General features: G+C 35.3%; 5 protein-coding genes and 1 pseudogene across 6 annotated transcripts in view; 3 read left to right on the top strand and 3 right to left on the bottom strand.

The window, feature by feature from the left end:
* The window catches only part of LOC145014626 (uncharacterized), a 3118-nt gene extending 2204 nt beyond the window's left edge, over nt 1-914 (top strand). Inside the window, exons 8-12 of the mRNA XM_078973041.1 lie at nt 1-18; nt 84-137; nt 235-324; nt 410-476; nt 606-914. The exon at nt 1-18 is cut by the window's left edge and continues 34 nt beyond it. Coding sequence (XP_078829167.1) covers nt 1-18; nt 84-137; nt 235-324; nt 410-476; nt 606-697 — 321 coding nt within the window. The 3' untranslated portion in view covers nt 698-914. The remainder of the gene's footprint in view (nt 19-83; nt 138-234; nt 325-409; nt 477-605) is intronic.
* Nucleotides 915-26023: 25109 nt separating this feature from the next.
* On the bottom strand, nt 26024-28298 carry LOC145014620 (pollen receptor-like kinase 4). The gene is made up of 2 exons (XM_078973032.1): nt 26942-28298; nt 26024-26842 (listed from the first exon to the last, which is right to left on the bottom strand). Exons 1-2 carry the CDS (start codon nt 28182-28184, stop codon nt 26172-26174), a joined length of 1914 nt encoding a protein of 637 aa, XP_078829158.1. The 5' UTR covers nt 28185-28298; the 3' UTR covers nt 26024-26171.
* A 13669-nt stretch (nt 28299-41967) lies between these two features.
* Nucleotides 41968-47252, top strand: KUP7 (K+ uptake permease 7). Of its 2 annotated transcripts, XM_078972792.1 has the most exons (10): nt 42322-42459; nt 43036-43923; nt 44046-44274; nt 44388-44636; nt 44746-44796; nt 44914-45174; nt 45291-45458; nt 45550-45804; nt 45902-46424; nt 46507-47252. In XM_078972792.1, the coding sequence occupies exons 2-10, from the start codon at nt 43642-43644 to the stop codon at nt 47024-47026; spliced, it is 2538 nt and encodes an 845-aa protein (XP_078828918.1). In that variant the 5' UTR covers nt 42322-42459; nt 43036-43641; the 3' UTR covers nt 47027-47252. The 2 variants fall into 2 exon arrangements, with proteins under 2 accessions (XP_078828917.1, XP_078828918.1); XM_078972791.1 differs by lacking the exon at nt 43036-43923 and having other exon boundaries at nt 41968-42459.
* A 1842-nt stretch (nt 47253-49094) lies between these two features.
* On the top strand, nt 49095-50588 carry LOC145018524 (receptor-like protein kinase FERONIA pseudogene; annotated as a pseudogene).
* A 2077-nt stretch (nt 50589-52665) lies between these two features.
* On the bottom strand, nt 52666-58721 carry PAA1 (P-type ATP-ase 1). Its single transcript, XM_078972790.1, has 17 exons — nt 58111-58721; nt 57973-58026; nt 57734-57887; nt 56381-56455; nt 56024-56301; nt 55701-55937; nt 55516-55614; nt 55282-55431; nt 55074-55220; nt 54891-54941; nt 54635-54807; nt 54424-54556; nt 54241-54338; nt 53908-54148; nt 53619-53825; nt 53458-53538; nt 52666-53068 (listed from the first exon to the last, which is right to left on the bottom strand). The coding sequence occupies exons 1-17, from the start codon at nt 58537-58539 to the stop codon at nt 52841-52843; spliced, it is 2835 nt and encodes a 944-aa protein (XP_078828916.1). The 5' UTR covers nt 58540-58721; the 3' UTR covers nt 52666-52840.
* Nucleotides 58722-61560: 2839 nt separating this feature from the next.
* MIA40 (Cox19-like CHCH family protein) lies at nt 61561-63760 on the bottom strand. Its single transcript, XM_078976473.1, has 2 exons — nt 63621-63760; nt 61561-62339 (listed from the first exon to the last, which is right to left on the bottom strand). Exon 2 carries the CDS (start codon nt 62313-62315, stop codon nt 61839-61841), a length of 477 nt encoding a protein of 158 aa, XP_078832599.1. The 5' UTR covers nt 62316-62339; nt 63621-63760; the 3' UTR covers nt 61561-61838.
* Between the last annotated feature and the right edge of the window lie 8329 nt (nt 63761-72089).

Genomic DNA, 72089 nt, shown 5'->3' with positions numbered 1-72089 from the left:
TATCAGTATTTTCTCAAGGTTAGTATTCTACAGTGTGCATAAATTCATGATACAAAAAATATAAATATTTATTTAAATTTCAGGTGGTTCCAACTGTGTACACTCCACTTAGTGGGCGAGTTATCAAGTCACATCAGGTATTTGATGAAATTTAATTATTTAAATGGGAAATGTATTATTTTATGATTAGTTTTGGTATTCTTCTAAAAATTTATGGAATTTTGTATCCTACAGTTCTCTGTGACAGAACATTATAAGGCTCCACAAGTTAAACATCGAGGGCTTCCTGGAGTCTTCTTCTTCTATGACCTCTCTCCAATTAAGGTTTGTTTCATTTACGTCCAATTTCTTTATAAATTAATGATTTTATACAAAATATTTTTTAACACTTACAAAATTGCTTCTGCAGGTGACTTTCACAGAAAGACATGCTTCCTTCTTGCATTTCTTGACCAATCTATGTGCGATAGTAGGAGGTACATGCTATATTCTATATTCCTTTGACAGATTCCATTCCTTCCAAAAACATTCAATTCCATTCCATAGTCTATACAATTGACACTTCTTTCCATTAACCTTTTATGAACATTTGATGTTGTATTCAGGTATCTTCACGGTTGCAGGGATTGTAGATTCATTTATTTACCATGGTCATAAGGCTATGAAGAAGAAAAGGGAAATTGGAAAATTAGGCTAAGGGTAAAACGGTCTTTTCCACTTCAAACCCTCACCGCATAATTTCGGGTTCGACAATCCTATTCTCCTTCGGTATTGTCGTTGTAATTATCTTTTTTTTTTTTTTTTTTTTTTTTTTTACCTTTTTTTTAATTAGTCAGTTGTAATGGGTCATCTTCATGTATAGTTCATTGACATTAGGACAGTTTTAACATTATTTTTTTTTATTGTTTTTATTAGTGTACACAATTTTTTTTTTTGTCTCAATATATTGAAAAAAAAGAAATATTGTCAAATTCTTCATAAATAGTCTTACCTTAAACTGGATCTTTAAACATTTTTCCTATATATTAAATCATTTAAATGAGAGTAAATGACTAGTTTACCCTCATATAAGGTATGTTTTTTTATAATATTCATTGATTATAATGTGAGAGGAGTAGGAAGAAGCATAATAGTGGGAAATAGATAAAAGGTTGGTGTCTGAATATAGTAATATACTAAGCATGTTTTTTTGGCTTAATCTATCAAGTCATTCTGTGAAGATTAAGTAAAAAAGAAACAATCATATATAGTCATCTATATTAAGTGTTTAACATATTAAGTTAATTATTTCGAAAAGAAACAACCTCCAAAATCTTTCGAAGGTCATCTACACTTCTCGCTTCCCTTTGTGCTTTGATGTTATTGTATTCCTTGCATTCAAGCTAGGCCAGATTTAGGATGACGATGTTATATATTCGAATGACAAATGCATAATTAAAAAATGTGAAAAAAATAAATGAGACAAGATTTACATGGTTTGTGATCACAGGTAGGGGTGACAAAATGTGCAATCGTTTCGTGTTTTTGCCTAACACAACACAATAGCATGTTTTTTTCCGTTAACACAAACACGACTCAGTAAAAACATGAAATACACGATAGCACGGCAAAAATAACAAGAAAAAAATCATTTGCATAACGTCATACATAAGTTCTTGTAAGAACGTTAATTTAAACATAACTAACACGAATAACATGACAAAAAATAACATAAAACAAAAGAGAATGCTACTAAATATACTCGACTTTTGAACACGAACATGACACGAAACGAAAACTGAATTTCGTGCTATTATCGTGTCGAATTTCAAACATGAACACAACATCGTGTTTCTTATACATGACTTGAAAACGACACAAACATGAATTCAAAATTCTATTTGTTCACAATTTCGTTTTATGTCATGTATTTTTGTCGTTTCGTGTCGACTTTACCACCATTTTTTCATTGGAGAATAACGAATTTATATTATTGGTATTGGGATGAAATTTACAATTACATTAAGGTTCTATATATAGAGATAGACAGATAGAGACAAATGAAGTTTTCTAAGTAATATGAGATATTGACATATTATCGCTCATGGTTTTGTATTTATATTATTCTCGAATATTATTCTCGAACTCCCTTGACCCTCGCTAGAAGCAATTACTCTTCATAAACTATGCAGTTAATAACACACTAGCGGTTAGGGGCTCAACGATAATATTTGTATCAAATAGTGGTCTTGTATAGCGGTGGTGCTAATAGCATCGTGATTCACTGTGATTTCTGTGAACGCTATAGCGAAGCTACTACCGTGATTGCTTGCAAGTCATTGTTGGGCTACTTGACAAAAAGAAAATCGATTTTTAGGCTAAATCTGATTTTATTTTTTTAAATAAGCCCAAACCAAAAACATGATTTTTTTTTTGGAAATTGAGTAATCTAACCCTTATAAACGACAATTTTAATAAAAATAACCAACATTTTTTTGGGTAAAATGACCACATGCTCCGGGACATAGCATTCCGAAGAAGTCAAACAAGTTAAGAAGTTGATTGAAAATGCAAATGCGGAGATCAATAAGCTTCGTGCAGAACATGACCGTCTAACAGATGTAGTGAGAATTAGAAGATATTTTATTGTATGAGAACAGAATATGTATCATTTACAATTTCCTAATTTGTGGAAACCAATCTAAGTATGTATTGGAATTTATAACGTTTTCTTTTGCAATAATGATAATGCAAAAAAATGATAATCATACCGTTCCTTTAACAAAATTAAGTTTCAGAAGACATTAAAATATACATATTTAAAATTAGATTACATTTCTGGCCGACAACTGGGAAGTTGTATCCGATGCAAACTAGGTGTGTCTACATGTAGGTCTCAATAAGTTTGAAATCATTATCAGTCGATTCGACTCGAACTTCTATTGTTGGAGTTGTCCTACGTGTTTCTTCGATGATGTCCATTGTGTTCACAAATTATCGTATACCTCCAGACATGATATGAGGAGCATTTGCATGTTATACAATGTTACTTTTCTCCGCTCCTCAAGTTGGTGAAAGCAGTAATGAGATTTCTGAAATTACCATTCATTGTTTCGCACGTTGATAATCATGAATCATTTCTAATGCAGCCATATCAATAAGACGTTGTTGCTCGTCTTCAAGATGTGGTATAACATACTCTATAAACAACTCATCATCATCGTTCTAGTCACTGAATGTTGGAGACTGAAAATAAAATATATGCCTAAATTATATTCATATACTATTTAAAATCCAACATGCATAAAAATATTTATTAATAATAGAAAACACTTGATGAAACATATCCATAACAAAAAAACATATAATTGCAATTAGTCTATTATAACATATTTGTCTGCACTTGCCCTGGTGTCATCTTTCGGAGTACTATATGCTTTCGATTTAAGTTTTAATACATTTTCTGATTTCTTTCTTAATTTTATAGGTGTAGTTTGCGATTTATTTTTATCGTATTTTGAAACTCATCATCTTCGTTTTTATCTGCAAAAACAAAATTCCAAGAACATTTTAATATATTACTGTAAAAATAAATTAAAATTATAAAGTTATTGTTTTTTGATTTTATCTTTATTGGACATAATTCTGAAAGTTTCTGTAAATGGAATACAACTTCGTTGTCCATAAAACCCATTTTTTTTAACAACATCCATGCAAACTCGTCTTTGGACGAACATGAGTTATTAAACAATATTTAGGAAAAAAAATTATAAGTATAGTTAGGGGTGTGCAATAAATCGCACAAACCGCACAAACCGTCCGCACCGCACCGCATAACACGGTTTAAAACACTCGTGGTGTGGTTTGCGGTTTGTATTTTATTAAACCGCATTATGTGGTGCGGTTTGTGGTTTACGATTACAAAATTGCGGTTTAAACTGCGCCGTATTGATAAAACCAATTAATGATTATATATATATATATATATATATATATATATATATATATATATATATATATATATATATATATATATATATATATATATATATATATATATATATAGACACACACACACGAAAATATTTTGGTAGGATAACGTTTATTAATTCAATTCATCCTAAATTAGTGGCATTATCTTAAGTTTTTGAAATGTAATAATATTTCTTTAAATTTAATTAATCAAAAATTTAATGCAGTGACCATTTTTTGTTTTGTTACAAATCCATTTTCAACTAACATTTAGCGACCATTATTTTAATCGTACCATGAAAAACCAAGCAATATGTTATCAACCGAACAAATAAACTTGGTAGCCAATATATTTGTTAGCCAACATGTTTGGTTGGTAGTACCGTACCAATTGATCAATGTTGGTACGGTAATGGTACAAAAATTGGAATACCATGTTAATACCGTACCAACCAATTCATTTGATATATATATATATATATATATATATATATATATATATATATATATATATATATATATATTTCAATTGTTAATTGTATTTAGTGTTTACAGTTTTAATAACATTATATTAATCATTTGGTCGTATTAGTTAATAAGTATTACCATGTTAAAGAACAATATTAAAACATTACTTTAACGTTACTTCAGTAGAAATCTTTTGTAAACTAAAAGAAGTAAATAACTAATTTCTATACTACACATGAAAACCGATGTCTTTGCTTATTTTTAAATATTACAATAGAAAATTAAAAGAAGTTGGTATATAAATTGGTACCAAGTATACTTGATATGGTGCTGGTAGAAATTTTTTTATACAAATTATAGTTGGTACGGTACTCGGTTTAGAGAAAAATGAATTGGTAGCATACCAATTCCACCCCTATATATATATATATATTGATAAGTAGTTAAAGACCATAATTCTATTACCACCAAAATTTTTAATTACCACTTAGTGAGCCGTTAGTGACGACAATGATAGTATTATCATTAAATTTAAAGTAAATAATTAGTCAAACCGCATAAACCGCCTGCACAAAACCGACTGCATAATGCGGTTTAGCAGGTTTGCGGTGCGATTTATGGTTTCTAAATAACTCAAACCGTATATGCGGTGCGGTTTGCGGTTTTGGCTCTAAACCGCACCAAACCGCACCGTGCACAACCCTAAGTATAATTATTCCGAATTGATATTCCGTAACATCATTCCAGAATAGTTCATCGGGTTCCGGATCACGTTCTTTGTGTTCCGGAGCTACATTACCATTTCAAAACCCTTACAATACCTAATTCTGGACTAAAACAAGCATTGTGAAACACATTACAAAGTACTTACATGAGATTCATACACATTGATAGTTAGTTTTGTTTACTTCTTTTTATAGTTTATTTTAGCATATTTCATTCATAATTTAGATAATTTCCATGCATATTTTCCTTTTTGTTATTTTATGACTATTTCGGGTACTTTCGAATCTTGTGAGCATAATTGCAGGTTTTCGGGTCTAGCGGAGCGGGAGTGTTCGGGACGTATGGGAGGCGATGAGATTTGGTAGACAAAAATGATGTTGGGCTTGATGGGTAGTGGAGATGATGCATGGAGTGATCTTGATGATTATTTGAAGGCTTGGAGAGAAATAAACTTTAAATTTGCAAGATGCGGGGGAATATTCAAGCGTACGTAGATTATTAATCGGGCGAGTTCACGAGCTTTGGAGGATTTGGAGAGGTCAAATTGGGCTTAAAATGAAGAAAAAACTTGAAGAAAATGGGCTAGGAGGTGATTGGATTCGATTTGGGCTAGTGGGATATGCTTCGGAGGCCCAAAATCTCAAAGAAGCCCATGTCAGGCACCACCCGCGCAACCCACCCACGCAGCAGCACGCGGGTCGCGCAAGGCTCTGCAGGGGTAATTTCGAAAATCCATTTGGAAGGCTATTTGAGGAAGGTTGGTGCCCATCTTTTGAAGACTCTTAGACATCCGATTTTTAGAGATTCTCTCTGGAGTTTTGAAGACTTTTGAAGGCCAAGAACCCTTGAAGAACATCATATTTTTACCTCTTGATTCTTGCTTAATGTTTGGTACAATTTTCTCTAACTTTGTTTCTTTGGGTTTAGCCATGCTTGGCTAAGCTAATCTTGGTTGACTTTTGGTTAATCCTTTGAACTTTTGTTGAATGTTGAAGAATCCATGAACATGTTCTTGAATCTTTATGGGAATGTTTTGTGTTTTAACATCTTATCATTACTTGTATGTTTTAGTTCATGAGTTTAAATGTGTTTGTGGTGATTAGTTGGCTAATTTCTTGATTAAGTAAAGGATCCTCAAATTAGCAAGCAACAAATGATTTTTGTGTTGTTTTTGCTTCACACAATCATAAAAACATTTCCTCCAACATGGTGGTGAAAGCATTTGACCCCTCTTGGATTTGGTGACTTTTTGGTTCTTAATGCTAGTTGACTTTCACTAATTACATGCTATTTGGAGTTAGTGACTTTGACTAAGGAAATTGTTATGAGCTTCTCTATCCATTTCAACAATTAAGAAAAGTCTAGGTAATCTCAAGCTTCTTGGATTACTATAGCCAAATTAAGGATTTAAATTAAAGTATTGCACCATTGGATTCTAATGATATGTTCATCAAAAGTCAAAGTGAGGAAACTTTAAGTCAACCTTCTCTCCCTTATTGATTTTACATCAAACTCTTATTTTTGTTGCATTTGTCTATTTAAATCATAGTTAATTCTAGTTTGTTTCAAGTGTTTCAAAACACCAACCCCCCCCCCCCCCATTTTATATTTATTGTCATTTTACAAGTATTTTTACAAAGAGATTTTTTCATAGAGTTATAAATTGAACCAATCTCCGTGGATTCGATCCCTTTACCACTATACACTATTTTAGTGTGTAATATTTAGGGTTATTATTTGTGTTGGCCTCGACAACCACCAAATTTTTGGCGCCGTTGCCGGGGATTGGTTTATTTTTAATCAATTTGTTTCTCTATGCCCAGATCTCAGCGTACAGGTGACTTGATTTACAATCCAGAAATTGAAAAAGAAGCAAGGCGTTTGGCGAAGGAAAAGCGAATTGAACGTGGTCAAACTTCTAATCCTCACGGGGATCCGGAGGTTGAAACCGCTTCATTAAGTGATATAGAGCCCGATTCTAGTCCCGACCCTCGCCAAGAAATTCCCGAAACACCACCCCTACAAAAAAAATCCACCCATTATTGAACCAATTGAAATGGTGGATGGAGGAGAATTTCCCGAAAGAACTTTGAGGCAAATGATGGAGACCGATGTTACACAAACTCCAACCGGTATCAATTACCCGGTTTTGGAAGGAAGCTCGGAGTTGAAGTCAAGTTTAGTCCATCACCTACCAACTTTCCATGGATTGGAGAATGAAGACCCTCATAAGCATTTGAAGATGTTCCACATTATTTGCACTAGCATGAAGCCACAAGGGTCAACCGATGACCAAATCAAGCTAAGGGCATTCCCCTTTTCATTGGCCGATAGAGCAAAAGATTGGTTATTCTATCTTCCACCGTGGTCGATCAACTCATGGACCGACATGGCAAGAGCTTTCCTTGACAAGTTTTATCCCGCCTCAAGAGTCTCAAGTCTTCGAAATGAGATTTGTGGAATCCGCCAAGGTCAAAATGAGACTTTCCATGATTATTGGGAGAGGTTCAACAACTTGTGTTATAGTTGCCTACAAGACCAAATCCTGGAACAACTCCTCATTCAACACTTCTACGAGGGATTGTTGTCAATGGAGAGAAGACTAGTTGATGCCTCAAGTGGTGGAGATGTCTTTAGTAAAACCCCACAGCAAACAAGACAACTTTTGAACACCATAGCCGGGAATTCACAACATTTTGGCCCTCGCCAAGATATGAAAAGAGACACACAACACAAAGTCAATGAAGTGGGAACATCAAATCTCGAGTTTCAAATCAAAGATCTAACCTCCGTTGTCCAAAAGCTAGCCATGGGGCAAACTCCACAAGTGATGGTTTGTGGAATATTTGCAACAATGGGACATCCTACGGATATGTGTCCCATCCTTCAAGAAGATACGGAGCATATGAATGCCACAGGAGAGTTCCAAAACTACCACAACAAACCATCCGGTTACCAAAATGCATATAGTTCAAGTTGGAAGCCAAATCCCAACATGAGCTACAACCCAAGACCATTGCCTCAAAATGCATTGGTTAGACCATCCTATCCAGCACCACAACCTCATTACCAACATCAACAACCACACTATCAACCCAAACCGCACCCTCCACATCATCATCAACAACCTCCTCAATCTCAACCAAGTAGCTCCGGAATGTCTCTTGAAGACATTGTCAAATCTCTAGCCACTAGTACCCAACAATTCCAAAAAGAAACAAGGACTAGTATCTCCAACCTTGAAGCACAAATGGGAGATATAGTTACATCCATAAGCAAGTTGGAATCCCGTGGTAAACTCCCTTCTCAAACCGAAAAGAACCCAAATGTCAATGTGGTGACCTTGAGAAGTGGCAAACAAGCCGGAGAAAGTAGTTCAAAGAAGAAGCCGAGGGAAGAAGAAGAAGAGATAGAAGTTATTCCCGTTGAAGTACCTATAATCAAGAATGATGCACAAGCTGGAGTTCCAAAGAAGACTGCCCCTCTAGTAACACCAATAACCACTCAACCACCGTTCCCCTCTCGACTTGCAACTTCAAAGAAGAATATGGAGGAGAAAGAGATTTTGGACACCTTCCGAAAGGTGGAAGTAAACATCCCTCTACTTGATGCAATCAAGCAAATCCCGAGATATGCAAAGTTCTTGAAAGAACTTTGTACCAACAAGAGGAAGTTGAAGGGAAATGAGAAAATTTTGATGAATGAAAACGCATCTGCGGTTTTACAAAGGAAACTTCCACCCAAATGCAAAGATCCCGGAATGTTCACGGTTCCTTGCAAGATTGGAGATGTCACTTTTAGTAGTGCTATGCTTGATCTTGGTGCTTCTATCAATGTCATGCCCTATTCAGTGTATGAATCATTAAATGTCGGACCCTTAAGTGAAACCGGTGTCATAATCTCTCTTGCGGATAAATCAAGTGTCTTTCCTAGAGGTGTTTTAGAAGATGTCCAAGTGCAAGTGAACCAATTAGTCTTCCTGGCGGATTTCTATGTGATTGATCTAGATGAGAAAGTGTCTTCCAAATCGGCTCTAATCTTGCTTGGGAGACCGTTTTTGAAGACGGCTAGGACAAAGATCGATGTGTATGCGGGAAGTTTGACAATGGATTTTGATGGCGAAACAATAAGTTTTAATATTTATGATGTCATGAGATATCCTAGTGATGTTTCATCTTTGTACTTTGTTGATGTTGTTGAGCCAATTACTCAATAATTGTTTGAGTTATCTAACGGTGATATGTTGGAGATGATCTTAAGCAAAGGATTCGATTGTGGGAAGCTAGCCGCGTAGTTAAAGCTTTATTCTTTGGATCCGGAAGTTGAGAAGTTGGTAAATAAAATGGAGATGAAAAAATCCACAAGATTAGATGTCAAGCAAATTGAATTGCCCCCAACTCATACAAAATTTTCTCCATCCCTTGTTCAACCACCCGAATTGGAATTAAAGGTCTTACCTCAACATTTGAAGTATGCCTACTTGGGAAAGAATGAAACCCTTCTGGTTATTGATATGTGCATATTTAGTGTGTATTAAGTGTAGTATTTATTCATATATTAGCTAAATTGTTGCATATTATGGACAAAAGGTACTTAAAAGTGTTAAATTATGTTTTTCAGTCCAAAGATGAAGCTCGGAAGCGAAAGGAAGCAAGAGAAGCGGTTAGGAGCTCAAGAGTGGAAAGAAGAAAGAAAACACCCATAAAAGGCTTCTACTCGTCGAGTTGCCCCTTGACTCGACGAGTCCGGTCGCGGATTCAGAAAGATAAGCATTCGGAAGTCAAGATAGTTATCGGATTACGACTATTGTGAGAGGGACTCGACGAGTCACCATATGACTCGACGAGTCGGAACGCATATATAAAGATAACTCTACAATGCGAGAAGGGAGAATTCTGGGAGAAGTTTCAGAAGTGCTTAGCTGCGAATAAGAAGCCAGAAGAACCCTAGAAGTCGACCAAGGAAGCTAGAATCCAATCCCGGGAGTAATTAAGGCGTAATTTCACCATTCTACTTAATTCTTTTGTTTTGTCAACATGATTAAGCAACTTGAACTTATTTGTTTGCTGTTATTTACCTTAGTTATGAACTAATTTCTTTAGACTTATGTTTGGGAATACAAAGTTGACAATATGGTTTGATTGATTGGTAGGATTAATTCCAAGTTGGTGATTAATTGTTATTTTAGCTTGCTAAAGAACCTTGTGTATGAATGATAATTAATTTTCTGTTAATAGGAAGATAGTTGATTAGCATGAACATCTATTGATTATCAACCTCATATGATATGTGACCACTATACCATATGTCTAGGATTAATGAATATGAAACTAGGATTAATAAGTAAATTGAGTAAACTCATGTGCAAGCTTGTAAGATGACCATCAAACAAGAGGTTAATTAAGAATAACAAATTAATTAGCTATTGCAAGTCTAACTTAACCCGAATAATTAATCTAGTAAATATAATTAAATTAAGCAATTGGCCACTGTTTGAATTAGTTAATTTGCTAAGGATTAGGGTAGTGAACACAAACTTAATCACTTGAATCGGTAACCAACGAAAGAATTAATCCATTGCACTATTATCTTAAAATCAACCATAAAGTTAACCGAGTTGAACTAAACAAAATTTCTTTCCCATTATTGAATCTAGTTAATTTGTTCTTTTCTAGTCTTGCATTAGTTTTAGTTAGTAAGTTTCTAGTCTTGTAAAACTAGAGAAAACCCCCTTTTTGTTATTTGTTTTATTTAGATAATATTAACATTTATTTTAATTGTTTGCCGTTCCCTGTGTTCGATACCCTGCTTATTTAGCTATACCACAATTGATAGGTTCACTGCCTTTTGTGTGTTATTTGATAATTAAAGTAGGATTAAAACTAAGTGAGTTTTACACACATCAAGTTTTTGGCGCCGTTGCCGGGGAACGGTTCTAAATAGTTAATATTATTTGCTAATTGTTATTATTATTATTATTTTTTTGTTGATTAATTTTTTTTATTTAGTTTATTTTTATTTTTATTTATTATGTATTTTCCAAATCTCGATGCTTTTGATGCTTTTCTTGAGGAAGTAGTACAGGAAATTGAGCATGAAGATGAGGAGTATGACTCAGATGAAGATTTGAAGAAATTTGATAGATGGTTAGATAACATCTTGCCCAACACACAAGAACAATCTGAGTTACAAGAGCTAGAGTTAAAAGATGAAGAATTTAATCCAGAAAGAGATTTGGAGGAACTAGAAAGGTTGCTGGCAGAGAGGTCAGACGAAGAACAAGAAAAACCTGAGTTGCAGGAACCAAGTTGTGGTTTGACCATTACCACGACGTGGCCCCCTGTTCTTCCGATTTGTGTTTCGAAGCATGGGGTGACGATTCCAACTTTGGAGAAAGTTCTAAATCACGATCCATTTTTGATTAGTATCCAACCGGTTCCATCCCTTGTCAAGATCCTTGGGTTTTATGAATTCAAGATCGTTTGGCCAATTTTTGAAGCGAAGAGCCAAATTTTACAAATTGGTCCAAAGAAAATATTTAATGCAATGGATGGATGGGCATCAAATTTATTAGAAGTTTATTAAGTTGAGAGTCCAGCTAAAGACTCGCACAAAAAGAAGCGCTTGGCGGGAGGCAACCCGTCGTTAGAGTTTGCTTTCTTTTACTCTTTATTTTTATTATTATTTTTGTTTTGTGTTTCAATTTTAATCTTCCAAATCATCGGACTTGTCTGCTTAAGGGAGCGCCTAGCTTAAGGGTGGGGTGAAAAGATTTTGAATAAATAACAAAATTTTAAAAATTAGTAATGTTTTACAAGAGACTCGCCGAGTCTGACCCTGACTCGACGAGTATATATTGATTTCAGAAAAATTTTAACTGCGCGATTGGACTCGCCGAGTCTGACCCTAACTCGACGAGTCGATGTTTATTTAAAAAAAAATAATCATTTTCGAAATTACTTTTACATCTAATAGGGTTTTAACCCTAACAATTCAGTTTCCACACCACACTCGCCGGGTGCCTCTCTCTACAACTCTCTCTCAAGCATTCAAGAGTTCCTTCAACTTTTCTTCCAAATTCTCAAGGTTTAAACTCAAAAGGTAACAACTTTCTTCTTGATTTCTAGATAGAATGTGATTATAAGGTCATCTATACTTGCAATTTCATGAAAAAAACCCGTTTTTGAAAAGTCATTAAATTCTAGGTTTTCGATTTTTTCATGAATATTGTTGTTTTGAACGTTTATTGTGGCCTTATTACTTAGTAGGAAGTCCCTGAACAAAACCCTTGCAAGAATTTAAAGTTTTCATGGTTCAATTTTGTGAGACCTGTCGACCGACTCGTACAGGTCGCGCGACTCACCGAGTCTGGCATGGACTCGACGAGTCCAGTCGATTTACAGGAACAGTTCGATTTTTTTTTAATTATATTCTGTGTTTTCTGGGTCTGGTTTATATGTTTTGCAGGAGTCATGTTTAGGAGAGGACAATCTTCAAGTGGTAGTCAAGTGGAATTTCCATGGTTAAATTTCCCGCAAATCGAATCCGCTTCAACAATGCGGAAGTGGAAAAAGAAGCTTTCCGATATCAAAAAGAAGGAGGTCTATGTACCGAACAGAATTGATTGGGAGTGGTTGCAAAATGTGCGATATGAAGAAGAATTAGCTCCGTACCTTCTAAAGGAGTTCCAACATGACGGCGAGTCGATGATATGTGATGGTTGGAGCCGGGTCTTCCGCATACAAGAGCCGGTATATTTGGAGCTTTGCTTGGAGTTTTTCTCCACGGTATCTTTTACCGGTGGAGTGGATTTATATCATCTGGCGAGCTTCACGTTTTGTCTTGGGGGCGAGTATCATCAATGCTCGGTGGTGGATCTTGCTTGCCGACTAGGGATTTATGATCAACCTTTGGTTTCAACGAACCTCTTTCGGGCCTTTTTGGCAACCACTCACATGGTGTTCCCCGATGGAGTTACTAGCACGGGTTGGTGGAATACTATAGGGAATAAAGTTTATATCCCGAAGTCAGCACAAGAAGGGAGCATCCGATCCCCGACTCACCGCCTCATTCACCGCCTTATTTCCTCCACCATCAACCAAAGGAAGGACGATGACAAGGTTTCCAACCTTGATGTTTTCTACCTATGGAGCATTATCACGCCCGACGTCTTTTGCAACATCCCGTGGTGCATTGCTTCATACCTCTCAGCGGGTGCGGTCAAAGATCGCAAAACATCGCGTATCAATGGAGGCATGTTTGTCACTCGATTGGCTAATTCATTCGGGTTGATGAACCGTGGTGCCTGGAACCTCCTGACATTGATCCCGACACCCCCATTTAATCCCATTCTTTTCCGCAGAGCACGAATCATTGAAGACTATGGTGGTGGCCATTATGCCATCCCAAATGATGACCCAGTTGTAGGTCCCGAAGCACCGGGAAGGAGGGTGAGATCGCGAAGGGAACAGGATGTGGAGGACGAGCCGCCAGTGATTCCGGTAGAGACTGAAGACGTACCAATGGATTGGTACAATATAGAGATGAGGCGGATGCAAGACCAAATGGCTAGGGGGCTAAATTTTAGCAACCAATCCCACATACGACTTTTTGACCACTTCAATATTCCACATATTGATGGTGGGAATTATCCATACATTCCATCGTGGGACGAGAGGATTGGTGCACGACAAAGCGGAGCTGGGGGAAGTGGAGCCAACGATGATGAGGAGGAAGATGAGGATTGATTTTTGTGTTTTTGTGTTCAAACAATTGCAATTTTTATTTTGTTTTTGGTGTGTATGCTTTGAGATATTATTATGTTTAATAGTTGTTTGCTTTAGTTATTTTCAGGATTGCATTTTGATTACTTGCTTAGGATGGTATAGAGATGTAAAGCATGGATGTTTTTGCGTGTGAGAGCGAGTCAAGGAGGCGAGTTTTTAACGTCAAAGTGTCAAGTCCGGTCTCAGGGGTATGAGCGATTGAGTCCGCATGTGAGGATGGGTTAACGAAGTTGTGAGAGGCTAAAACAGTTGCCACATACCAAGATTTTTCATTCAGTGGCCAACTCGTCGAGTGCACTAAGCTGACTCGACGAGTCGCTTTGTATTTCCAGAAATTTTTAGACGGCGCGCTGCTATTCGGCGAGTACATCATCAGACTCGACGAGTCATTCATTTTTTGAGCCGAACGACTGCTGATTTGATGCTAATACTTATACCACTTGCATCCTTCTAATTCCATATCCATTCTTGAAGATCTTACACCGATTTTCGCATATTAGAGCGACCCACACGAGACATGGATGGGATGTTCCCATGTATGAAGTTTATTGACGATGGAGCTTAAATGAGAGTGATCAACCTATCCACTGCTATTCCAGGGGAGTTTGTTCCAATTCCCTCTTTATTTTTCTGTTTTTATGCATAATATGCAATGAGGGCATTGCATCACATAAGTGTGGGGTAGGGGGTTGGTTACATAATAGTCAAATTTTAAAAATTTGCATATCAAAAGGATTATTTAGGGTTTAATTTAGAAAATTTTGGTAAAAAAATTAGGATTCCATGTTAGAATTGTGTTAACAATTGCATGAAAACCCAAATGTTTAGTTGAGCCTATACACGTTCTAGTGCATTTGTGGCTTCCTTATTTCAATGAAATCATGAGACAAAAACACGACCTTGCTCAGCCTGAGGGATGTAATATGTTTAGCAGCCTAAACCTGAAATGTATCCAGGAAGATTTTTATCATTAGCCAATAAAGGTTGAGATTGAGCGCCCCTGCTTAAGCATGTAGGGATTTGAGTGAAAAAGTGAGGTATACATGTAAAAAAAAGAGAGAGAATTACAAGAAAAGTTTGAAGAATTTTTGGAGCATCAAAGTTAAATATCAAATATGAAGATCGAAAATTCCGAAGGAATTCGAAAAGTTGAAGATACCAAAAATCGAACAAAAAGGTGGTGAATTCAAAGATATCCGAGATCAAATTATCAAGCAAGTGAAGAATTCCAAAGAGCTCCATAGTGGTATCGAAAAGTTGTAATTCTAGATTATGTATGCTTGGGTTGCTCAATTAAAAATACCTTGAGGGTAAAGAGGTTTTCTGAGGATGGATTCGGAGGGTTGCATAAAATGAGCATAGTTCGGGGTGAGTGGGCGAATGTTTATGAGGATTGTGAGTATTTGGAGTATGGGGGATTTTTAGGAATTTTAGACACAAATGCATGCGTTGCGGTCTTGGCATAATGGCTGGGTTGGATTGGAGTTATTATATGTGATTCTAATGTGTTAAAATTTAGTTTTGCTTGAGGGCAAGCAAAAGATAAGTGTGGGGTATTTATCAGTTATCATCTCAACTCATTTAACCAAATTTGAAGAAGAGCAACTCCTCAAGGTGTTGAAGGAGCATAAAGAAGCCATGGGTTGGACGATTGCGGATATCAAGGGTTTGAGCCCCTTCACTTGTATGCACAAGATCTTAATGGAGGATGAATGCAAGCCAAGTAGAGACGCGCAAAGAAGGTTAAATCCACCAATGATGGAAGTTGTGAAGAAAGAGATATTAAAGCTTCTTGATGCAGGGATGATCTATCCAATCTCGGATAGCAAGTAGGTGAGCCCGGTGCAAGTCGTTCCAAAGAAGACGGGAATCACGGTGGTCGAGAACAACAAAGGTATGATGGTCCCCACCCGTGTGCAAAACGGGTGGAGAGTATGTATTGACTACCGCAAACTCAATGCAAGCACACGAAAAGATCATTTCCCATTGCCTTTCATTGACCAAATGTTAGAAAGGTTGGCCGGGAAATCCCATTATTGTTGTCTAGACGGGTACTCTGGTTTTCACCAAATCCCGGTGGCACCGGAGGACCAAGAAAAGACAACATTTACATGCCCATTTGGTACTTTTGCATACCGGAGAATGCCATTTGGATTGTGTAACGCCCCGGCCACTTTCCAACGTTGTATGGTTAGTATCTTTTCGGATTACGTTGAAAACATAATTGAGGTTTTTATGGATGATTTCACGGTATATGGCAACTCTTTTCAAGAATGTTTGACTAATCTCACAAAAATTTTAAAAAGATGCATTGAAACAAACTTGGTTTTGAATTTTGAGAAATGTCATTTCATGGTGAGTCAAGGTCTCATTTTGGGTCACATTGTGTCTAAAAAAGGAATTGAGGTAGATAAGGCCAAAATTGATATTATTCAAAGCTTACCTTACCCGACTTGTGTTCGGGAAGTTCGTTCTTTTTTGGGCCATGTAGGTTTCTACCGAAAGTTCATCAAGGATTTTTCAAAGATAACAAGACCAATGTGCCAACTCTTGCAAAAGGAGGTCGATTTCGAGTTCAATGAGGCGTGCAAAGAAGCTTTTGACAAGCTCAAAGAGTTGCTTACATCCGCTCCCATCATGCAAGCACCAAATTGGGATCTCCCCTTTGAGATCATGTGTGATGCAAGCAACTATGCGATAGGTGTCGTTTTGGGTCAAAAGAATGGGAGGGCCTCCCATGTGATCTATTATGCATCAAGGACACTAGACAATGCTCAAAGCAACTACTCTACCACGGAGAAGGAGCTATTGGCCATAGTGTTCGCCTTGGAGAAATTTAGACAATACCTACTTGGTACCAAGGTCATAGTGTATTCGGATCACGCAGCTCTTAAGTACTTGATGACGAAGAAAGATGGAAAGCCGAGACTCATCCGGTGGATCCTACTGTTACAAGAATTTGACTTGGAAATCCGGGACAAGAGCGGATGCGAGAACCTCGTTGCCGATCATCTAAGTTGGGTCACTTCAAATGAAACTCCTCTCCCATTGCGGGACGAGTTTCCGGATGAGCATCTCTTTTCCCTTACCCAATCTATTCCTTGGTATGCCGATATCGTTAACTTTTTGGTCACAAAAAGGTATCCCGACACATTCACACGTGCTCAAAAAGACAAGTTGAAAAGTGATGCAAAATACTATGTGTGGGATGAACCTTATTTGTGGAAACATTGTCCCGATCAAATCATTAGGCGATGTGTGCCCCAACAAGAGCACCAATCCATTTTGCAATTCTGTCATGAATTTGCTTGTGGGGGACACTTCGGACCTAGCCGGACTTTTGAGAAAGGTCCTTGAGTGTGGATTATTTTGGCCAACCATGTCACGCTATTGTTATATGTTTTGCAAAAGTTGTGAGCAGTGCCAAAGGACGGGAAACATTTCGCAAAAGAACCAAATGCCCCAAAATCCAATCCTTGTTTGTGAAATTTTTGACGTATGGGGGATTGATTTTATGGGCCCATTTCCCGTATCATTTGGCAACGTTTATATTTTACTCGCGGTTGACTATGTTTCTAAATGGGTTGAAGCCAAAGCCACAAGATCGGACGATGCCAAAACGGTTATCGAGTTTTTAAAGTCTAATGTTTTTGCGAGATTTGGTGTGCCTAGGGATTTGATTAGTGATAGAGGGATGCACTTTTGCAACAAAATGATGGAGGCTCTATTGAAGAAGTATCACGTGACTCATCGTGTCTCTACTGCCTATCACCCTCAAACGAATGGTCAAGCGGAGGTCTCGAATCGTGAAGTGAAGTCTATTCTAGAGAAAACGATGAATCCGACAAGGAAGGATTGGAGTTTGAGACTTGAAGATGCCTTATGGGCATATCGGACCGCTTATAAGACCCCGATTGGAATGTCGCCATTCAGATTAGTTTTTGGAAAATCTTGTCATCTTCCCGTCGAGTTAGAGCACCGAGCATTTTAGGCGGTCAAGAAATGCAACTTCGACATTGACGAGGCTGGAAGGCATAGGAAATTTCAACTCCAAGAGCTAGAAGAATTGAGAAACGAATCCTATGAAAACGCAAGGATTTATAAGGAGAAAACGAAGCTCTTCCACGACAAGTCCATCACCCGGAAGAATTTTGAACCGGGACATAGGGTCTTACTTTACCATTCACGATTGAAGTTATTCCCGGGCAAATTAAGATCAAGGTGGATTAGCCCATTTGTTGTAATAAAGACTTTTGACTATGGAGCGGTGGAAATCCAAAGTGAAGAAACAGGACAAATTTTCAAAGTTAACGGGCACCGATTAAAGCCATTCTATGAAAGTTTTAATGCAAGTGTTATTGAAGTCATCCACTTGGATGTCCCGGTGTGTTGAACCAAGCTAGAAGGACGTCTCGCCTAAGACGTTAAAGAGAGACATTTTTGGAAAGCTTTATGCTTTCATGTTTCTACGTTCGAATAAAGAAGTTTTGAAAATGTTTTGATGCGTCTTTTGAAGTCATTTTTGAAGAAATCAAGAGTTTCTAGGTGTTTGGGGCATTTGGGATCAAGAACTAGTGAAAAAACGGAAGAAAACAGAGAAAAATCGATTTCTGGGAGCAGGGATCTGCGCGACCCGCCCACGGGTGCGCGGCTGGTGTGCGCGGCCGGTCTTCAACTTGCGACAAAAATCAGATTCCTAACTGCATGATCTGCGTGACCCGTGTGCCCCCTCTGCGCGATCCGTGTGCTGCTTTGACGACCAGCCCATATTTTGTTGACCAGCTTTGACTTTCGTTGGCCAGGTGGTTTAATGAGTTGACCAACATTGACCGGGTGTTGACCACACTTGAATATGGATTGAAAACCTCCAACAACTCTTCTTCTTCATTTCATTCTCTCAAAAACCCCACCATTCTCTCTCAAACTCTCAAGAACACATAAACCCACTTTTCACAAAAAAAAATTGATTTCCCGGAGTTCCACCGTTCGGAATACGACGAGACCACCACCATTCTTCACAATTTTCTATGCTCTACAAACCCCACCTGAAGTTTACTCTGATCCATTGCCGGGTCTGAGGGCGCCACCACCACCCAACTCGCTGCTTTCCGGCCATTTTCCGGCCAACTCCGACCACCTCTCGCAATTCCGACACCACCAAAGTGTTTCTTTTTCAGGGCTCTTTACATCTAACCAAACAAAACCTCAAAATCTCACCAAAAATTTTTTCAGAATTTTTGAGCCACCACGAGCCGCTGCCGGATTTTTCACACAAATCAAGTTGAAAATATTCCTTCAATGAACAAGTCTTGCATTTTGGCACCCACGAATAACCAAAGCTTGGGGTGCACGGTAGCGGATTCCAGGTTCAAGTTCAATTTTGGGATAATACGGGTATTCTCTTTCTTTGGTTTTTATTACATTGCATTGTTTCAATTCGATAATTGCATCCAATTATGCTTTGGAAATTGCCTAGGATCGTTAGTTGTTGCCCGGTTTATTTGGAAACATTGATTTGAGAAAGGTTGAGATTGGTTAATTTGCTTGGAAATTTGTTCAAAAATTGTTTAAACTTTGGTTGGGATTTTCTCATTTTGTCTCGTATTGCTTCCGAATTTTTGTTGGGATTGTCAAATTAACCGAGTGGTGTTGTTGAAACCATTTTACATTGTCAAAAGTTGGGTGTCATTATTTCTTGGAATTTTTGTATTCGGTCTAAAGATAGTTGCATTGATTTGAGAGTGGTGAGGTGAGGGATTACGTTGGTGAAGTTGTTTTTGATATTGTAGGTTTCGAAAATGGGCAAAACCGCGGCTCGGACACGCACCCATGGATCATCGATCGATCCTAACCCGCAAAAGGATGTCGCCGGTCCATCACGCAAAGCAGCCGGTAAACGAAAAAAAAAGAGGAGAAGAGGGAAGCGATCCTTCCCTTACAAATGCTGAGATCAAAACCTATCGCTCCAACCTTCGGGGTCGCACAATCCGGCCGACAAAATTCTACCATAGAAAGTCCATGAAAAAGCTTGGGGTGCATGATGGTGTATACAATTTGTTCATACAACTGGGTTGGCGTGGTTTTCTTCGACTTTGTGACAGAACTTACGAGGAACCCACAATGGAATTTCTTAGCACATATGCACGAGATGATGACACGAAAGTCCTCACATTCCAGTTGAAAGGGGAGCATCATAGGCTCACATACGAAGAGCTTGATTCTATCATGGGTATAGACGATCCACTCCGCATCAGCCCCCAAAATCAAGAGTACCAAGATTTTCTGCGTTACCTGGATGCAAACTTTTGGATGCAAATTTCCGGTCTCGCAACCTTCAACCCAAGCCGACAGCGAGCCAAGCACATCGTTCACCCCTACTGGCGAATTGCTCACTGAGTCCTTACGACGAGTATCTTCGGGCGTCTCGAGCCCGATCAAATCAACAGATGTGAGCTATTTTTCCTCCGAAGCATGAGGCATGCACTCCCCCTCAGTTTTTCAGGATTCTTTTTAGACAAATGCGACTCCATACGCCAACGTTCCTCAGGGGAAAATTTTCATCGGGGGACTTATCACGATCATAGGTCGATCCGTCGGCCTAGACTTCCCGGCTTCCGAGTACATACTTATCGACACCCCACTGAACTTCCTGCTAGACTGTGACACTCTCATCCGGATGGAGATGTTGCTCGATCGGGGAACCCGCACGTACAGTTGGTTAGACTCTGAAAAAACCTCGGTTTACATCCTGCCAAGTTGGATCGATTCTTCATTCGATACAGACGACCCCGACACTTGGCTTCCTCCAGATCAGTTGACCCAAGTAGGTGTATTCCCAAAATTCGGTGATGATGAGGGTGACGACGCAGAGGAACAAGAGGAAGAAGATGACAAAGAGGACGACGAGATGCCCGAAGCTGAGGACCATTTTGACCAACCCTCGATGCAGCAGCCGATGTTTCAGCATGATCAATTCCAGGCCCCTCCACAACGTTTTGACCAGCCGTATCAGCAGGAGGGACACGAAGTCCCACCATATTCCCCCCCCCCCCCCCACATTCTTTGACCAATTTGCCACAATGTTCTCCACGGTGCAGCGCATCAACGCCCAAACGCAAGAGAATTCGAGAGCCATCCAAGATGTGGCAAGCCGTGTTGATCGATTGGAGCAGTCCTTCCCTCACACTTCCCGCTAGGTCCAGGATATGTGGGACTACCACTATCGCCACGGTCATTTCCCGCCGCCCGACCCCCCGATTTAGGTCCTTTCCGCCCTTTCCTCAAGCACTGAGGACAATGCTTGTTCTTAAGCTTGGGGTGGGGCATATCCCTTATCTTTTACTTTTTTTTCATGCATTTTTAACTAGGTTGCATAACATTTTAGTTTTAAGCTAATTTTCATTCATTTTTTTATTTATATAAAATTCCAAAAATATTTTATTTTCTTCTTTTTCACCTTTTATATTTTTGCATAACATTTAGCTTAGGGCATTAACATTCATGCATTTTTATTGTCTGTGTATTCTCACCTCCTTGGATGCCATAGAACAGGTTGATAGTTATTGTATCATTATTGGTCCAGGATCTTGTTGCTATCTCACCCATCGAACCGGGACCATTAGCTGCAGTTTGGGACCTCATACTTGGGATCAGATGCTGGTAGCTTAAAGGGGTAAGTGATCATGGACAGGTAGTTTTCATGAAGAATTATGCATACAATACTAATGACTGTAGGATATACTATAGCAATGGATGTCTTAGCCTTGCGGTCACCACCGCCGAGAGGATCACACTTGATCATGTTTGAACCGTTAGGATGAAGCACTAGTGCTTGTCCCCGAGTAGAATCCATATCCAGTCTTTTTACATCACCATATCTTTTTGCGATTTTCTTATGATTTTAGAGAAGTCTTTTAGTCCGCATGTGGACAATTTCGTTATTTTTGAAAAAAAATATATATTCACAAATTGGAAGAGGATCTTACATTATATCTTTATGCTCCACACATGGTCATTTTCTCGCTTAGACCATTCGGATTATATTACTACCCTTTCGGTTCCACTTACACACTTTAGGAACCAAATGTTGAGTTAAAGGGTTGTTATTACATTACCTTCAAGTATGGTAGCATTTAACAAAAAATATATATATAAAATAAATAAATAAATAAATAAATAAATAAAAATTAAAAAAAATAATAATAAAAATAAATGGTGTGCAGACAAATTCCCAGCTGCAGAAATCTGAGAAGGGTGACCGGTTCAATTATTGAACTAAATTTTCTAACATTTTGGTCACCCGGCTTTTGATATTCATTTATTTAGGTATGTTTTATTGTATATAGATCGAGTTGTTTTTCGCAAATTGGTGATGTTAGGGAGACTGTCGAGTCGGATACTATGGGAGGTTTGGGCCAACACCAAGTGAATCGATTCCTACAACGGTGCCCGAGCGATTAAACCTAGTTACACATGAGAGAAACCGACAAATGTGAGATCAGAGTGTACACTTAAAGAAGAGCTCCACCCGAGCCCATCCAGCTGCTTTCTCCCTACTACATATATTCTTCATTGTATGCATGTTCCATTGAGGCTGCGACTGCTCATCCCTCCTTACTCACCTAAAGGAGTTGTCCTGGTTGTGGTTTATGGTACCAGTATCATCGGATGAAAAATTCGTAAGGTAATAGCAAGATCAATTCTGACCATGTTGACTAACAGTGATCAGGTTCTGCGGCTCTACCCATTCTTTTTATTTTCTCTAGGATAGTTCATCCCAAGTTCATTTTAGTCTTGTCTTACTTGAGGACAAGTAAGGTTTAAGCTTGGGGTGATTCGATAGTTAGTTTTGTTTACTTCTTTTTATAGTTTATTTTAGCATATTTCATTCATAATTTAGATAATTTCCATGCATATTTTCCTTTTTGTTATTTTATGACTATTTCGGGTACTTTCGAATCTTGTGAGCATAATTGCAGGTTTTCGGGTCTAGCGGAGCGGGAGTGTTCGGGACGTATGGGAGGCGATGAGATTTGGTAGATAAAAATGATGTTGGGCTTGATGGGTAGTGGAGATGATGCATGGAGTGATCTTGATGATTATTTGAAGGCTTGGAGAGAAATAAACTTTAAATTTGCAAGATGCGGGGGGAATATTCAAGCGTACGTAGATTATTAATCGGGCGAGTTCACGAGCTTTGGAGGATTTGGAGAGGTCAAATTGGGCTTAAAATGAAGAAAAAACTTGAAGAAAATGGGCTAGGAGGTGATTAGATTCGATCTGGGCTAGTGGGATATGCTTCGGAGGCCCAAAATCTCAAAGAAGCCCATGTCAGGCACCACCCGCGCAACCCACCCACGCAGCAGCACGCGGGTCGCGCAAGGCTCTGCAGGGGTAATTTCGGAAATCCATTTGGAAGGCTATTTGAGGAAGGTTGGTGCCCATCTTTTGAAGACTCTTAGACATCCGATTTTTAGAGATTCTCTCTGGAGTTTTGAAGACTTTTGAAGGCCAAGAACCCTTGAAGAACATCATATTTTTACCTCTTGATTCTTGCTTAATGTTTGGTACAATTTTCTCTAACTTTGTTTCTTTGGGTTTAGCCATGCTTGGCTAAGCTAATCTTGGTTGACTTTTGGTTAATCCTTTGAACTTTTGTTGAATGTTGAAGAATCCATGAACATGTTCTTGAATCTTTATAGGAATGTTTTGTGTTTTAACATCTTATCATTACTTGTATGTTTTAGTTCATGAGTTTAAATGTGTTTGTGGTGATTAGTTGGCTAATTTCTTGATTAAGTAAAGGATCCTCAAATTAGCAAGCAACAAATGATTTTTGTGTTGTTTTTGCTTCACACAATCATAAAAACATTTCCTCCAACATGGTGGTGAAAGCATTTGACCCCTCTTGGATTTGGTGACTTTTTGGTTCTTAATGCTAGTTGACTTTCACTAATTACATGCTATTTGGAGTTAATGACTTTGACTAAGGAAATTGTTATGAGCTTCTCTAGCTATTTCAACAATTAAGAAAAGTCTAGGTAATCTCAAGCTCCTTGGATTACTATAGCCAAATTAAGGATTTAAATTAAAGTATTGCACCATTGGATTCTAATGATATGTTCATCAAAAGTCAAAGTGAGGAAACTTTAAGTCAACCTTCTCTCCCTTATTGATTTTACATCAAACTCTTATTTTTGTTGCATTTGTCTATTTAAATCATAGTTAATTCTAGTTTGTTTCAAGTGTTTCAAAACACCAACCCCCCCCCCCCCCATTTTATATTTATTGTCATTTTACAAGTATTTTTACAAAGAGATTTTTTCATAGAGTTATAAATTAAACCAATCTCCGTGGATTCGATCCCTTTACCACTATACACTATTTTAGTGTGTAATATTTAGGGTTATTATTTGTGTTGGCCTCGATAACCACCACACATACAACGAGAAAAACATTAAAAAAAAGGATAATTGATTCGATCATAATATTCCGGAGATATTCCGGACCATTCCGGGCAATTCCGGAATATGTAAATCGCTTTATAAAATCAAATGCACAATAACATAAAGTGTAGAGTTTACTTGGTTTGATGAATCCATGCTAAAAATTTGGTCCAAAATATTGATAGATCATGTTTCGGATCTGCAAATTCCAGAACACGTATTCCTGATTTTTTGTGTGTCCATATATATACTATTGGGCTACAGTATTGGGCTTGGACCGGTTTTCGGGTCCAAAATGGGACCAAATGGTTAGTTTTCAAAAAAAAAAATAATTGGTTATATTTTGTTTAAAAAAACCCTCAAAAAATGGTTACATTACTCAATTTCCCTTTTTTTGTAGGTTGACTTAATTATAAAGCATTGATTTGTTCCACCTTTTATATATATTGTGGAGCTTTGTTTGTGAACCAGGTAGTGGGTAATAGACTAACAATATAGTAGTTTAACTCTGATATTTTTGGATTTGGTTGAATTATGAACATAAACTTGTTGGTTTGTTATGACTTATGAGCTTATTAATTATTGTTACTATGCTATCGATTATCATGTTTTTTTTTCGGAAAATGATCTTTCCTAACAAGGGTTTCCGGGCCAGCTTTCGTGCATCAACTAATCCCCCACTGTGAACTTGAGGTTATATGTTTCATATCTTAAAGTCACTACAGACGAACCTTCATGGCCACATGAACTGAGTGGAGCTCGGATTTGAACATTAGTCAATAAATTATCCACCATATCTTCAAAATGTATTACCAAGTTAATATGGTATGAGTTTATCATGTTAGTATGTTATGACATATATATATATATATATATATATATATATATATATATATATATATATATATATATATATATATATACATATATATATATACTTATGAATTATGAATTATTTTTATGATTTTAGTTATATATAGTATTAAACTATTAATACTCTAATACAAAAATTCTATATAATATGAAAAAACCACGATAACCTTATACTTAGGGATGAGCGTCGGAACCGGACCGGAATCGATCTGGAACCAGAACTTGGTGGAAATTAGAAACCGAATCGGACCGCCTGTTCTAACGGTTCCGGTTTTTGCCGTGTCTTCAATGTTGGAACCGATACTCGAGAAATAGCAATATACGGTTCCGATTTTTGTCGGTTCTACCGGTTCCAAAAATCCACTAGAATATCGTCCAGTCCTTACCCAATCGGTTCTATCCGATTCCGATTCCGGCTAGTTCCCCAATAAAAATGCTCATCCCTACTTATAGTTCATAAATCAACAATCTTCTACTTGAAAGCTAATCAAGAAATCAATTTTTATATACGATGGACCTAGTTATATCTTCCAATACACATAATATCAATGTACTTACAATTCTTCACTCGTAATAACATCATACTCATGTTAATTTACCGATAACAACAATGTATAACATCTATATTGGTAACAAAATACAAATACATCACTATTATAAGTTAATATTTGTAGCAATTGCAAAGTATGTTGTTATTGTGAGCAATTTAACCCATTATTAACAGCCACAATTACTTTTAAACTTATTTAAATTGACATGTGAAAGTTGATAGAATTCACAAAACTACATCGCGATTTATTATCAACATCTATAACTACATACGTTAACCAAATAAATAACTCTCCAAATTCAAACAACTTTGTACCATAGATCCATATGAACCCTTACAATTCACATAAATGATTTGAGATGGAGATCGTGATCATCTTGATGGGGTTGCAGACATGGAATCATCTGTCAACGAACGATCACCATCACCAGACAAATCTTCTTCACTTTCCGAATCAGCATTAGGGATCTTAATGCTCTCGACTTCTCTTACTACCTCACTCATCTCCGGCCGCTTTTCCGGCGATTTATCACAACAACGAACAGCTAATTGCAACAATTTCAACATCCCATGAGTCGCACTTCTTTGCCCCATGATTTCCAGATCAAAGATCTCAGCTGTCCATTCTTCACGAACAGCACGATGAACCCAATTGCAGAGATCCACGGCGTTCTCGTCTTGTGGAGCCGATTGGACACTAAGTCTCCCTGTTAGAAGCTCCATTACAAGGCTCCCGTAGCTCCATACGTCGGATTTTTTTGAGACCCGTTTGGAGGTTAGGAATTCCGGCGATTTGAAGGCAAACATCCGTTGAACGGCGATTGTGTTTGAGATGATTGAGGTGAACCCGTAGTCGGAAACTAGAACCATGTTGTTCTCGTCGATGAGAACATTGGATGATTTGAGATTGCCATGAGGAACTAGGGTTTGGGATTCGGAATTAGGGTTCATGTGTAAGTATTCCAAGGCTCGAGCTACTCCTCGTGCGACGGCTAACCTTGCACTCCATCGGAATGGAATTCGATCGCTCGTCCCTCTTCCTCCTATATTAAGAAAAATCAAACTCGATTAATTTTTTTTTAAATAGATATTAAAAGTGCAAAATACATAAATTTTTATATTTTATCGATTAATATAGTTACCATGGATACGCTTGAAAAGATTCCCGTTAGGTATGAATTTCTGCACCAACAACTTCTCGTTTTTGGAGAAATAATAAGCAAGAATTGGCGCCAAATTCGGGTGTTTCTGAGCTGCAATTCCTTTCATCATCTTCATGAATTCATCGTTGCTTAATGGCTTCAAATCCCTCAGCCTCTTCACAATCACATTCCGACCATCTTCCAATCGAGCTCGATACGTGTTCCCGAAGTTCCCTTTTCCCAAACTCTCCGCCGATGCTTTCATCAGATCCCCAAGCTCGAACTCCGCCACCCCATCAACGAATTCAAGCTTCCCTTCATCTTCCTTCCCCCCATTTTCATGTCGATCCATCATCTTACTTGATATCTCCACTTCTACTTCCTCCTCCGCCTTTTCCTCATCCTTCTCCTCCTTCTTCTCCATGATCTTCCGATTAAGTTGTTTGTTCTTTTTGTAGAACAGTATCAACAGAAAAAGAAGAACCGACAACCCTAGAATATTCACGATAATCAGAATCGCAACAATTCCAGACTTCTCCGGCTTACCGGAATTACCTGTCGCAGGTGATGTGAAGCTACAGGGTGTAGAAGAAGGTGGTCCACATAAAAATAAGTTATGATCGTATGAAGATGAGTTAAACGATTGAAGTTTTTTCGTATCTGGTATTGGTCCTGAGAGATTGTTGTTTGAGAGATTAAGTTCTTTCAAACTTGATTGATCAAACCATGGAATCGCACCAGACAACCTGTTATCTTGGAGATTCAATGACTGTAGAAGAACCAGATCGACAAGTGAAGGTGAAATGAAGCCATTAAAATGGTTGCTAGAGAAATCAAGGTATTTGAGATCTATGTTTCTTGAAAAATCCATTAGTTCACCAGATAATGAGTTGTTCTTGAAGCTTAAAACTGATAACGAAGTGAGATTGAAAAAAGCATCAAGCTTGATTTCGCCATAGATGTCAAGATTCTCTAGGGTTACACCAACGACTCTATTGTCACTACAATTGACTCCATACCAGTGATCAAAACAATCGAAGCTTTGCCATTGGTCATCAAGAAAAGTGCTACGAAAACCATCTTTGAGTGCCAAAAGAGCATTTCTTTCATCTTCAGTGAAACCTATGACAATATCGGCATTTTCAAGGGCATGAATGACAATATAATTGTGTAGCATAATGGATGAAAAAAAGGGTAACATGAAAAGCTTTGAAAAACCCATGATTTTGGATCTGGTTTTCATTGATGTGATATTGAAAATGAGCTAAAAATAATTGTGTACTAATAGCAAAATGTAAGAAAAATATTCCATGGGGATGCTTATGAGTTGTAGATTGTTCATTGTTTGAAGAGGAAATCGAGAAAATTATATTCATATTTTATTTTTATTGGAATTGTCCAAGTTGAGAATCCTAAGACTAAAAGGATGTATGACATTTGGTTCCTAAATGTATGGATGGAAGTGTATGATTGATTGTTGATAGGTGAATGTGTAATCATGAAATAGCTTTTTAGAAGAATGTTTAATAGATGTAAAATAAAAAGTCTAGAATTTCTAGGATATAAAATTACAAGTAATAATCGGATTTTTTTAAAATAAAACTAAGAGTATCTTCAAGACTTCATCTAAGTATTGTTTGATAGTTATTGATCGAATCAAAGTCACATTTAGGTTGTGTTTGTTTTTTTTAAATAAATAAATAAATAAATAAAAAATAAAAAAAAAATAAATAAAAAAAAAAAACTCTTCTAACCTCTTAGTACGCGCAACACTTTTAGGTTCGCAGCAGTTTGTTTTTCCGTAGACTTCGGGCTCAAAAACCTTTTCCCGTCCTCTTCCCCACACAACATTAGACTTGCCTCATCTAACCACTTATAACCTCATCTAAAAAAAACACGATACACAAAAAAAAAGTGCACGCCCTAAACAAAAAAATCGCCGCTCCAACCCCCTTCTTCTTCTTCTTCTTCTTCGTTCTCCTTCTTTGTTCTCAGCACCAAGATCGGTCCTATTGAAGACCGAAGCCAGCCGGGCGCTGCCCCTCCCTTGCCGGTCGTCGGTGCTGCTGCCAAGTGCACGTTCTCAACACCCTTCGCATCAGGTTAAGTTTTTTTTTTTTCTTTTCTAATTTCTTATAGGATACCGATTCTATGGTAATTGATATTCTATTTGGTGAAAATGGTAATTGATATTCTATTTGGACGATTTGGCCTACCAATAGTGTTATCATATTTCCACTTTGTTGTGCAAGAATGGAATGAATCATCACAAGGCAATGAAAAAGCATATTCGTTTGTTTCAAAGCTAGCTTCTGTGATAAAGTAATGATTGGCTGAATTGAATGAACCATCTTTGATGTAACGAAAACATGTGTGTTTACCATGTATAAATATGAAAGATTTTATAAGAAATTATTATTTGCTATTTGATTGATTAATTCAATACAGTTTTCATTCTTTCATCAGAAAAAAATTATTGATGAGATTTGAATAATCATTGGTAAAATCTTTGTTGAAATGGATTTTTTTAACTTATTTTCTCAATTGTTATCACTTGTATTTGTTGAATGGAGATCAAGTTTATGCTTATATGCAAGTTTGTGCTTAAATATGTTGAATATGCTAAACTTTTTTGTTGATTGTGTTGTATAATCTTTGGTTATATGGTTTTTTTTGTTCATTCATAATACATTGTTGTTGAATATGTCAAACTTATTTGTTGATTATGTTGAAATATGATTAATCTTTGTTGCTAAAGTATGTATTATATATATATATATATATATATATATATATATATATATATATATATATATATTGTTATTAGCAATGACCAAACAAAATGTTTATTGCTCACTTGTATTGAAGAAGTACAAACTCTGGGTAGAAAAGGTTTGAGTTTGCACAAACAATCATGACACAAGTTAGGAACATCCATTAAGGAGAAGTATGGCGTGGATTTGAATCAACGTTCTCACATTAAATAGTGTTCTCATTTAAACTTAACCATATATATATATATATATATATATATATATATATATATATATATATATATATATATATATATATATATATATATATATATGGTTAAGTTTAAATGAGAACACTATTTAATGTGAGAACGTTGATTCAAATCCACGCCATACTTCTCCTTAATGGATGTTCCTAACTTGTGTCATGATTGTTTGTGCAAACTCAAACCTTTTCTACCCAGAGTTTGTACTTCTTCAATACAAGTGAGCAATAAACATTTTGTTTGGTCATTGCTAATAACAATATATATATATATATATATATATATATATATATATATATATATATATATATATATATATATATACATATATATATATATATATATAAATATATAATACATACTTTAGTGTGTGTTTAGGTTCATTTGAGACCATTATAATTTTGTGAGACCAAGTCTAAAAATAATTTTAAAATGCAAAATAAATGGAAAAATCCAAAAATGTTTTTTTAAATATTATTTTCAGAACTTGAATTAACTAAGAAAAAAATAATAATAATAAAAATCCCATTTTTTAAAAAAAATACGTGAAATATTCTAATAGAATATTATACTGACATATTCTAAAAAATAATTTTAAAATGCAAAATAAATAAAAAAATCTAAAAATTCTTTTTTTTAAATATTATTTTCGGAACTTAAATTAACTAAAAAAAATTTAAAAAAAAGTCCTTTTTTTTTTAAAAAAAATACGTGAAATATTCTAATAGAATATTACACTGTACATATTTTAAAAAAATAATTTTAAAATGCAAAATAAATGGAAAAATCCAAAATTTATTTTTTTAAATATTATTTTCGGAACTTGAATTAACTTAAAAAAAATAAAAAAAATGCGTCTCACGGTCTCACAAAATTAGACAGTCTCACATGAACCTAACTCATATATATACATATATATATATATACACACACACACACACACACACACATTTTTATATGTATATTGTTTATATAGTTGCCATTAATTCTGATATTACTTTTGTTATATTGATTGGATTTAGGGACATCAGAAAGCAGCTTCTTTGAAAACCGTCTCATTGTTGTTTCCAGAGCTTTGTGCAGAACTCTTTGATGGAAACAGTGCATCTGGTAATCTCAGTTATGCCACATCCCAAACACCACCGGGACAGGGATCATCTTCTTTCCATGTCACATCACTAAAGCTTATGGATGCCATTTCCGTTAACATATATGAAGATGATTATTTTTCTAATCATATTAATGAGCATTTTACTTAGCCACCACTTTTTGTTGCTTCACCTTCTGGTTACCCCAACAAAAGAGTTAAACCTTCAACTCTTAAACCTCGATCTCATAGTGCTTCACCTGATCCACCTTCGTGTGTCTCGTCTAAAGCTTCTATTACTGCTGATGATTTAAAATATACAAAATTCCAAATAAAAAAATTATTGCAGCTTTAAATTGATTTCACGTTGAATATGATATTTAATATGGGTTTGAAAAGATCATTTTATCTTGAACGGGCTTAAAAAAAAAAAAAAAAAAAAAAAAAAAAAAAATGTATATTATAACTAACATGTTTTAATAAAATAACATAATAAAAGATATGTTATTTATACTAAAACATAATAAATAAACTTAATATTTTTTAGTGTATGGTTAAAATATAGTCATCTTCTTAAATGCTAAAATATAGTCTTCCTTATCTATAATTTTTATAAAACAAAACATAAATTATTTGTTTTTTCTGATTTTGTAAAAATTATAATATATATTTTTCTAAACAACAAATCTAGTCATAATTTTAATTATATCTTGGACAGGGTTTTGAACCATCGACCTTAAGGAGATGAGCAATAGTTGATACCGTTGGGCTAAAACCTATTTGATAAATAAAAGTTATAATATTTAACAGTTTATACATTTATTTAAAAATTTAAATATAAAAACCCCTTTTAATAAGACAAAATAAGCTAATGTTATGGGAATACATTGGCCGTGTTTGGCAGTGAGCGTTTGAAAATTTCTAGCTTCTAGCGTTTGATAAAAACGCTCCGTTTTGAACAGAAAGTTTCGTTTGACACTACGAGCTTCTAGTGTTTAGTTTAAACAAAACATTTTTAATCCAAATGTTATTTCACACAGCGTTTACCAAAACGCAACCAGCTAAAAGTTACACGCTAACGGCTATTTTTGCCGAACACGTCCATTGTTGATAGAGCGTATACATAATTTTTCATGTTATTTTTTGTATGCACATTTAAAAATAAAATGGCCTATATGCTCATGATGTGATACACTTTAGTTATTGTTCTGAAGTGTGAAAATAATTACATAGACTCGAGTCAGAAATAAATATTTCTAAAAATAAAATCAATATGGTTTTATCATTTATAAGATAATTCGTTCATGCCTACGGCTTAAAAGTTAAAAACCTTCTAACATTCTTGTGGAATAATTTCGGCTTCTAAGAATTGTCAACATTATTGTCTTGTAGGACCCATAATATATATATATATATATATATATATATATATATATATATATATATATATATATATATATATATATATATATATATATATATAATAGTATCTGTTTTAGCCAACTCTACATTGAATACTTTGACTTCATAGAAATGTTGAACAAACCAAGGTCAGCCCCTCCACATCATTGTCTTGTTGATGCCCATCTTTTGGTGTTTCTATTTGTTTCAAAATAAAACTTTTATAGAATACCACAAACTAATCATTCATTTTTTTATCACAAAATATCACCAAATAATATGCAAAGCTGGTCAAGAGTATTCTTTTTTGAAAGTAATCGTTTTTGTGTTTTTACTTTTGCGAAATACCTTGAGTCAAATCTATATTTTGTTTAGAATCACAAACTCCTTGGAAAATTCTAAATTTTTCCAAAATAAAATTCATGCTTTTTAGTGTTCTCTAATGATTTAGAATAAAATTATGGTGTTTCTAGTGAACGTGAATGAAAAACCACGTCAAGAATCTAAATAATTAAGAATAATATTAACTCAGACATAATAGAATTAAGATATCAAACGTAAACTACCATCAACGAGAATAATGATGCGGTAAATAAAATAAGACACAGATTTATGTGCAAAACTCAAAACGGAAAAAACCACTAGCGGGGGGAGCCGAGAAACAATACACTATAACTTGCAGTGTTTATAGAGCTTGAGAAAAGTGTTGAAACAGATAAATCAAACATTCTCAACATCATCATTTCTTATATCATTTGGTGATTAAGAAACAGAAGGTTTTCAAGATACTTACAACGCAAAACTCACTACACAAACCCTAATCTACTATCCAAATTGATCATTCATCCTAATCTATAACTATCATACAAACACATCTAACAGTTGTATATACAAAGATTTGAGTACAAACACTAACACCCTGCTCCCCGAGTTGTTGCAAAGAAAAGAAAGGAAACAAAATTCATCTTTTTTGTTCTCGAGTTAGAGAGAGGTTGAAGGAAAATTAAACATTTTGTTCTTTCTCTTCAAATCCTTCCAAATCGGAAGGAAAATTAGGAGGGAAAATGATCATTCCATTTCCTTCCACTTCTTCCTTTAATGAAACTCGGGAATACCAATTTCTTTTACTTTCCTCTCATTTCCACGCATTTCCTTACTTTTCTCTCCTTAAAATGAACTAAGGAGCGGAGTGTAAGCGTAACAGATAGGAAAATGAGAGAGATAACGAGAGAGAAAACCCTAACAATTTGATCTAAAAAAATAATTGAATCAATGAACTCCTTCACTCTCTCTCTCCAACTTTATACCACAGTTCACAAATATGAACCGAACCCGGACATAATTAACTTGATCCATGAATAAACTCGCATGCTTCAACTTGTAAATTTCCTTTCACAATCCAATACAACTTAAATTTAACACAACTTCCCCTTATTTCATAATGTATTACAATTAACTCCTAAAAGAAAAACAATAAACATGAGATAGTATTTAAAAATATTTATTATTTTCAACATTCCCCCCCCCCCCCCCCCCCCCCTCTCAATCAAAATATTTATTATTTTTCTTTTATTAAAATATCTATAAGACCCATCTTGTTTGACAAAAAAAACTATGTTTTTTGATACTTAAAGATTTAATAAGAATGTCAGCATTTTGATCAGAATAATTTATTTTTATCAATTTTAACACTCCATTAGAAATTTTTTTCTCTAACAAAGTGTAGATCAATTTCTAAATTCTTTGTCCTTGCATGAAAAACAGGATTAAGAGCTAACTTAATTGTTGAGTCATTATCATAAAAAACTCGCACAGGAATAATATCTTTAATATCCAACTCAATATTTTCAAAATCCAGATTATTCCACATGTAATAGAGTTAAGAGCTCTATACTCAGATTCAGTAGAAGATCTAGAAACAATAGATTGTTTCTTACTCTTCCACAAAATCAAGGAATTGTTATAATACACCATATAACCTGTTACAAACTTTCTAGTAGTCAGGCACTTACCCCAATCTTCATCAACAAACCCTTTAAGTTCAAAACTATTTGACTTAGTTAATGCAACTCCTTTTATAGGATTATTTTTCAAATACCTCAATAATCTAAAAGCAACTTTCAAATGAGACTTTTTGGGTTTGTAGATAAATTGACTAAGGACCTAAACAACATATCATGTATTAGGTCTTGTAATAGTAAGATATATTAGTTCTCCGATAAGCTTTTGAAATTCTGTTTTATTATTCAACAAGTCATCTCCTTTATCACACTCACTCGAATTTATTACAAAATTGGTTTCTAAAGGTGTATTTGGCGGCTTACACCCAAGCATATCATATTCATGCAATAGCTCAATACAATACTTTCTCTTATTTAAACACAACCCATGATCAAGGTTTACAACTTCTATTCCTAGAAAATATTTAAGAATGCCAAGATCTTTAATCAAAAATTGAATTTTCATAAAATCTTTGGCCTTTTGAAGTTCACATTCATGACTTCCAGTTAAAATAATATCATCAACATATACTAATTAAACAGACAGAGAATAATCATGTAACACCATAGCTTTCAATTAATTTAAAATTCATCCATTGGGTTTTAATTATGTCATTTTTGGTCCTTGGACTGGAAAGAAGTGGCCATGTGAAGCCTTAGTGGCAAAATGGTAATTTTGGAAGCATGAGTAGTATGTCGGGTGTACATATGAGTACGATAAGTGTACTAGGACACGCCCATATGTATGTCCGAGTGAAAATGTAACGCCCGTAGATTAGGGCTAGTCAATTTATAAACGATAAGCGTCAAAAATGTATTTTTGATAGAAGATTATTTAGAATGAATAATATTAAATAAGTTGTAGTATATGTCACAAGGTTTTCGTGCATATAAAGAACGCCGAAATCCGAGTTATAACGAAGAAGTTATGACCCGTCGAAGTTTCGTGACAGAACTGGCACGACGCTGAATAACGTAAAAACTGAATTTACGTTAGATTGACATTTAGCCTTAGCAATCTAAACAAAAGTTGTAGAATTCGTTAAACCATGAGCGTGCATAAAAAGAACATCCGAATCTGACTTCGTATGAGGAAGTTATGATTTTTCTAAGTTTCGACTTAGCGGTATGCAACTGAATACTCGATTTGAGATCAAGCGGTTTTTAGCTGAAACAATCTAAACGAGAATCGAAGATCTTGTTGATAGTAGTCCAACGGTAAAAAGACAGACGAAAACGGACGTCGGATGAAAAAGTTGTGAACTTATAACGAAGCTTTCCTATCAAGGCCTACTAAAAATAATATAATAAAAATAAAGTCAAATTAGCCAACATAGTCTAAATGAAAGTTGTAGAGCATAATCTCACCTACGCGTGGATATAAAGAACGTCGAAAATGGAGCTCGTATGCGAAAGTTATGAATTTTTGAAGATCGTGGCACGCATACTAAAGCTTATATGAAGCGTACGCCCAGCATAACCAAAATTACGCCCAGTGTAATCCCAGACCCAACAGCCTATAAATAGAAACCGATATCAGGCATTTTCTTTGCTCATTTTCTTTCTTCTCTCTAAGTTTTTGCCTCAATTTGCGTGCCAATTATATCCCGAAGCCCCGATATCATTCCCGAGCCCCGAAGCAAGTTCCGAAGTCCCGAAGATCCCGAGAAGTGAGATTCCCGAGCCGAAGCCCTGCCCGCGAGGAGCCCGGTTTTTGTGAAGATCTTCCAGATCTACCCAAGAATACTACTTCTACAAGTCGTAGTGCTGTCCGATCATTATTCTGATCAAGTGAGTGTATAGTCACTTTCATCTTACACATAGATATGAAGTATCTTATAAAATTCATGCTATGTGTGCATATATTGTTGTTTATATGAGTGAGTGTGTGGTTACTTTCTTCTAACACATAAATATGAAATAGTTGCTTTGAAATGTGTGTTATGTGTTTATATACTATTGTTTATTTGAGATAAGTGTGGAATGAATGTTTTATATGGTTTTTAAATGTGTTAAACCGTATATGTATTTTATATCTACTAATATGTTGGGTAGAACATGGGTAGATGAGATAGTTGGTATGTGATAAAATGATGAGGTAAATGATGAGGTATGTAAGATGCTTAAAGAATAATATTGGTAGATGCACCAAGTAGAGAATGTCATAATACTAGCAGATGTGCTTGAGAATAATATTGGTAGATGTATCAAATAGAGAATGGCATAAGACTAGCAGATGCGCTTATAGGATAATGTCGGCAGATACGCCCAAAAGAGAATGTCATAAACCTGGCAGTTGCGCCTCATAGTGTATGATGTAATCCTGGCAGAGGCGTTTAAATGACGATGTTGGTAGATACACCTTATGTAGCAATGGATTTTGTGTCAATTCCTTGGGTCAATCATTAGGAATGAATGAATGAATGATAGTTGAATTCTTAGGATAAAACCTTGAGAAATAAAGAAGATAATGGGGATAGGTAATTGGGTTGATTGTTTGATGGTTGAATATAATAATTATATTATCGTGGGTCGAAAACCCTATATGCTCACTAGGCTCCCAAACCTGACCCACTCAGTTTTCTTTGTATCACAGGTATCAATACGGAGACATATTTCACTGAGAGATTAAAGGAGATGTAAATCATTAGTGTAGTTCTGTTTATGCTTATGTGTCTGTATCGGAACATGACATCCCGAGATTTTGTTATAAAATGAACTTTTCTTTAAGAAATGATTTGATAAATTCTTATCATATTTTGTTTTGGGGACAAATTCCGCAACAATTTTCTTTAAACGATTACTCTGATTTTAAAAACAAAACATAAACAAATCGGTATTTTCTTGCTGTGAAATTGGGGATGTCACAGAAAACCCTAATTTTTAGGGTTTGTGGAGTATTTAAGCATCTTTATGGACCATTTACTCCCATCTCTCTAGCCTCCAAGTCCTTGAGTTATTTTTGGCAAACCCTGATTCCATAAGTGTTTGTTTTGAGGTAAGAGTGTGTTCCTTGTAGGTTTGAAAAAGAAGGAGTTGCATCAAGGTGATTAGAGATTGAAGCAAGCTAGTAGATATTAGATCATCACTTCATTAAGAAGCTCCAGAAGGTAAAAAAGTTGCCAGATTTATGCTTGGTTTGTTTGGATTTCATCTTGTTAGCTTTATGGTGTTCTTTTGTCCCAAAAGTCTCATTGATACGCATGCTTCGTTTTGGACGTTTTGGGTTGTCCTTTTAGACCCTATGTGGGTTCTAAGACATAAAAAAGAGGTCCCTTTTAGCTAGCTTGGCTCCATATTCCTTGTGGGGAGGTCTTAATGGATTAAGACCATGTATCCAGAACTTTTTGGACGTCTAAAGTCTTAAAGTTTAAGACTTTATGATTTGGGAGTACTTTTGAACCTCGGATCTGAAGTTTAGGCTTAAGTGCTTAAGCCATTAAGCACCTAGCAATGTTTTAGGCCCTGCAAGGGTACTCCCCGCGTAGGAAGAAGTACGCCCCACGTACTTGGTCTACATCCCCATATTCGGTCAATGCGAGGCTCGGGTATGCCCTGTGTACCTTTGGGGGTACGCCCAGCATATGCCATCTGTTGGGTTTTCGCTTTTATGCTTCGTGTTTGGGCCATCTTTTGGTCTTAAATTCTTGGTCCCCTAACAGACTGTCCGAGTATGTGCGTTTTGGGCTAATTAGATAATTGGACCTTAGGATAAGGCCCAATAAGGAGTTTGGATCCAATTTGGAAAATTAGGCCAATTATGGGCCTTGAGGTAATTTGGGCCTTTTGGATCAAGAATTGGGCTTACGTGTTGGCCTAATTAGGGAAAGGTTAAAATGGACATTTACCCTAAGTATGGATCATTAGTCAAGGATGGTAATCCAATAGTTAATTGGATGAATGTTTTGTTGTGATAGTTCGGGACATTTACCCCAAGTATGAAAATAGGGTTTTAGGGATGTTTGAAAGCAATGGAGGCTGGTAAGGAAGAGGGTTCAAGGTCATAAATGAGCTTAAATAGGGTTCAAGTCCGCGAATTAGGGTTTTAGCCTATGGCCTCGTACGCCCCACGTACGAGCCTCAATTACCTGATGCATCCAGTTGTGTACGCTAAGAATACATACATGTACGCCTAGCGTACGAATGGTCCTGCTTTGCAACTTTAAAATTCATCAATGGCTTAAAATGAAGTACCTGGATTTTGGATGTTACACCGATATCTGCAAACACAAACACATACCTTATGACTTCAAAGATTGTTTCGATAAATGGTTCAGAAAATACATGGATCAAAACAAACAGCAGTCGCAAACGGGTCTTTAAAGTTCATTCGATCTTTAAAATTCCTCATCAACTCTGAAGACACAGAGAAACAGACCGATAAAATCATAATCAGATTTGGTTGTACATGAGATTGGAGTTGCGTAACACCTAATTCTTAATTCATGAGATTTTTCCTTTTTAACTCGGTGTTATTTCAACCATATCTTAACCTGGATAGTTGAACCACGAATTAGACAAAAAAAAAAAAAAGAGGAAGAGGAACATTATGTCGGTGTCATTGATGATATTTTCTACACCCTAACACCCTACATCCTAAATCAGGTTATATGTTTATGTTATGTGTTTATGATATATGATATGATGTGTATGTGTCGGGGTAAGCCTGATGCCGGGGTGAGCACGATGCTAGACGTAGTCTGATGTCGGGGTGAGTCCACTGCTGGGCGGGAGTCCGATGCCGGGTAAGCCGATGTCGGGTTCGTCCCGATGCAGTTGGGAGTAGTCCTAGAGTTATGCTATTTGTTATATGCTATGTGTATGGTATGTTGTAGTTTGGGGGAGCTCACTAAGCTTTGTGCTTACAAATTAAGATTTTGTTTCAGGTACTTCTGCTAGCAAAGGGAAAGGCTCGGAATGATAACATGACACACACCACCATCTTTTTGGCCTGGGAGATTACTCTGATATTTTTTATCATATGTTTTGAGATACATGATACATGTTTTTTTTTTATGATTATGGATGATTTATGGTTTTAAGTTAATTTTCAAAACGAAATTTTTGGACTGTACTTTTAGGATGTTTCAACCCCCCCCCCCCCCCCCCCCAGTCACTAGTGACTTTCCTTTGCCATGTCATCCAACGCATACCAACCTATTGCATTTCGTTTAACCTAATGGTAACCAAACCAAAATACCTAATTAATTAGATTATTTGATGTCACACTCCCGAACCAGACGGCGGAAACGTCTGAGGGTTTGCGCGTGACTTCATCTTGTAATATCATCACAATGTATATAACTGAAACAAGACATCACCATCATTATACATATCAAAATACAACCATCATTGTTTACATCAAGTATAATATCATTAGTTACATGCCAAAAGAAAGTTAGATGTATGATGATAACAAAAATACAATAAATTCCTCATTCCCTGCTGACCTTTCCGCTTAACGATTCCCTGAGAATACAAGTTATTTTGAAAACGTCAACACATATAATGTTGGTGAGTTCATAAGCATGTTTGAATGAAAGACTTTGTATTGTTCGTAAAACACTAGAAAATCCGATATTTATATTTTCGGCCCAAATTTTGTAGAAATAACATTTTAGGCCCAATTTCAAAGAAAGTGGCTTTTCAGCCCATAAATCCGTAGATTTATATTTTCAGCCCATTTTTGTATAAAATGATAATTTAACCCATAAAAATCAAGGTTTTGCATTTTAGGCCCAAGAAACCATAATGGCCCAAATCATGGCCCATTATGAAAAAATTTACACTTTTGGCCCCTTGGAAATTTTGATTATCATAAAGACCCATTTTGAAATAAAATAACTCTTTTAGTCCTTCTAAAAACCGAAAATAACTTGAAACCTCAATTTTTTGTTTATTTGTCAACAATGGTCCATTTTTCAAGATTTTGTTTACTTTCTTATGAACCCTCACATGTATAATTAATTTATCTATATAGTAAGTTGTATGAAGTGTTTTTGTTTACAAATATATCTACTTTTGGGTAGAAATATCGAGATCTATAGTGTTTCATCACAAAATCACCACTTTAATCAAGTAAAACACACATAACATGCATACATACATAGATCTACCACATATACAACTTGTACTCTCCCCCAAAAACATGTTAAAACCAAAAACAAGGGGGTATGAACTCACCTTAATGTTTGGATTCGGTTTTTGATGATGAAATGAGAAGATTTCGGCCCTAGCAAGCTCTTTGAGATGGTTTTTGATCTTTATGAAACAAAGATGAATAAATCATGAAATGTTCTGGTTTAAAAAGAGATTTTTGACGAAATCAAGAAGCTAAACCATAGATCCAAGTGAGAACTTACCAAAGATGATGGTCTTGGTGAAAAATCTTCTTGGAATACCCACAAATCTCGAAAATATTTGGGAGGAATGAGGAGTAGTTCTTGAGAGTGTTTGGAAGAAATGGAGGTGGTATTGGGGGGGGGGGGGTCGGTCGAGGTAATAAGAAGAAGGGAAGAGGAGATTTGAAGTGATGTTTGCATGGATACCCACCATGCAAACTTGAGGTGTCAAATGCACAAAAATTCCTCCTTTTTTTTTGTTTGTTTATATGTATAATGTGGGTTAGGCCGAGATTTGAGCTAGATAATGAGAATGAAATAAGTTTGGGCCCAACCTTGGCCTTGTTCGAAATTATGAAGCCCAAAATAAATTTTTGGCCCATTAGGCCCTTAGGAGAGTTCACGTCCCATTGAAGCCCGATTAAGAGGGTTTACGGCCCATTAGGGCTAATGGAATCATTATGGCCCAACTTGGCCTATTAGGAATAAAATGAACCATTTTAGGCCCACATGGCCCAAAATGTTAAGTTTTATGAGTGTAGGTCCATTTAAAGTCCAATTAGGGTTTCTAGGCCCAAAGTAGTCAAGTGGAAGGTTTATTGGTCCTTTAGACCTAATAAAGAATTTTAGTTCACAATGAACTTGAATTGAGATTTTTAGGGTTTTCAACTCATAGCTGAACATATAAAGTGTATCTGAGTGAGCATAGAGTATGATATTCACTTAAAATACAAGTTTTACAATAGACGATGTTTACATGATAATAGATTTTCCTAGCTAAAATGCTAGTTGTGATATTTGACCAAGTGTAGTATTCTATGAAAAACAAGATAAGTAAAACTCTTAAAAGAGTTTTTTTAGCACCATGGTTTAGTGTGTGGACCTTTTTATATTTCTTATTAACAAAGAAAACCAATGTAAACACTACATATTTATTTTGAACATATTGATTTAATAACCATATTATAAAAAAAAATATAGACAAATGTATATATTTTTAAATTAACTGTAGTATACCTTTTGAAGTTTAAAATATTAATTTGAAATGTTATTCAAAGAATATTATAGTAATTGTTATACATAACTAACATTATTTTATTAAAAAAAAATATTTTTATGATATTTTATTTTTACGTAACACTACATTAAAAATGGGCACTTTCAGCCGAATTCGCGAATTGAACGAAAGGAAAAAACCGCTACAGAAAGAGAAACAACCACCACTTCCTTCTTCACAAATCTCACTCTCTTTCACATCTCTTTTTAGGGTTTCGATTTGATCGATTTATCCACAACAAAAATTTACACCAAATGGAGCATCAACAACAGTTGGAGCATAATCGTTGATTGGATAGTGCGAAACAGAAAAAGAAGGCTTAAAAATGGCGGAAGACGGATCGGACAGGGGGAGTACAAGTAAGGGAAACGGAGGGTTAAGTTCCATGGATTCAATGGAATCTCATCGATGGGTGTTTCAAGACGAAGAGAATTCAGAGATCGATTACGAGGACAATGGTGATGATGACGGGGATGATTTTACGTTGCAAAATGACATGGATTCGGAGGATGAAGATAGTTTATACCAGAAGTTGATTCGGACTGGGCCAAGGATTGATTCGTTTGGCGTCGAAGCCCTTGAGGTCCCTGGCGCTCATAGGAGTGAATACGAGGTACGCTGTCTCGATCTTCTGTCAGTAGCTCCATTGATTTTAGCCGTTCTAACTGACCCAAATTAGTACATTCTAACTCCACGATGGATATAAATTCTTCTCATTTCGAGAAGAAATTGGTAACTGTCTTAACTAGATGTTAAATGCTAGAAATCGCAACCTTTGGTACTAAGAATATGCATAACTTCAATTTCCACTTCACTGTTCAAGCCATCATCCTCCTACTAAACGTTTTTTAAGCTCTGAACGGGGCTTCTAAAGGGATTGAACATCTAGAATAAACTAGGGAAACAATATTCTAGTATGGATTTAGCTTTAGCAATTATTTGAAATTACACTAGTGGTTGCGATTATTCTTTCCATTTTATCTTGGATTACGACAACCACTTTGAGATAAGGAATTATTTTAGTCTGAATTCGCTCCACTTCCTTTTGTAGTATTAATTTAGCTCTAGCAATTTTTGGAAACTTCCATATGTGGTTGCTATTATTCTCTCCATGTTTTTCTTGGATTATGACGAACACTTTGAGATAAGGATTTGGTTGAGTCTGAGTTTGCAGCACTTCCTTTTGTAGAGATATGATGTGAAAGTATAAGATGGAGAGAAAGCAATGTTGCTGGCAGAAAACATGGAAATTACTGATCATATCTCATGAGATGAACAGAAAGCTGGGTTGTTGGACAGCAAACACAGAAGTTACTTACAAGATTTTATAAGCAGAATAACTAGTGAAGTACCCACAACTATAATCTGTAAAGGAAAAAGAATCCATCATCATGAATTCATTAAGAGGGAAGGGGACATCCACACCACCAAGATGAAACATGTTAGGAGGAGGAAGAAGATTTCTGGAAAATAAAAGTTGCTCTACATAATTTCTTGTATCACCCGAAAACTCACTATTACATAACCATTAACCCCTAGCCTTCTTTATGTAAGGGTTCCAGGTGGTCCCATTGCCAAGTCACAATGTCCAAATGAGGCCTCTTATGGACTTGAAAACCTCTAGACAAAATAAAGCAAAATCTGGAACTATGGGAATGGAAATGAAAACTAAAAGCTCAACCAATAAATTGAGAGCACACACAATACAACTCTTTTGCTGACAAAGTGATTTTGGCACCCTTATGTATCTTTGTGGCAACAATTAGCTGACAATAACTCAGTTAGTTCACCAAAAATGTTCAACACTCAAGGATGTGTGTTGAATGTGTATGTGATTTACTTACAGAAAGGGATAGGCTACTTTTTCATTGCTCCCATCATGGAAGGATCCATAGTGATCCCTTGTGTGACACCACTAACCAAGGAATATCGCATTACACACCATGAAAAATCCCATTTTTACAAATTTACACTCCATAAATTATCCAAGTGGTTCTTTTTTGTAGTTTGGGCACACGATACAATGTCTTTAGGCTTCATACATCAAGTGTCAGGAGCATTAGATAAAATAGACGGTGTAAGAAGCCATTAAGAAAAAAAGAAACCACTCTTAAGTCTTAACTTCTCCATTTCTAATTTGATTGTACCATGTTCATACAACATGTGATTATTTGTAAAGCTTGAAGTGTACTTTTGCAGGATGCTAGTCTTGGAAAGAGTATTTTCCTGGTTTTTCAGACACTTGGTGTTGTTTTTGGGGATGTTGGAACAAGTCCACTCTACACCTTTAGTGTGATGTTCAGCAGGGCTCCAATAGAAACAAATGCAGACATCATTGGGGCTCTATCTCTTGTTTTATATACATTGATTTTGATCCCACTCATCAAGTACATTCTCATTGTTCTTCTGGCAAACGATGATGGTGAAGGTAGCTTTTGTTGATATATTTGATATTCCATATTTTAATACCACAAGTTCCTTGTAATATATCTATAAATAATGTTGATTGCCATTTTATTTGTATATGACTACATGTTGCAGGTGGGACATTTGCTTTATATTCACTTATATGTAGGCATGCTAAGATCAGTCTTCTACCAAATCAGCTTACTTCTGATACGCGTATATCAAGCTTCAGATTGAAGGTGCCATCTGCAGAACTTGAAAGATCATTGAAAATAAAAGAGCATCTTGAGAATTCATTGACAATGAAAAAGCTTGTTTTAGTGTTGGTCCTTGCTGGCACCTCCATGGTCATTGCTGATGGGGTTGTTACACCTGCAATGTCAGGTACTTTTTTCTTTGCTCTCCATTAAAAAGTTTGATTTAAAAACCTTGAATAACATCAAGATCAAGTCTTTCTTGTTGAAATTGAAAAGTTTGATTTTCTTTGATGCAGTAATATCTGCTGTTCGTGGTTTAAAAGTTGCATTTCCTGCAGTTGAGCAAGGTGACATGATCCTACATGTAATTTTGTGCTAGTGTCCTTTTTGCTGATTTCTTTTTTTAAATAGAAAGTCACTTTATTCTTTTAAAAAAAATTTCTTTCTTTATTTATTTGTTGCAGATCATGTGGTGATGATTTCGGTTGCGTATCTTATTATCTTGTTCAGTGTACAAAAATATGGAACAAGTAAAGTTGGGCTTGTTATTGGGCCTGCTTTATTTATATGGTTCTGCTCTCTTGGTGGCATTGGTATCTACAATCTTGTGAAACATGATAGCAGTGTTGTCAAGGCATTTAATCCCATTCACATCTATTATTATTTCAAAAGAGACTCAACTAAAGCTTGGTACTCTTTGGGTGGATGCCTTCTTTGTGCAACTGGTAAATCTTTATCTTCATTTCCAAACTTTAAGTAGTAAAAGCACATTGTTATTTAATATTTATCGCACTTAACCCTATTTCTAAATGGTTTTTTTTTTTTTGTATTGTATATATAGGTTCAGAAGCGATGTTTGCAGATCTTTGTTATTTTCCAGTGAGAACAATACAAATCACTTTTGTATTTCTTGTACTTCCGTGCCTTATGTTGGGTTACATGGGTCAAGCTGCATATCTGATGGATAACTATGGGGACCCACAACAGGCTTTCTTCTCTTCAATTCCTGGTGAGATTTTACATTTTGGAAGGAGCAGTTTCTTTAGAAGATTCCATCCAACCAGATGTCTAATTCTGGTATATGGGGTGTGTGTGTGCAGATGGAGCTTTTTGGGGGGTGTTTCTGATTGCTAATTTTGCTGCATTGATTGCAAGTAGAACAATGACAACAGCAACTTTCTCTTGTATCAAACAATCATCAGCCATTGGTTGCTTTCCCAGGCTTAAAATCGTTCATACTTCTCGCAAGTTTATGGGTCAGATTTATATCCCTGTTATCAACTGGTTTCTCATGGCCTCTGCTGTACTTCTTGTCTGCTGTATTGCAAGCACCAATGAGATCGGGAATGCATACGGTACCACTACTACTTCTTTTTTAAAAAAAAGACATAAATGCCCTTCAACTTCAACTCCTAAACCACTTAATTAATTAATTGATCGTATTACTGTTAGGTATTGCTGAGATTGGAGTGATGATGATGACTACCTTCTTAGTAACCCTAGTAATGCTCCTGATATGGCAAATCAACATAATCACCGTCATCATATTCTCCTTCTTCTTCCTGGGAATGGAATTGCTATTCCTTTCCTCTGTCCTGAGCGGAATCGGGGACGGAAGCTGGATCATTCTGGTGTTCTCCATAGTCGTGTTCCTGATCATGTGCATCTGGAACTACGGGAGCAAGCTGAAATACGAAACAGAGGTGAAGAAAAAAATGTCGATGGATGTGTTACGCCAGCTAGGATGCAACCTTGGAACTGTCAGGACACCTGGCATTGGGCTGCTTTATAACGAACTTGTGAAGGGCGTTCCTGCCATTTTCGGACATTTTTTAACCACCCTTCCAGCAGTCCATTCCATGATTATTTTTGTTTGTATAAAATATGTTCCTGTTCCTGTTGTCCCTCAGAATGAGCGCTTTCTCTTTCGTAGAGTTTGCTCTAAAGGATACCATATCTTTCGCTGTATTGCCAGGTAGAATTTTCAAAATATTAAAAAAAAAAAAAAAATTAATATTTTTCAAAGTAGAATGCTATAATTGGGTAAAATTTGACAGGTATGGATACAAAGATGTAAGAAAAGAAAACCACCAAATATTCGAGCAACTTTTAATCGAAAGCTTAGAAAAGTTCATAAGGCGTGAAGCTCAAGAAAGACAGTTGGAAAGTGATGGGGATGATGACGATTCTGATTTTGAAAATGACCCGTCGAGGGTACTTGTGGGCCCCAACGGTAGTGTGTATTTTGGTGTCCCGGAGGGCGGAAACGTAATTAACCAGTACCACCTCCCCCAACCACCACCGATGGAAGCAACGACTTCGGAGGCAAGTGGGCACACGGATCCGGAACTAAGTTTAGAGAATGAGTTGGCGTTTTTGCATAAGGCAAAGGAGTCGGGGGTGGTTTACCTTATGGGACATGGGGACATAAGGGCAAAAAAGGAATCTTGGTTTATTAAGAAGTTGGTTATTAATTATTTTTATGCGTTTATGAGGAAGAATTGCAGGAGGGGTATTGCGACTTTGAGTGTGCCGCATACACACTTGATTCAGGTCGCCATGACTTATATGGTTTGACTTGTTGACTTTGGGTATTTTCGTCAGAAAATAAGTTGCTTCACTTGTTATTATTTATTATTATTATTAGTGTTTGTTTGGCACGCTTGTTTGTGCCGATTTTGATCTTTTGGGGAGTTGTAGTTATTTTTATTATTGATGGGCATATATACATGAATCATGAATGAATGAATATAGTGTCCGAATTAATTATGGATTTTTTTTATACATTTTGCTTATTACTCTACTTTGGTTAGTATATATACTTGCTTTTAATTTTTAAAGCATGAGGGCATAATAGGAAAAATTGGTTTTTGCTTATTGGATTCCGTTTCCATATTTTTAAATCATAGATTGGGACTTGAAATGAATTGCAGTCTTATGTTGTACAAGTCTAGTCTCATCCCATTACACAGAAAGACCCACAACTTGGTTTATCACCAAAATATGATATGGATCGTTTATTCCTCTATAAACACTTCCCCTCAAAGCCATATGAATCCTAGTTCTGACCATCATCAAATTTTGAGATGTAAGTCACTTAATACTATCATCATCATCTTCAAGTGTAATTAAGGATGTATTAGCAAGTCATTTCACTTTTCTTTTACCATTTTAAGAGTCAACCTATTCAATAAATGTTTAAATACAACATGACCCACAACACTGTCTCAAAAAAATACCTAAAAATATGAGACATCTGTGTTTGAACATATTGCAATCTAACCATCCAAAAACTAATAAAATCAATGGTGTTGAATAATAATAATAGTACAGAATAATCTAGGTGAGGGTTTTGGCCTTTTGGGTGCTTCAATGTCTTCTTTAACATAAGATGATGAAGAAGCTCCATTGATTTTCTTTTGTTGTGATTGTGATGTAAGTCTTAATCTAAGAAGCAATGAATTAGTCTTATAAATCACTATTTCCACACTTTTTTAATAAGAAAGGTGTGGGATTGGAGGGAGACCATTTCCATGGTTGAGGGATAGGTTTTGGATTGGTGTATGATGGCATGGTAAGAGAGAAAAATTGATGTGATACTAATGCGGCGTGGGATAGGACGGTGTGCTGATGTGGAGTGGGAGAAGAAATGTGTGTTAGAAGAATGGTCATGGTCACAACAAGTTTGTGATATTTATATAAATAACATAATTTTTTTGGTTTATATAAAAATAACATGATTTTTTTGGTTTAGACCCAAGAAATGACTTAAACATAAAATGACTAAAAAAGATGATGGTAGTCAAGTTTAGGGCTGTAAACGAACCAAATGAACACGAACAAGGTCTTGTTCATATTCGTTCATTTAAGTTAGTCGAACAACAAACGAACACGAACGGATAAACAAACAAGATTTTCTTGTTCATGTTCGTTCGTTTAACAAATTATTTTGTTCATGTTCGTTCATTTATGTTCGTGAACATGCTAAACGAACATAAACGAACAAACATAAACGAACAAAGATAAAAAAAAACACAATTGAACATATATGAACATAAACGAACATATAATATAGTAATATAATAAAAAATAATTGAATATAGATGAATATAAATAAACTTAAACGAACGAACCTAAACGAACGTAAACAAACATCATAAACGAACGTTCACGAACATAAATGAACGAACGAACGAGACCATTGTTCATGTTCGTTCATTTAACTAAACGAACGATAATTTTTGTTCATGTTTGTTCATTTATTAAATACACAAACATAAACAAACTTCCCGCCGAACAGTTCACGAACGGTTCGCCGAACGTTCAGTTCGTTTAGAGCCCTAGTCAAGTTTCAACAATGGATGAAGATCTTACTTCTTGATACTCCCAACGCCCCTTATAAATTTTTATCTAATGTTTTAAATTTAAGGTTCTCTTCAGCTCTTCTATTTTAGTCTTGAAATTTTAATTTACTAATGATATATAATCTTTTTTAAAAATTTAGTTATAAAAATCTTATTCAGTTATTAATATATTTTTATTATTTTAATATATTTTTAAATATATTATTAAAAAAGACTAGGAATAGAGACTTTCTAGAGTCTCTAGATGACTCATGGATAGTGTTAAAAAAGAGAAGAAAAAAATGGTGTTTAGAGCGTGTTTGGGATTTTTTTGAAAAAAGTCCTTATTGATTGGCTTTTCACGAAGCCTGTAATTTAAATTAATTTGGAAGAGTTTAATAAGGAATAAAGTAGACACAACACAAGAAGCAGACGATAACGATATCATCCATTCACTGAAGCTCGAATCAAAGGTCCTGCGATGGTGTTTCATGTTTATGTTTATGCGTTTGGTGACAACGTTGACCAGATTCTATGGTCAAGATGTCAACTTTTTACTCTCGCAGAGATTCAATCGGCAACCAACAACTTCGACGACACTTTAGTGATTGGTCGTGGAGGATTCGGCAAGGTGTATAAATCTTCCACCAATAACTTGTCAGAAGGTGAAATTGCAATTAAACGACTGGATCCCACGTCCACCCAAGGAGCCCATGAATTCGAAGCGGAAGTTGAAGTCCTTTCGAAGCTCAGACATCGTAGTCTCGTATCCCTAATTGGTCACTGCAATGAAGAAAAAGAGATGGTCCTCGTTTACGAGTTGATGCCGAATGGGACACTTGCAGATCATCTTCGCAAACCTGATTTTTCCTTATCCTGGTTACAACTACTCAAGATATGCATAGGAGCAGCTAAGGGTTTAGAGTACCTTCACTATGTTACATCAACCGGAGTCATACACAGGGATGTGAAGTCATCCAATATTTTGTTGGATGCAGACTTTAAAGCTAAAATTTCTGACTTCGGATTGGCTAAAACTTGCCCAAGAGACCTAACTCATGTCAGCACCGCTGTGAAAGGGACATTTGGGTATCTGGATCCGGGCTATTTCTATACCGGAAAATTGACAAGAAAATCTGATGTTTACGCGTTTGGGGTTGTACTGCTTGAAGTGTTGTCAGGGAGAAAGGCCGTAGACACAACCCTTGATGAAGAGCAATGGGGTTTAGCAGGTTGGGCTCAACAACAAATCAAACAGGGAAAACTCGATTGTATTGTTGATCCGAGACTGATGGGGCAAATCTCCAATAAATGCTTGAAGAAGTTTGCAAGCTTAGCAGGCCACTGTGTTGACATCCAACCAGAAAAGCGCCCTACGATGAGGGAGGTTGTCAAGAAGCTCATTTCTATTCTTTTACAAGAAAGCAAAAGCGCCAATTCTGTTATTAATGAAGAGGGATTCATTTCCATGCTAAGATCTATTTTCAGAGGCAAATTCAAATTTGAATTGGAAGAATAATAACCAAAATATCTCAAAGTCAAAGTCTTGATCTGACCTCCCCTCCTCCTCCAACATGCAACATCTGTGCGTCCAGGACAGGACAGGTGAACAAGTTCCGTTTTCAGTTAAAATCTATTTTGCCTGCTTTTGTATAATGTAGCGTTCACAACTAAATTCATTGTAATATATTGCCTGATTTGGTTTGTTTTAAGACTGGATTTGTCCATGTTGAAGAAAACTCATTGATGTACCCGTGTTTGTTTCATGCAATACACTTTCTTGATTTGTCTTGTAATTGTTAATCCATTTTTTGTGCTATCAAATTTTTTCCAAAGTTTGGAAAACGGGTACCAATCAAAACCTGTTCCCATAGGCACAGGTTCCACAATCTTAGGAACCCGTTCTAACATTACAAAAACCAAGTCTTGAAGTGTTTTGTCCTTTCTTGGGAAATCTCCAGAAAAGTCCTAAAATTTTAGTCTAATTTATGAAAAAGTCCCGAACTAATTTTTGTTGACAGAAAAGCACAGAATACAGGCTAAAACTTCGAAAAAACCCTTTATGGCCGATTTCGTAGATTTAGCCGGTATTCTGTCCTTTTACATTAGTTTGCTCAAAATATTATGACTTTTCTGAAAATTACCCGATAACCAAAATATTGGGACTTTTTACAAATTACTATGGAATTAATGGATATTATTATTAACAAATCATTTATAAACATATATTTTTTTTTATTATGAACAAAGGAAATACATTTGTTGCAAATTTTTAGGAATAGAATGGTCGAATATGTATTTCTCTATTGTTTGTTGACCACTTCAAAGTCTTTATGTTCTTCCTATGTATCGTTGTGGGTGTTATAGTGAGAAATATTCTGTTAGGCGTGACCAATACAAGAGTTGATAATATTTATTAATACACAATCAATAAATTTCTATTTGCTATTAGGCATGATGTTATATGATCACGTGTTATTAGAAAATATCATTACACTAACATATAGATCTTTCATTATGTTCTTTAACCTAACTACCACCTAACCTCAAACATTACCTGGTAACAACCATAAAATTACACACATCTATCGACAGTGAAAAGTAAACTTTGAATGACAATTTAAATAGATAATAACCCTTCACTTGTTTCCATATAAATTATCATTCACGGTTCATTTTTCACATTTTATAGATGTTTGTTAGCCGATGGTTGTTAACATTTAAGGTATGAATGTTGGTTTGTAGTTAGGTTAAACAACATAAGAGGAACACCAAAATTAGAGGAATGCTAACTAAATTCATCTCACCATCATACCCACAACAATGTATAGGAAGAACGTAGAGAGTTTGAGTGGTCAGGAAACGATAGAGTACTTAGACCACCAATTTATTTCTAGAAATTAGCAACAAATGTATTTCCTTTTTTTATAATAAAAATATTTTTTATGTTTGTAACTGATTTGTTAATAATGATATCCATTAATTTCATAGTAATTTTCAAAAAAGTCCCACTATTTTGGTTATTCCCAAAATTTTGAGCAAACTAACGAAAAATGATAGAATACCGGCAAAATCTGTGAAACCGACCAAAAAAGGTTTTTCCGAAGTTTTAACTGATATTCTGTGCTTTTCTATAAATAAAATTTAGTTTGAGACTTTTTCATAAATTGTACTAAAATTTTAGGACTTTTCTAAAGATTTCACTTCTTTCTTTCTTATTTTAAAGTGTAGAAATTGTTTGTTCATTTTAGGTGATGATAGTTGTTTTTTGAGAGGCTTAAAATATTAGTTTATGTGATTGTAATAATTTATCATATAGTGAATGTTTCTCTCTCCTCTCCGACGGCGTGATTGTTCTCTGATTTTAAAGTTTCCACATGTTTTTTGTTCTTGTGATTTTTCTCTTATTGTTATTTAAAGGATTGTTAGGGATCTTTACGATCATTTTCCCAACAATGACTACTTCTCTACTCATATTTAACCTACACTCCTTCCTAATCCTTTTGAATTACAAATTCCAAAACCAAAAAGACATTTCTTAACAATGCCACCTGTATGCATAATTATTCAAGTCTAGTAACAAGAGAGACATGTGAACTACTTCATAATACTTACCCACCATTAAGATATGATGAATAACAATGAAAACTCATTCCCACATTCCCGTCATTGACACCATGTAAGGCTCATTCTTCCCATTTAAACATTGCATTTTTGGCCAATTCTCAAGGAGACGACGCTTCAACACATGTGCATAATACCAACATGATTCTAATGATATTTGCACAAGGTGAGATTCTGTGAAGCACTTAAATCCCCTCTTCATCTTTCATCGTCGAAAATAACCCTAAAAAGTTCATATGCTAACAAATGTAGCTTCAGATAGTGTTTTGTACGACATCATTTGGAACATGATGATCCAAAGGTCCAAACAAATGTAGCCTCACATAATGTTTTGTATGACATATTACATGTTTGAACATGATGATTCAAAGGTCCAAACACTAATTCGATCAACGGTATACAATAATAATAAGAAAAAAAAAATCTACGTGAGGGTTTTTGGTTTTGGTGCTTCGATGTCATGTTGAACCACATAAGGTGAAGCTCCAATAATTTTCTTTTGTTGTGATTGTGAATTAAATCTTAACCTAAGAAGCAATGAATTAGTCATCACACCAATCGAGCTCAAACCCATGAGGCCCCCAGCAATTGAGGGAGTAAGCATCACCCCTGTCAATGGCAACAAAGTTCCCGCAGCAATTGGAATCCCAACCTAAAAAAAAAGTTCATAATCATCATACTACTTTTCACATTTTATCTTTTGCAGTGATAAAAATAAACCATTATACTTTTTTTAACAAGTAATTTATGTTTTTGGTCCCTGAGATAGCTGATTTTTGCAATTTTGGTCCCAAATATATATAGTCATTTTACTTGGAACATGAAACAAAACGTTACAAAAACCTCAAATAAGGACCAATATTGCAAAAGGATACTTTTTGGGATCAAATTTGAAAAATCAGCTCTAGTCAAGGACCAAAAATGTAAATTACTCTTTTCTTACAGTCAAAAAATAATTCTGGGTATTTAGTTTGAGTATCAGGGAAAAAATAAAAAACAAAAAAGAGGGGGAGATTTTGCAATGAATAAACTATAACTTACTATATTGTACCCAAAAGCCCACCAAAGATTTTGCTTCACAGTCTTCATCGTTTGTCTACTAAGCTCCAATGCATCAATCAACTGCAATATTTAGGGGCATTTACGTCACTTGCCATGCTATGCTGTTTTTTACCAACAAAAGTGAAAAAAAAAACCTTTACCTGTGATATTTTGTTACCCATGAGCACAATCGAGGCGACCTCACTCGCAGCCCCAACACCGCCACCTATCGCAACTCCGACATGTGATTCCGCCAACGCGGCGGCATCATTGATTCCATCCCCAACCATGGAAACAACATTCCGGCTGTCCTTCTGGAGTTGGCTTATAAACTTACTTTTCTCATCCGGTTTAACTCCATACAACACCTATCCATGAAGTAATATTATCATGATTTTTTTTTTAAAATGATTAAAAATTGTTGTGTTATTATTATTGTTGTATTATTACCTGTTCTTTAGGGATTCCGACTACTGATGCAACATATTGAGCTGAGCTTTTTTTATCACCAGAAAGTAAGTATACATTGATGCCTTGACTAGTCAAAGATTGAACGACATGTGCAGCATCTTCTCTTATCTGATCTTCAACATAAATAAGACCTGCAAGAACACCATCTATTCCTACATACACCACTGATTGGTTTTTGAACTCTTCCGTTTCCACAAACGGGTTTTCATTAACTCCATGCCTGTCATGTCACAAATAGCATATCCCACTTTCATCATTTCTTCCTTTTATTTACACCATAATATTTTCATTTTTTTTTTCTTCTTATTATACCTTCTAACCCATTCCAATGTTCCAACAGAAACTATCTTCTTCCCAATTGAGGCTACTGCACCAGAACCAGGTTCCTCCATATATGTTCCATCATCAGCCTGCATACCATTAACATATTTATTAAAAAAAAAAAAATAGTGATTTGATTTCAGTAAGGGCGAAAAAGTAATTTTTATAAGGTACCTTTACATTGGGACATTTAGCAACCCTAGCAGCTTCCCGGATAGCTTTTCCAATTGGATGTATTGTATTGGATTCAACAGCAGCAGCTAACTTCAGAACATCATTTTCAGACCATGTTTCTGTTGAACTTAGCCTGCATTATAGTTGTTTATATTAAACTTAACTGTAAAATTATAACTTAGACACAGAAGCTAAAAGATTAGAACTTAACTGTAATTCGGAATATTCTTGGGGTGTTTTTGTGAGTATTTTTGTCACAACGGGTTTACCGATTGTTAATGTCCCTGTTTTGTCAAAAACAATTGTGTTGACTTGAGAGAATTTTTCTAAAATACTTCCACCACGTAAAAGTAGTCCTCTTGTAGCACCAAGTGAAGTTCCCACCTACACAAAATATATATAAATATCGAGGGTATTTTGGTCTTTTAAAAAAAAAGAAAGGAAATATATTGGTCAAAAGGGTTTACCAGCACAGCAGTTGGTGTTGCTAAACCCAAAGCACATGGACAAGCAACAACCTGCATACAGTTACAAACAAGACAAGTTAAGTTGGAGTTGGACTTCCATTAAATGATTATCATAGAATTAAAACAAAGCAAATTTTTATTTTTAAATTAATGTGAAAAAGTAGGAAGGATAATAATAAATACCAAAACACTACAAGAGAGCTGCAAAGCTAATGACATGGCACTTCCATGGTGAAGAGTGGCTGGTAAAATACGCGCACCAAAAGTGCTCCAGAACATAAATGTTGCAGCAGAGATTGCCATTACACCATAAGTAAAGTGTCCAGCAACCTATTAATAGAGATTGTTATTTATGAATATGATAAAAAGAAATGAAAATTACGAAAATGACCTTGTCAGCAAGACGTTGAACAGGAGCTTCTCTACTCTGAGCTTCTTCCACCAATCTAACAATGTCCCCCATGAATGTCTCACCTCCAGGCCTTTGTACTTCAACTGTTAGTGCTCCATTAAGGTTTATACTTCCTGCTGACACTTCAGCCTAAAAAAACACATCAAATCAAAATCACTATTATTATTATTAATTTATTATATATTCTTTGAGGATGAAACCATCTATCATTACCCCTGGAAGCTTAGTCACAGGGAGTGGCTCCCCAGTGAAACTTGACTCGTCCACTGTGCTTCTGCCAGCTGTCACTATACCATCAGCAGGAACACGATCCTGAATAATAATAATAATAAACATAACATTTTGTAAATGAATTAAAGTATTTTATATTACAGAAATTAATAACTTTTTTTACTTACTCCAGGTAGCACAACAATTTTATCTCCAACAGAAAGACTGTCACAAGGAACATCGACTGTTGAGGTTGACTTTTCAACATCACCACCTTCCACCAAAAGACGAGCTTTTGGTGGAAGAACACTGAGAAGCCCTGTCATATCACTAGTAGCCTTAATCTTAGCTCTTTGTTCAAGATTCCTTCCCAATAAAACAAATGCTATCAGCATAATCGGTTCTTCAAAGAACACTTTCCAACCCTATAAAATAAATAAATCAAGATTCATGCTTTCAAGAAATGTCAAGACTTGATTTTTTTTTTTTTTTGACAGGTGATAGTGATTACCAGTTTGGGTATTAAAGCTGCGAATGTGCTAACGGTAAATGACGATATTGCCCCTAGACCGACTAATGTGTTCATGTTTGGATTGCCCCTCATGAGACTTTTCATACCATCAATTATAAGTTGGCGTCCTGGAACTAGTAATGTGAATAAAGATAAAGATAAGTGGAAACCAGTGGAATGCATTGCATGGATCCACCAAGCTTTGGCTCCAATGAAATGGGAGACATGTCCAAACAGACATACAGCACATAAAGCCCAAGATACTGCAAGTCCTCTACCTGTAAAAACAAAAATATTCAATCTAAATATTTCCTAAATGATTAAAAATTATAACGAGGGTGCTATCTAAGAACATACCACTTTCTTTTAATTGCTTACGCTTTTCTTCCACCTTTTTTTGAAATACTTGGAAGGCACTCTCTTTCTTGGAATCTGCAAATAGTAGGCAAAAAAGGATAGTTAAATGACAACTGCAAGTCATCCATTGATAACAAGGGTAAAATCGTCCACATATTACACAAGACTTTTAGCTTTGGTTGAGACCAAAAAGGTATACAATTGTCTGCTTGATGGAAGTAAAACGCAACGTAAGTGTCAAAGATATGAATCAGAAACATGTAATGCAGAAATGATGCTAATTAGGATTTAACTTTAAAGGATTAGAAGCGAATTTCATGAGAGTATGAAACAAAAGGAGGGAGAGTGAGAACTCCTTAGATTTTGAGCAGAGCACTCCTGTAATTTTGGAGCAAGCATTTCAATTTAATGCTCTAACAATTTACCAAACAAGAATATAACAAAACCAATGCTAAGATAAGATACGATTTATTATATATGAGAACATCAAAATTTTGTAGCACCACAAGGAGACAAATGGTAATTGGTATATCTTATTTCAATCTAGAAAAAGTGATACAATTTGATGACCAATTAAACAACGATCAACATGTGGTACAAATGTGTAATAACACTTTTGAAGAAGTGAGATTTTCTAGTTTCTACTACATAAAATGGAAAAAAAAAAATGAGGAAGTCTGACTAAGTAAACCATCCAAAATGTAAGGGTGCTCCTGCAGTAGATTTTCCTCCTTGCAAACAAGACTCGCCTATGGACAGAAAAACTAAATTAAAATTGACTCAGAAATTGAACTACCTTTTCAAAGATAGATTTTTGAAGTTTTCTTATGAAGGAAACTTATTGAAAATATTAAAAAGTCTAGGTGACAAGGACATACCACTGAGGAAAATAGTTGCTCTTACAAGAATCCTTTGCATTATTAAGATGTCACTCCTTCAGTTTCAGCCTCACCTGCCAGTTACCCACCATTTGTCAAAAATTTCAACTATATAATTAAATTGAAAATTGGGGTTAAAATGGTTGAATGTAATGGTTCTAGCTATGAAAAAAATCCATTTTTTTTCCACTGAAACTAATGTGATCACTCTAACGACACTGCAAAGATTCTTGTAAGACAACCAAGCCCAAATGGATCCCTGTAGCCTTAAACTTGACCAAAAACAAAAAAGGGAAAAACAAAAACAAGCAAAAGAGAAATAAGGGGGGAAAAGGCAAGAAAGGTATAAAACATCATTGTAAGCATAAAATTCTGCATATACTTTTGAACGAATTCCTAATTCCTAATTCCTGAAGGGATACAAAATATGTAATACCACAATGAATTTAAAAGTTACAGTGAAGAAGATACTGACCTCTAAGGTTAGACTTAAATCCACAAGTTGTCAAATGTTTTGCAAGTTCTTCTCCCAAGACTTTTTGCCAGTTGGGCGAATCCTTGGCTTCAGATACAGGCCATACAATTGCTGTCTCTGTTGTAAGATTCACACTTGCAGAAGATACCAATGGCTGTGAAAATATGAAGTATTATTTTTAAGCACACAAATAACAAATCATGAACATGAAAGGCATGTAGAACAGTAAAAGTACTTACTTGACTCTCCAAAATCCTTTTTACACTTGCAGCACACCCTCCACAGGTCATACCCTGACAGAGAAGATGCCTTATCAATTATCATGATCAACAACAACAGTAAGCAAAACGAATGCTAAAGGGATAATAAATGCTTACAAAAACATCTAGAATGATCACATCAGACGAAACACCAGAAGCATCGGTAACGATGGGATTCACCTTAACCTCCCCACCATCACCACCTCCGCCGCCGCCTCCTCCTTCACTATGCGCACCTCCTCCAATCCCCCCACCGCCGGAAAGTGAGGAGAAAGAACCAGCAGAAGCAGAGCTCGAAACACACTCCACACGATACCTCAACAAAGGCACTCCACCGCCACCATTCCTCAAGCCAAACAACGGGTATGCAGAAGCAAACTTACTCGATGATCTCCGGAACTCAGCTTTGGTGGCAATTGTAGTCCGTCGAATATGGAAAAGTGCGAGCTGACTTCTGAGCGTTTGAGCACCGGTAACAGAGTGATTTAGGGTTTTGGATAAACCGAATACAGCGGTGGCTGTAGTCGCTGACAATGTTGACTCCATTGGTTCGATCTTGGTTGGATTGAGGGAAGAATCAAAGAGAAACGAGCATCTCTTGTACACACCTACCACAGGGTCTTTGAAAACCCTAGCAATTAGTAATTACTGCAACGTTATCTGCTGCAACTAATTTATTCAAATTGATAAGAACCTTGAATTCAGAGCAATCTCAAACAGGCTGGATGCAATATATATAGTAGTAGACTAGTAGTGGTAAATTGTACAAGTTTGATCCATGTTTTACACGTGTCCTTTTTAAATTCTGTATATCACAACCCACCTACCACGCTCATTGGATCCAAACATAAGCGAAGCAGTTAAGCTAGACTTCCCATTGATTAAACGGTTTGTTGTTGATGGTTAGGTTTCCGTTTGAAAGACATCACAACAATTAAATATGAAAATTATATATTTTATTTATAGGAAATTAAAAACTATAGATAAAATACTTTCTAATAAATATATTACTGTCTAATAAATAGGTATTAAAATTGAAAAGAGAAACCCTACCAATCCTATCCTTACCATGTGTATTGGTCATAAGATTTCATTGCTAGCCGTTTTTTTCTAACTAGTTAAAAATTTTATATTGGGGTTGGCTAATAAGACATCCTATTTTACCATTTAGACAATCCTAATTAATGTTTGAAATATTTTTATTGGTTGAAATTGCATTGTTTTCCGAAAAAGATGATTACAAGAAGTTGATTATAGGTTGACTTTTTATAAAAATGATTGTAGGGTGTGTAAGGGGTGTCTTATTAGCAACACCCTTTTATATTTTATGTTATAGGTAATCAATTGTAAACTATTTTTTTTTTAACTATTATTTTTTCACTTACCCAATAAATTCTACTCATTAATTATTAAAATATTTTTTATACCTTTATTATTTATCAACAAACCAATTAAACTTATGATGACTTCAAGCTCTATAATAAAGCTGATCTTTACAAAACAATAAAAATGGCAACTTACTTCCATTGACACATGACCATAAGTTTTTTATTTTATTTTTTTTTATTTTTTTTTATTTTTTTTTTATATGATATTTCATGAATATCTAATAATTATAACATAAAATGGTAATAATATGCTCATATGCTTAAAATACTAGGCTATATGTATGTGTGGAAAAAATAAAAGTTGCAGAGATTTTAATAATAAAAAGGTGTTTGATAAAAATAGTTGTAGTTTTTTTTTTTTTACATATATAACTACATAATAGGAAATTTGAGTAGAAATAAATATGAATAAAAATTTAAATTGAAACATAGAACCTAAAAGATAAATTTCTAAAAAGCTTTCTGATTAGGCTCAAGGATCTATCTACCGTTCACTTTTTATTGAGCATCATCTCATTTTCCCTTCACTATCATTTCACTCTTCAAAATCCCAGTAAATAGTCATCTTTCATTTCACCTTATTTTTTATTTTATTTTTAAAATATATTTTATACAAATATTATATTCTTTTTTGTAGGGAATGAAACACAAAAAATTTTAATATATATTTTTAATAATTTTTTAGAATATATATAATTTAATAAAAACGAAAAAAAAAATTGTTGGCTAATGAGAGAGAGAGAGGAAAATCTATTCCCACATGTGGTGTTCTTAAATACAGTTTTCTGTCATAATCAGCAAAATGTAGGGGAAAAGACATGTATACCGTTTGATCTTACGAGTTCTTTTGAAAAATTAAAAGTTTTAAACTCATACTACCAAGCAAAAAAATTATTTAGTTTAAGTTAAAAGCTCTCAAAATCTTGTTGGAAACACACTTTTTATATTTGATTCTATGGGTTCATATGGCTTACAACAAAAACTGAAAAATACATAGAAAATGATTACATATTTATCTTTTTTAGTCAAAATAATTTCATACATGTTAAAATAGACAAAATAGGAGTGGAGGTGCGGTGGAAGCTATAGTGTGGGTCCACATGCTTGTGGTGTGGGAGAAAATCAAATAAATGTGATGAACACTCACTACACATATTTCCCTCTCCTCTTTCCCCTTTCCTCACAATGGTTATTTCCATGATATTTTTTTTAAAGAATGTGTGGGAGACCATTTCATGGTTGACGGATAAGTGTAAGATGTGATGAAATAAAAAAGAAAAATTGACGTGACACTCATGAGAAAGTTGGAAGGAAACTATTCTATTCACCCTTACGTAGTTATACCTTCTAGAAATTGACACCACAAACCATTCACGGTGATGAGGAGGCATCCCACCATATTTGTGAAGACTACACGATGCAATGTAGTGGGTTATGGTGCGGTGGAATGTAGTCACCACCACAAATAACCATAATTAATCATTTTCTTTCTCTCTTTGTCCCTCTCAATTATTTAATTAATTAAAAACTATTTCTTTATTTAAATAATCAAAAAAACAAAAGGAATATAGTGATGTGGTAGGAGTATGATGATGAGATGATACTGGCATAACAGCCCACCACATTTGTGTTAATGATGAGTATATCAAATGATTTTAGACCAAATCTTGTAGAGGGGTATTTCAATGTGGTGTTGTGAAGTAGGATGAGGTGATGGGAGGTAGAAGAAGTGCATGACCTTTTATAAGTTAAGACATCTTATTTAAGAAAAAAATAATCAAAATTTATCAAATACACACGTATGATTATCCAATTGCTAGAACTTCATTGAATAAAAAACACATCCAAGCACAATCTCATACACCCATCTTATTGCACCTAATCGTCTTATTCTAAACATTAAAATATTACATTTTCACTATCAATACACATGAAAACACTACCCCAGCTACAAAGAATCCATACATATTCATATTATTTCGTTTTTAAGAAACTAAAGCAAGAAAAATAAATTTGTATCAATTCATTTATTATGATAGTCGTGATAAATGAGTCCACCCACAAAATTTAAAACTAAAGTCAAAAGATTTAAAAAGAACCAATAAGAAATTCTGTTGCTATAATCACTAAAAAACATATCAAATCATGTTACTTTATGGCGATGACAGAGTCAAAAAAATTACAATTCAACTAGAATCATATATTTCCTTTTTGAACATTTGAGTCGTAAATCATAAATAACAATACGAGTTAAATTACAACTTCTCATCAGATTCCATCTGAATGAAAAAAAAGAAAAAAAAAGGGTACAGGAATAAAATTCCTTCAAGAAAGGTCGTTTTCCATTCCATCATCCAAAACAAACAACTACTTTTTTATTCCAATGGAATAACCCATTCCATTCTGCAAAACAAAGAATGGAATCAACCATTCCGTTCCTTTCCCAATTCCATCATACTAAAGCTTATTTTTTGGCCTTGATGGTTCCATCGACCATCTCGGAGGGATAATTTTATAATCTTCCACTGGTTTCTTCTCTTTCTCCACCTCATCATTTTCCAATACGTCTTTTGGAAACGCATTCGGATTGGTCTTAATACACCTTTGTAATGCCACAAACGGAATCACACAATCCGACCCTTTCTCTTCAGCCGTGCTCTTCAAAAAACATAAAAAGGCATCCGAAAATTGGGACCCACATGGCCCACTCCTAAGGTTTTGAATACAAGGGCATTCTAGTGCTTTTTGAGCTTTGGCTTCCATAGACAAATTTTCATCCTCATTCCCAAATGCCGCGGCTTCCGCAAGTAATGATTCCATTGAAGGGGGAGAAGATGATTCCAATTCCGATTCCGATCCTGATTCCGGTTCTGATTCCTCCCTTTTTGGATTGGGTTCGAGGGAATCAATGGACTTGCTTTGATCTTGGCCCATTTTGTATTATCGTAGAGAAAAAAACTGAAAATTAGAGATATGTCTTGGTAAACTATATTAGGGTGTTTCTTTTTTACTTAACACAAAAAGAACGACCTAACAAAGGGGAATGAGATTTCCCCTTTAAAATTCCTAACTTTTCACAAATTTACCTTCATTTACTTTTTACTTCCATTTCCAAAATTGTGTAGTCATTTGCTCAATAATATTTTTAAATATTATTAAGCCCTCTTTGGTAAAAATAAGCTAGCTTATTGTAATTGAAAACCACAAAATAGCTTATTTTAGCTTATGAACTAGCTTTTGAGAAACTACTTTGAGATAACTTTTGATAAGCTTATGAGGCTTTTTCAAGAATATTCCAAATATGCCTTTAATTATATCTATTCTTTTTTCTTTTATATATATATATATATATATATATATATATATATATATATATATATATATATATATATATATATATATATAAATGTCCATTTAAGTCATTTTACAATACAATCTAGCTACTTTCTACCAAATACTATTAATTCATAAGCTAGTTTATCAGCTACCAACTAGCTTTTCAGCTAATGTGCCAAACATGGCCTTAATGGGAAGATAATAGAAACATGCCAAAGGTCCATATCACTTGTCACCACTTCCTTGTAAGCAAGCATAATATGAAAAGATTCAAAAGATTGTTTAAAGTCCAACTAGATAGCTAATAGAAGTCAAACAACAGTATCATTTTTGAAAAGATTCAAAAAAAAACAATTGTGGGTTTTGAAGTTTGATCCGCTAAAAAAGTAAAAGTCCTCATATGGATTATAATCTTTCAGATTGTTGGTTTTAAAGCATATCTAAGTCCATTTCAAAATACAGCACTGCAATCCGCAGTTTATGTTCTACATTGTGTGAATTAAAGATGACTTTGTTGATGCAAAAGACAAAAGAAATCTCTTACTTTATTAGTCTACTATACGAATACACAAGTTCTGTAACTTGGTAAACTGTTTTGTTTAAGTTGTGTTCGTAGATATCTCAAAAACACATAAAAAAAATTTAGTCAACTCTATCGTTTTCATGGTTTGTAACTAATCTTGTAAGTTCTTACCAAATATAATCTAACAGTTATATTGCATTCGGATCTAGCATGTATATTGATTTACAACTTTTTGGAAACAAGATCTAAAGCAATTTCACAGGTATTCCGTTGGACATAAAAAAACATAACTAGTTTTCTTTTCTTATTTTCTTTCCGAGCGAAGGGATCAGTGATCGAAACCCAGAAAGATCGAGAGCGACAGAGGGAAGAAGGAATACCTGTTTCTTGACGGCGGATTTTGGAAGTTGTATCGATGAGAAAATCCGAACCTTGGAGAAAATAATACCAAAAAAGCTGGGGAATTTGGGATGGTGCAGGAAGGAAGGGTTTTAGGGATTTAGGGATTTGTGGTTATACGTTTTTCATAATACGTAGAAAAAAGTTGTATATATACGTTTTGTATATAATCTTTTGAGTAAATTATAAATTTGGTCCTTATGGTTATATGGTTTTTAAATCAACTCCATGTTTTTAGTGTAATCCTCAAATATGCCTTTGTCAAATATCTAAGGAACATCGTTACAATTTTGTTGTTAAACTAAGATAAAATTGCAAATTTAGTCCTTATGGTTTGTAAAAAATCTTTGGATGGAGTTTAAAATTTTTCCAGTTTTCACAAAATGTTCAAAATCAAGGTTTTTCTGGGTTTTTAGTCCAAAAAACTTTAAAAAACGATTATACCCTTTTATTTTATTTATTTTACAATTATTCTAATACCATTAAAAATAAAAAGAAAAGAAATATATTATCTCCTACCCACCCATACGTTCTCTCTCTCTCTGTCTCTCTCTCTCTCTCTCTGTCTCTCTCTTTCTCCCTCCCTCTCTCTCTCTCTCTCTCTCTCTCTCTCTCTCTCTCTCTATTCGTCTTCTCCAACACACTAATCTACAACTTGGAAATAGCATTCCATCATCAAAACTGCAAAACCCCACCCACATAATTCCTGATGTGTTCACATAATTCATCTCCAGATCATTTGTAAAATCACTTAGAACATGGATGAATCAAATTTCTTTCGAGAATAAGTGTATTCAACTGAGTACACTACAACAACTTTTGAAAGCAACAAGAGAGTGATGTAGAAGGGGAAACAAATTATGACTGAGATCATCGTTTCTGAGAAATTATGGTAAGATTGCTTCACGGAGGGGTTCAACTAATCATCTTCTCTAAGCGTTTGAAGATATGGGTTTTCAATTTTTTCTCGATTTGTTGTGATTGTGTTCAGTCTAAACTATATTCCATTTGGGGGGTCCATAAGTTCACTACAAATAAGACGGTTTGCATAGAAATTGAGGTTTGGATTGACTCAGGTGTATCGAGATTTTGAAGGATACATCATTGAAAAGAGGGTTTAATAGTGATTCCACTATTGCTCCATGTTTTCATATTTTTGTTTGTGATCCCACCACTGCTACATGTCGGAGCTTCCACCACCGATGGATGTCTAGAGCTATCGCCGGAGTTGGAGAACTCGTCAATGGGTCTTGAATCTAGAGATGAACCCCTAGTAATAGTCAGAGAAGCACAACTTAGTGGCGTGAAGAACGAAGAAGGGGAATTCATCGATGGGTCTTTAATCGTCGGAGCTGGAGAAATCATATATACGGTTTAGCAAAACTGGATTTTTTTCGCTATGTGTGTGTGTTTAATTTTCTTTGTGTGTGTGTAGAGTTTTGTGAGTGTGTGTTCTTGAGGAGATGATTTTTGAAGGTACAGAGAGGATGCAAAGTTCTCTGATAAAAATACACTGTGAAAGAGGGAGGGAGAAAGAGACATAAGAGAGATAGAGTTTTACCCATTTTCTTATTATTATTATTATTAAAATGTTCATAAAATGTAAAAAAAATGTAAAAGTAAATAAATAAAGGTATAATCGTCTTTTCAAGTTTTTTGGACTAAAAACCTAGAAAAAACTTGATTTTGGACCTTCTGTGCAAGCTAGAAACTTTTTGGATCCCATCCAAAGATTTTTGCAAACCACAAAGACCAAATTTGCAGTTTTGTCTTAAACTAATACAAAATTACCTTTATGCTCTTCTTGTTATATCAATTGTGTTTTTTCTATTATGTAGGTCCCATTCACCCTTAACCTTGTGTATGGTTCATACAGGAAATCAATCTCTTCAAAAGTTCAAATAGATCTAATGTAATTAAATAATAGACAAAACTGTAAAATTGGTCCCTATGGTATTCAAAAAACTTTGGATAGGGTCTAAAAAGTTTTCAACTTGCATGGAAGGTCCAAAATCAAGAATTTCCTTTGAATTTGGTCCCTAGAGGACTTGAAAAGACTGTTTTTCCCTTTTATTTATTTTTTTGTATTTTTATTATATTTTCTTTAATAATTTATTAAATAAAAATTAAAAATGAAAGAATTGGGCCCACCCCACCCCTACCGATTCTCTCTCTCTCTCTCTCTCTCTCTCTCCAGAAAGAATCCACATGTACACTCCACATACGAACACAATCGATGATGAACACACTCTCCATAATCGATTTGCAAGTGTGTGGTTGAATACTCCACCCAACAACACCGGTTTCACCGATGAACTTCACCTCCGACCACCCTTATCCACCACAACCCTTATCGAAACATCCTCATCAGCTCCCTCGTAGGACGTTATGTGATTCACCCACATACTATGCTTCCCTACTTCTTACTTCCTCTGATTTCAATCAAGAATTGATTTCTGGAACCATTTGGGATTTCGATCGACAATTGATTTCTAAAACAACCATCTCTCCAATCTACAACTCGAAAAAGACGATGGTTGAGCCGCCCTTTTCTCTCCTTCTCCAGCGATTTTGTTCCAACTCTCGGATGGCGGCGGCGTTTAGGGTTTCAAGCGATGGTTTGCAAACGAGGGTTTCAGATCCGCCACGGTTTAGGGTTTCAAGCAATGACGGCGGCAAAAAAGTGGGAAGATGGATGGTGGCTGTATCTCCAACTTCCTGAGAATCGATGAGCACCACTAGCAACACATCACAACTTTAGATCCAAAGTTTTTTTTTTCTTGAATGTGGCTTGATGTTGATTTATGGATTTAAAGTTTTTTTTTTGTATTTTTGTTTTCTTTGGTGTGTATGTATGAGAGATAAAAGAGAGGTAAAGATAACATAAACGGTGGTGGCGGAGAGTGATGGTCGACGGTGGTGGGTCGGTATTGTTTGTGTGTGAAAGAAGAAAGGATGAGAGAGAGAAAGAGAACCTGTGGGTGGGGTGGGCCCGACATATTTTTTTTATTTTTCTTTTGTTTGTTTTTTAATTAATAAGGTATTAAAATAAATAAAAAAAATACAAAAAAGAAATGAGAAGGGCAAAATAGTCATTTCAATATTTTTTGGACTAAAATCACAGAAAATTCTTGATTTTGGACCTTCCATGCAAGTTAAAAACTTTTTGGATCATATCCAAAGTTTTTTGAATACCACAGAGACCAATTTTACAGTTTTTTCTAAATAATACATAGCGGTTTAAAGATCAGATACACTTGCAACCTTTGATTAACTTGTTCTAGCGTATGTATAGAATGCAAATTAGATTGTTCTAGCTAGCATAGCGGATGTATAGAATGCAAATTATATTTCTCTTTTGTAGTCACACCCAACAAACAACAAAATAATTACTCGATAGATCCCTTGCTGAGGAACACATTTGAACACCAAATATCCTAATCGAATTAGGATTCTCATCATCAGGCACATTATGAACTCGAGAAGGGTTGCGTCGTGACGAAAGGTAGATCGGGATTTAGAGAATGGGAGAGGGAAGCGGAATGTAGGTTTGATTATCAGTTTGAATTCCACTTTGGGTGTGACTTTCCCATTTACACGGCTAGAAAAGACTGATTTGTTTATGCTTTATTTTGAAAATCAGAGTATCTTTTTGTCACACCCCAAAACCGGAACGGCGGAAACGTTCTGGGGCGGAGGACGTCATGTACAGTATCATAACAATGCATAATAGTAAACAAGAAACAACATCATCCATTGCATTAATAGTATAATTCAATACAAGTGTGTTATGTGTATAGTAATAAGACACCAAAAATGAATAATCAAAATAAAGACGAGTCTTGGAAGTGCTCCATCTTCTCAAAAACCTGGCCATATGTACTTGTCTACTGGTGACCTTAGAATACAAGTTATTTTGAAAGAGTTGATCAGCATTAAAGCTGGTGAGTTCATAAGTATTTTAGTGTCATTTTTTGTATAAGTTTGATGAAAGTGTTTGAAAATGTTTGATGTAAATGTTTGTAAGTGTTTGATGTACATTTTTGAATCTCCTATAAAATCCTATATTTTCTACTTATAACGAAGTGTAGTCTTCTACCAAGACCCGACGGTTCTGTATGTTTGTTCTTTCTGTAAAAGTAAGTGTTTTTCCCAAGTATGACTATCATTTCCAAAATATAGTTTACATTACTGTTTATGTGAAAAGATCACGATATGAATGTAATGGGAAAATGCATATGTACTGTAGTATTGTATATAGTGACTATTGTAGTACTGACTACCTTTAAACCAATTGTTTAATTAAGGTAAAATGTGATGAGATTGTAACCATACTTGATTGACTAGTAAAACACGAAGTTCGAAGACATCGAAAAGATATGACATTCGTCACCCGTAGACCTGCAGGTCCTACTATAGCTAGCAGCAAGGTGTAGGATGGTCAATCCCGTATAGATCTATACACAAATTCACACTCTCCCTCCAGAAGACTCTGGTTACAAAACATGACACATTAGTATACTGCCATGCCATGAAGTAGTGGCTCACATTAATGTTATAGTATTATTGTATTTGTATAGTATGTTCCATCTGTTCTAGTGTATTGTATGTTCTCTTTGTATAGTGTATAGTATGTTCCTCCTTGTTTCTCATTACAGTATGTTTTCCTGTTTCTCGTTATAGTATGTTTGAACTGACTCATGTATGAACTGGCTATTGTATGTCTCATTATACTAGAAATAATGAGTAGTAGACCTCTAAACTATACCTATTATAGTTTACTAGTAATGTTGTTGAATAACTGAGTATGTTTGTACACCTTTGCTACCCAAAGGTGTTGAACTGATGCAAGAACTTTTATATCTATATACATATACATAATATATAACTAAGATCCAAACGACACTCGGACAAACAATCGATACTCTAAGTCCACAACCAAACAAGGAACAGGAACTAAAGCGAGTTATCAGTCCTAAGCCCTTCAATCTTATTTATATAACTATATTTGTATAGACATGATTTTGACAATATATAAGTTTAAAAGAGTTTGATAAAGAGTTTAGCATATAAAAGAGTTTGGTAAAATGTTTTGAAGTAGTTTTCTTGGTAACACAGCTTGAAGTATAAGAAATCCATTTGTTTGATAGTTATTAATCACATGTGATTGATACAATAACTACAATGTTTTCAACTTGTATCCCCCCCCCCCCCCCTAAAAGCATTTAAAATCATTTAAAAGGTAAGTTAAGGGGTATGAACTCACGTGTAGTGAGTGGTTCGAATGCAAGATCGATATAGGATGTTGAGTGTCAAGTGAAGTATCGAGCACAAACAGATCCTATTAAGCATATAGTGATACATATATGGACATAATCAGTGTATATAAAAACTAATAATGCTAGGGAACCACCTTAGGGACTAGGAAACACTTGGATTAAAGTGTTACAATCACATATGATTGCATTAAGGGGGTTTACGACCACACAAGGGTGTTCACGACCATGGTGTTTACGGCCATGGGAGTTTATGGTCATGGGAGTTGACGACCAACACATGAAAAGGCTTGTGTTTATGGCCAAAGATGTTTACGGTCAAAGATGTTCACGGACATGGGAGTTTACGGTCACTGAGGTTTACGGCCAAAGAAGATATTGAGGAGGGTTTACGGCCAAAGGAGATGCTGATGGCCATAAACTCTTATTATTCTTAGGAAATGGTTGTGTTTCAAGGGTGTATGTTAAGAGCTTCTAGAGAATAACTAGTATATGGAAGGATATTTATGTTTTGAAGCTTGAAAGGGGTGTTCATGGTCCAAGAACTAGTATGTGTCCTTGGTGCAAGTGATGAAGATTTGAAGATCTACCCAAAAGAGATGAAATCATGGATGAAATCATAGGGTTTCACTAGATTAAGCAAGGTACTGATTAACAAATGGAAGAAACACTTACATATTTGAAGATCAATATGAAAACTCTTGATGATAGTTGAGAGAGAATAAAGTTTCTTGAGTTGGAAGTGTGAGAAGTGTTGAAAAATGAAGGGATATCGTATATATGGGAGGAGTTCACAGCCAAGGAGGGGTTTACGGCCGTGAACCCTAGTTTATAGCCGTAAACGCCAAGACTTGGAGTTTTCCGACTTGAATACTGCACAATGAACTCTAGCAGATACTTCCTAACACCAAATCCTTGAATGTACTAGGCTTAGAACACTCAAACAAACCCTAAAAAATGCTAAAAGATAGCAAAAACAGGCCTGGCATTTGATTGAATTAACTGGCTTTACAAGATGGAAATTTCGGGTTGTCACACTTTTAAAGAAATATGTTGCAGAACTTGTTCCTAGAAAAACATGATAAATATATTATCAAAGCATTTCCGAAGAAATGTGTTTTATTCCTTTTTAAAACATTGGGATGTCATCATCAATATAGAAAAATAAGCATAAACAGACCTTACACTAGTGATCTACATCTCCTTAGTCTCTCAGTGTAATGTAGCTTCATATCGACACATGTGATGCAAATAAACTGAGTGGATCAGGTTGGGAAACTTGGTGAGTACATAAGGGTTTCAATCCCATAATGTTATTTTTATATATATATATATATATATATATATATATATATATATATATATATATATATATAATTGAGAACTCAAAATATACAATTTCACCATATATATAAGCAAATCTTACTCCACCCCGTCAATCCTCACAACGACACTATCCAAACTCTCGGACCTTAAAATTTATCTCTTTACTTAATCCCAGATCTAATCCATGCTCTCAGATCATTAATTGTGCCCATTCCATACTCTCGGACTAGGGACAAATTTCTAAATCCATACTCCTAGATTAATGTCAAATAAATATGTCCTATCCATACTCCTGGACTAAGGACAACTGACTGTGTCTTAAGCCATACTCCCAGATTAATGACAACTGACTATTCCTTAATCCATACTCCCGAATTAATGTCAAATAACTATGTCCTATCCATACTCCCGAATTAAGGACAACTGACTATGTCTTAATCCATACTCCCGGATTAATGACAACTGACTATGTCTTAATCCATACTCCCGGATTAATGAAAATTGAATGTGTCCAATCCATACTATTGGACTATGGACAATGATTGTGTCTAATCCATGCTCCCGAATCAATGACATATTTTAAAGTTCTATTCTCTGTGTATAACTCACTCATACTCATAAGAAGATACTACCCAATATTCCCCATAATTAATTTAGGTTTACTCTTTATACTAAATCATCATATATATATATATATATATATATATATATATATATATATATATATATATATATATATATAATCAGGTATGTTCTTTAACACTTATTTCAGGCAACATCAAATAACTCGCACACAAACTTATATTTACTACTTCAATCAATACTTGTATTAAAATCATATTCATGAAAGAGACTATGCACTCACTTGTTGTGACATCCCCAAAATCTCGGCCAGAAAAGACCGATTTTCATTTATGCTTTTAAAATAATTTCAGAGTAAATCCTTTTGATTTGAAAGAGTTGCGGAATTTGTTCCCAAAAACAAAACATGATAAAACAATGTTTAACAAAGCATTTCATAAAAGAAATGTATTTTCATTATATAATCAAAACTCTGGGTGTCATGTTCCGATACAGACCAATAAGCATAAACGATAAGATTACAAGTCATTCAACAAATATATACATATACAGACTTGTAAACAAAACAACTTGATGGTTCATCTATCATACGCCCTTGCGCCACTTCCTGTAATACAAATAAAACTGAGTGGGTCAGGCTTGGGAGCCTGGTGAGCATATAGGGTTTTCAACCCACAATAAATAATTAAATTAATTATTATCAACCAAAAATAACCCAATTACCCATTCCCGTTATTCTTACTTTATATCCCTAAAATAACTAACACAAGGGACCTAGTCTAAGAATATTTCATCGGGGTGACAACACATTTTTTCGGGGGTTTCCCGGTAATATATGTCAAATAAGGCAACCATGAGGGGGATGGAATACAGCGAATGAACACCCAAGTTCATTAACACCTACATGTTATGAGCCTACTAGCGTTCCACTGGACTGTCTAGAAAAGTCCGTGGTTGTCATCTAAATTTCGCTAGATGACTGGATCAAAACAACATCGAGGCCTCTCATCTGTTTATTACACACCAACTATCTACCCATGTTCTACCCAACATATTAGTAGATAAAACATACATTTTTATACATAGTTTCAAAACCTGTATAGCATGCTCAATCAATACATTTTCCATATAACAGATGAGACACACACATAACACGTATTTCATATAGAAATAATCAGATTTGTAAGATAGAAGAAAGTGAATATACATTCACACACATAACACATATCTCGTATAAAATACTTCATAATTATACGTTAGAAGAAA

Source organism: Lactuca saligna, chromosome 9, assembly GCF_052625555.1.
Source record: "Lactuca saligna cultivar CGN05327 chromosome 9, ASM5262555v1, whole genome shotgun sequence".
Taxonomy (NCBI): Eukaryota; Viridiplantae; Streptophyta; class Magnoliopsida; order Asterales; family Asteraceae; genus Lactuca; species Lactuca saligna.
Note: the sequence above shows the minus strand (reverse complement) of the source record. Positions and strands in the feature narration are given on the sequence as shown.

Coding starts and splice junctions, on each gene's coding strand:
- LOC145014620 (XM_078973032.1), bottom strand. CDS start 28,184: ATGAAAACCAGATCCAAAATCATGGGTTTTTCAAAGCTTTTCATGTTA. Junction 26,843..26,941: donor TCTTTTCAAGCGTATCCATG/GTAACTATATTA, acceptor TTCTTAATATAG/GAGGAAGAGGGACGAGCGAT.
- KUP7 (XM_078972791.1), top strand. CDS start 42,172: ATGGCGGAAGACGGATCGGACAGGGGGAGTACAAGTAAGGGAAACGGA. Junction 42,460..44,045: donor CTCATAGGAGTGAATACGAG/GTACGCTGTCTC, acceptor GTACTTTTGCAG/GATGCTAGTCTTGGAAAGAG. Junction 45,175..45,290: donor ATGCCTTCTTTGTGCAACTG/GTAAATCTTTAT, acceptor TTGTATATATAG/GTTCAGAAGCGATGTTTGCA.
- PAA1 (XM_078972790.1), bottom strand. CDS start 58,539: ATGGAGTCAACATTGTCAGCGACTACAGCCACCGCTGTATTCGGTTTA. Junction 56,456..57,733: donor ATTTAAGTCTAACCTTAGAG/GTCAGTATCTTC, acceptor TACTATTTGCAG/ATTCCAAGAAAGAGAGTGCC. Junction 55,221..55,281: donor TTCAACGTCTTGCTGACAAG/GTCATTTTCGTA, acceptor CTCTATTAATAG/GTTGCTGGACACTTTACTTA.
- MIA40 (XM_078976473.1), bottom strand. CDS start 62,315: ATGGGCCAAGATCAAAGCAAGTCCATTGATTCCCTCGAACCCAATCCA.